Source organism: Oryctolagus cuniculus, chromosome X (assembly GCF_964237555.1).
Source record: "Oryctolagus cuniculus chromosome X, mOryCun1.1, whole genome shotgun sequence".
Classification (NCBI taxonomy): domain Eukaryota; kingdom Metazoa; phylum Chordata; class Mammalia; order Lagomorpha; family Leporidae; genus Oryctolagus; species Oryctolagus cuniculus.
Window position 1 is genome coordinate 32,673,625 of NC_091453.1, and position 50,755 is coordinate 32,724,379.

The 50,755-nt window shown below is 51.3% G+C and overlaps 2 protein-coding genes and 1 long non-coding RNA gene across 14 annotated transcripts; 1 reads left to right on the plus strand and 2 right to left on the minus strand.

Annotated features, from left to right (window-relative positions):
* Window positions 1-492: 492 nt before the first annotated feature.
* Window positions 493-13,311, minus strand: LOC138847651 (uncharacterized). The gene is made up of 2 exons (XR_011385566.1): window positions 12,931-13,311; window positions 493-720 (listed from the first exon to the last, which is right to left on the minus strand). It is a non-coding gene; the product is annotated as an uncharacterized lncRNA (long non-coding RNA).
* Window positions 13,312-15,067: 1,756 nt separating this feature from the next.
* Window positions 15,068-18,107, minus strand: NDUFB11 (NADH:ubiquinone oxidoreductase subunit B11). The gene is made up of 3 exons (XM_002719882.5): window positions 17,377-18,107; window positions 15,478-15,608; window positions 15,068-15,292 (listed from the first exon to the last, which is right to left on the minus strand). The coding sequence occupies exons 1-3, from the start codon at window positions 17,581-17,583 to the stop codon at window positions 15,166-15,168; spliced, it is 465 nt and encodes a 154-aa protein (XP_002719928.1). The 5' UTR covers window positions 17,584-18,107; the 3' UTR covers window positions 15,068-15,165.
* Window positions 18,108-18,230: 123 nt separating this feature from the next.
* On the plus strand, window positions 18,231-46,059 carry RBM10 (RNA binding motif protein 10). Of its 12 annotated transcripts, none has more exons than XM_008272539.4 (24): window positions 18,231-18,371; window positions 20,021-20,162; window positions 30,212-30,395; window positions 31,938-32,168; window positions 34,074-34,143; window positions 36,426-36,499; window positions 37,932-38,018; window positions 39,938-39,998; window positions 40,160-40,336; window positions 40,728-40,888; window positions 41,062-41,159; window positions 41,247-41,334; window positions 42,090-42,276; window positions 42,378-42,520; window positions 42,615-42,732; window positions 42,815-42,906; window positions 43,005-43,169; window positions 44,250-44,399; window positions 44,492-44,557; window positions 44,635-44,823; window positions 44,912-44,986; window positions 45,312-45,418; window positions 45,494-45,623; window positions 45,720-46,059. In XM_008272539.4, exons 2-24 carry the CDS (start codon window positions 20,146-20,148, stop codon window positions 45,843-45,845), a joined length of 2,796 nt encoding a protein of 931 aa, XP_008270761.1. In that variant the 5' UTR covers window positions 18,231-18,371; window positions 20,021-20,145; the 3' UTR covers window positions 45,846-46,059. The 12 variants fall into 12 exon arrangements, with proteins under 12 accessions (XP_008270761.1, XP_069923080.1, XP_069923079.1 ...); XM_070066979.1 differs by having other exon boundaries at window positions 42,162-42,276; XM_070066978.1 differs by having other exon boundaries at window positions 40,728-40,885.
* Window positions 46,060-50,755: the final 4,696 nt, after the last annotated feature.

The window sequence follows — 50,755 nt, forward strand, 5'->3', positions numbered from 1 at the left end:
TAGTTGACTGTGTAAACAAAAAGTGGATTAGGGAGTTTATAACAATATGTAGCCAGGAATCTACAATTACAGTCAGAGATTTCAATAAGTTTCACTCAGTGCTAACAGAGCGAGCGATCCATCCATATTAGCAAGGACACAGTGGACGTGGGCAACACTCTTAACAGCTTAACCTGATTGACATTCGGGAGACTCTCCATTCAACAGCAGCCGGAGTACACATTCTTTTCAAGTCTGAACAAATGGAACAGGATTCAAGTCAAACAAGAAATGTTCTATGATCACATTGGAATTAAATTTGGAATCAGTAGCAGAAAGATCCTTGGAAAATTTCCCAAAGATCGGTAAATTACAACAAACATTTAAGAAAGAAATAATAACTTTTAAACAAGTGCTTCTTCAAAAACTGAAGACAAGCAGTCACTCCTAAACACATGATATGAGGTCAGAAGTCTCCTGACACGAGAACTGGACGAAGCTATTTCTTTAAGATTTATTTTATTTATTTCTTTATTTGAAGGTCAGAGTTACACACAGGATGAAGGAGAGGCGGGGGAGGGGGTCTTCCATCTGCTGGTTCACTCCCCAATTGGCCACAATGGCTGGAGCTGCGCTGATCCAAAGCCAGGAGCCAGGAGCTTCTTCTGGGTCTCCCACGTGGGTGCAGGGGCCCAAGGACTTGGGCCATCTTCCACTGCTTTCCCAGGGCACAGCAGAGAGCTGGATTGGAAGAGAAGCAGCTGGGACTCGAACTGGTGCCCATATGGGATGCCGGTGCTGCAGGCAGAGGATTAACCTACTGCAGCACGATGCCGGCCCCCAGAGTATTTTTTTTTTATGTCTTTTCTCTTGGCTAGTGTGGGCCACTGTATGGTAGTTCAGTAAGCAGTACATTCAATCAAGTGGACATTACACAATGACCTAACGCCATGTCCATCTAGCAAAAGAATCCAGCTTGCTGAATCAGAATTAAGTCTAAATCTCCTAGGCTCCTTTGTGACTGGGCTGCCACCCAGAGGGTTAGCAACTAGGCTAGCCTGTGATTGCTGTTAGAACAAAACTACATCATGTCCAGGAATGGTCAGAGCAGAATCCTGAAATTTGTCCTAACCATCATTTAGGAGGTACCCAATAGGAGATGACTCCATTCTGAGGACAGCCATATTCACTGACCAAACTGCCTACTTAAGGTGTATAGCCCAGGAGGAAGTGAGAGGGCCAGGGTCTGAAATCCCTTTGCGTTTGTGTTGTGCTGCTCAACAATCTCAGGTGGTAGGGAATGTGCACTGGCTACTGAACACTTGGACTGCTGGCCCAATGTTGGGTGGCCTTTGCAACATAAGGTACACCCATGGTCAGACTGCAAATGTTCTGTGCCAGAAACGTACAAATAGAGTCCTTCATTCTGTGCCCAGCCTATCATGGTGGCTGCGTTGCTATGTTCAGGGAACAAGGGCAGTGATCTGGCAGTGCAGGCTCCAACAGCCGCGTGGGTCCACAGTGCATCTCACAGAGAAGAGGCTCTTACTATGGGCATCTACACGGGTGAGCCCTCCTGACCTCAACAACTAACCAACCATTGCAAATCTCCATGAGTGTCTCCAGAATCACCATCATTCACCCCAGAAACATTCCATCAGAAACAGCCCCAGCCCCCTGCTGGGGACCAGCAATGTGGCACAGCGAGTTAAGGTGCCAACAGCTATGCTGGCATCCCACATGAGTATGGTTTCGAGTCCTGGCTGCTCCACTTCCCATCCAGCTCCCTACTGATGCACCTGGGAAAGCAATAGAAGATGGCCCAAGTGCTCAGTGGGGCCCAGAATCTATGCAGCCACAATGCGAGGGAAGGGGGCGGAGCTGAGGGTGTGTCCAAAACACTTTTTAAAATTAAACGAACCAGCTGCTGCTTGGATTTTCTTCTACAATGCTTAGGTACCAGCTTTCACCCAGACCACCTGAGTTGAATCCCAGTATGGGAAATATTATACGCGTGTGTGTGTGACTGTTTTAAAATATACTAAACTGGGGGGGGGGTGGCGCTGGCTTTTGACGGAGTGGTTAAGATGCCATTTGGGACTGCCACATCCCATTACGGAGTGCCCAACTTCGTGTCCAGGCTCCGCTCCCAGCTAACGTGTGTCATAGGAAGCAGTGGGTGATGCCCCAAGCTCTTGGGTTCCTTGTCACCCACATGGGAGACCTGGATAGATTTCCTAGCTCCTGGCTTCCACCTGTTTCTGACATCTGGGGAATGAACCAGTGCAGGGAAGATCTCCCTGTGTCTTTCTGTCTTTCAAGCAAAAGGAAAATAAATAAATTTTGAAAATTTATTTAAATGTGATTAATCAGAAGCTTTTTTTTCAGGGTCAGATCCCATGCTTTTAAATGAAAGCTTCCAGGACTGGCATTGCTGTGCAAGCAGTTAAGCCCCTGCTTGGGCTTGCCTGCATGCCATGTCACAGCACCTGAGATCAAGTCTCACTTTCGGTTCTGATCCAGCTGCCTGCTAATGCACACCCTGGAGGCAGCAGATGATGGCCCAATTACTTGGGTCCCTGCCACACATGTGGGAGACCTCAGTTGAGTTCCCAGCTCCTGGCTTTAACCCCAGCTCAGCTCTGGCCATTGGAGGTATTTAGAAGGTGAACAAGTAGATGGTAGCTGTCTCTCCAACTCATAAATAAATAAAGTTTATTTTGGTGCAAGAATATTTGAAATCCATGCATTGTTTCTCACAATATGCATTTTCCATAAGCTTTTTGCAGCTCTCTCATACGCATGGATTTCAAAATTTTTGGACTAAAATAAATGTATCTTTTAATTCCATTTTCCCCATAAACTTTTTGAAGTGCCCTTGTATGTACTAGGAATGATTCTACATGCCTTTCACATATTACCTCATTAATCCTCACAAGTAGACACCTTGGTTTTCCCCATGCTAAAGATAGCAAGGGGCCAGCGCTGTGGCACAGCAGGTTAAAACACTGGCCTGCAGTGCGGGAATCCCATATGGACACCGGTTCTAGTCCCAGCTGCCCCACTTCCCATAAGGTCTCTGCTATGGCCTGAGAAAGCAGTGGAGGATGGCCCAAGTCCTTGGGCCCCTGCACCAACGTGAGAGGCCTGGAAGAAGCTCCTGGCTCCTGGCTCTTGGCTTTGGATTGGCCCAGCTCCAGCCATTGCGGCCACTTGGGCAGTGAACCAGTGGATGGAAAACCTCTCTCTCTGTCTCTACCTCTCACTGTACTCTTTCAAATAAATAAAATCAATCTTAAAAAAATGATAGGGAAAGATCTGTAAAGTGGCAGAGCTGGGATTTGAACCCAAGCAGTTTAAGGGTTGCCCTGGAACAGGGCTTAGTTGTTCACATCTGTAAACAATGGGGGCAATTATACATGTGAAGTGATTAGGACAGTTAGCTCTGGATACATGTCAGCATTTATCACTATTATATTATTACTATTACAGCCTTGCTTAAGGCTATTAGCCACCCTGTGGGTTAGGTGCTAACCTGATCACCCTTTCCTACAAAAGAAAACAGGTACTAAGAAAGTAAGTGCCTTTCCCAAGGCCACTCTGTTGGCACGTGGTCTATCTGGACTCAAATTGTGATCACTCTTTTGTTCTAATAAACCTATTCCCAGGTTTGGCATTCCCCTGTGGGTAAAGTCTTGGCATGCCCAGGCTTTGTAGACATAACATTTAAATATCTCTCTAAATAACCACACATATACACACCTCTGAAATCCTGTGTGATCTGCCTCCAGCACACCAGTCCTGCCTTATCATCTTAGCGTGGGGCTTTTGCAGGGTTCCTTCCTTTCCTTTCTCTCCCTCCCTTCTCCCCCTTCTCCTCTCCTCCCTCCCCTTCTCCTCTCTCCTTTCACTGAAACAGTTATTTAATTTATTTTTTAAAGTCCTGGTGTCATGGCCATAACTGAAAGGATGATATACACAATGTAGTGTGTATCCATAGTGTATGCGATGGAAGGGAAAAAACCTCTAATAAGCATGGAGAATAAATAATACAGGTGGATTGGGAGTGGGGATGGGACGTTTAGTGAAGGGGGGTTCTCTTTGAGAAGCTGATGTTTACCAGACTTGAAAGAGGCGAGGCTGCAGCATTTCAGAGCCCCCAGAGGTATACACTGAATTACACCTGTGGCAATCATCAGCTTCCCTAAGTTTCAGCTGGGGCCCCAGAGCCTCACTTTGCGCCCTGCAGTTTCCCAGAACCCTCTCTGCCTTTGAGACGACTGACTCTAAGAACCATGCAGGTTTTCTGACAGCCACTGCTCAAGTCCTGACTGGATGTACTTTTCAAAGTGTATCTCCAGGAACCACTGCTTTTTTTTTATTAAAGATTTATTTATTTATTAGAAAGTCAGAGTTACACAGAGAGAGAGGTCTTCCATCTGCTGGTTCACTCCCCAGATGGCTGTAATGGCCAGAGCTGCACCGATCCGAAGCCAGGAGCCAGGAGCTTCTTCCGGGTCTCCCACATGGGTGCAGGGACCCAAGCACTTGGACCATCTTCCACTGTTTTCCCAGGCCACAGCAGAGAGCTGGATAGGAAATGGAGCAGCTGGGATTTGAACCGGCGGGCAAATGGGATGCCAGCACTGCAGGCAGTGGCTTTATCTGCTATGCCACAGCACTGGCCCCATGGAACCACTGCTTTCAATGCCAAACACAAAACCTTGCCATCGTGTTTGCCAGGGTTCCCAAACCACCTTCTATCTCAGGTCCACAATCAGAACTTTCCCAACACCATGGGGCCCACCATTCCATTTTTAAGGGCATATATATATATATATATATTTGACAGGTAGAGTTGTAGACAGTGAGAGAGAGACAGAGAGAAAGGTCTTCCTTCCGTTTGGCTCACTCCCCAAAATGGCCGCCATGGCCGGCGCTGCGCCGATCCGAAGCCAGGAGCCAGGTGCTTCTTCCTGGTCTCCCACACGGGTGCAGGGGCCCAAGCACTTGGGTCATCCTCCACCGCCCTCCTGGGCCACAGCAGAGAGCTGGACTGGAAGAGGAGCAACCGGGACTAGAACCGGTGCTAAGGGCATATATTTTAAAACTCCCATGATCACTACATTAATATTAAAGAAGACTCACCGGGCCGGTGCTGTGGCATAGTAGGCTAAGCCTCCGCCTGCAGTGCCGGCATCCCATATGGACACCAGTTCATGTGCTGGCTGTTCTTCTTCCGATCCAGCTCTCTGCTATGGCCTGGAAAGGCAGCAGAAGATGGCCCAAGTGCTTGGACACCTGCACCCACGTGTGAGACCTGGAAAAAGCTCCTAGCTTCAGATTAGATCAGCCCAGCTCTGGCCATTGCAGCCATTTGGGGAGTGAACCAGCAGATGGGAAACTTTTCTGTCTCCCTGTTTCTGTCTGTAATTCTACCTCTCCAATAAATAAAATATTTTTTAAAATTTAAAGAAGACTCATTCTGTCATGGGGTGGCTAAGTCCAGGTTCTTGTCTCTAACACAAGAAGGAACTCCAGGGTGAGATGTAGGTAAAGATTAGTAGAGAAGCAAGATTTATTTGCAAGCAAAGCAAAGCATACATTCAAGAAGGAGTGTGGGCATGCTTAAGAGAGAGCTACAGTCAATGACATTCGATTCAAGTCTAGCCCTCTGAATAAACTGGGGGCATAGGGGATGGTGACTGGGGTGGGGTTTAATGGATTATTCATAATGAGCGGTGTCTGGGGCGGGCATTGAGTGCCACTCATTTCCTTGCCCTTCTTTTGAAATCTCAGAAGCATCATGGCATCAGGTGCATGATGGGAATAGGAGTGTCAGTCATGGTAACTTTATTACAATTATAATGAGCTAAAGGGCACTGCAGAGATGCAGCTTGCAGTCAGGATGGATATTTTTGGCCAGTGCCAGCTTTGAGTGGTGATTTTGCAGAAGGTGCAGTGAGAGAGAGAGAGAGACAGAGAGAAAGGTCTTCCTTTTCCATTGGTTCACCCTCCAATGGCTGCTCCGGCTGGCCCGCTGCGGTCCAAAGCCAGGAGTCAGTTGCCAGGTGCCTCTCCTGGTCTCTCATGTGGGTGCAGGGCCCAAGGACTTGGGCCATCCTCCACTGCCTTCCCTGGCCACAGCAGAGAGCTGGCCTGGAAGAGGGGCAACTGAGACAGAATCCGGTGCCCCAACTGGGACTAGAACCCGGGGTGCTGGCACCGCAGGCAGAGGATTAGCCTATTGAGCTGCGGCGCCAGCCGCAGAAGGTGCAGTTTTCCACTGCTCAGAAAGGCAGGAGTTTGGGCAGTGCAGGCAGGGCTGCAGGGAGGGGCTGACGACCTCAGCTCCACCTTGTTTTGTTTGTTAAGATTTATTTATTGTTCTGATTAAATAAATGTCTGTATATGTATAAAAAAGATTTATTTACTTTGAAAGTCAGGGTTACAGAGAAAGAGACAGAGAGATCTTCCATCTGCTCATTCACTCCCCAAATGGCTGTAATGGCCGGGGCTGAGCCAGGCAGAAGCCAGGAGGCAGGATATTCTTTTGGGTCTCTTGCATGGGTGCAGGGGCCCAAGAATTTGGGCCATCTTCCACTGTGCTGATTTTCCAGGCCATTAGCAGGGACCACGATCAGAAGTGGAGCAGGGGCTGGTGCTGTGGTGCAATGAGTTAAAGCCCCAGTCTACAGTACCAGCATCCCATATGGTTACTGCTCCACTTCCGGTCCCGCTCTCTGCTATGGCCTGGGAAGGCAGTAGAAGATGGTCCCTGCACCCACGTGGGAGACCTGGAAGAATGGCCACAATGCCAGCCTCTCAGCTCCTCCTTGCTAGCTGCCTCCCTGCCTCCATCATTTCATTCAGCCAATGTGTACAGACAGCTCATCTGTGTCAAGTACTGTGGTAAGCACTCAAGCCTCTTGCTATCTACATCTGGTAGTTAACATCAATGGCCCCCACTGTACAGAGGTGGAAAAGGGGCAAAAGGTCACACATTTAGTTTAGAGGGGGTTGCGATGTGAACCTAGGCCATCTGGCTCCAAAAGATGTACCCCTAACCACTAAGTTTGATTGTCCCCAAACCTCAGTGCTTGTTTCAAAGTGCTCTTCAATTAGACACCTTCTCTGGGTCTTTCTCAAATGACATCTTTTTAATGGGGCCTCTACCCTGACCACTCTAGCTAGAATTCCCACAGATACACATGCTTGAGGGTGCTCACACCCACACACGTGCACAGCATCAGCTTACGTATGTTACTTGTTTGTCTAGTGATTATCATTACCCAAAATTATTTGGTCTTGAAATTTATCTATCTCCTATATTAGATGTCAGCTCCAAAAAGGCAGGAATTTTGGGGGTGTTTTATTGTACTATTTCTTTGTGAGAAAGAGAGACAGAGCTCCAATTCACTGGTTCACTCCCCAAATGCCTACAACAGCTGGAACAAGGCCAGAACGAAGCCAGGAGCCTGAAACTCAATCCAGGTCTTCCACATGGGGGTAGGAAGGACCCAACTACTTGAGCTACCACTGCTGCCTCCCAGGGTCTGCATTAGCAGGAAGCTGGAGTCAAGGTCTGAATCTGGGGCCAGCGCCGTGGCTCACTTGGTTAATCCTCCGCCTGCAGCGCAGGCATCCCATATGGACACCGGGTTCTAGTCCCAACTGCTCCTCTTCCAGTCCAGCTCTCTGCTGTGGCCCGGGGAGGCAGTGGAGGATGGCCCAAGTGCTTGGGCCCCTGCACCTGCATGAGAGACCTGGCTCCTGACTTTGGATCGGTGCAGCGCGCCAGCCGTAGCAGCCATTTGGGGGGTGAACCAACGGAAGGAAGACCTTTCTCTCTGTCTCTCTCTCGGTCGCTGTCTATTTGTAAAAAAAAAAAAAAAATCTGAATCCAAGCATCACACCTCAGTACTCTGATATGGGGTGCAAGTGTCATTAAGTGGAGTTCAACTGCTATGGCAAATGCCCACACCATTTCACCTGATTTATGCACTACTATATCCCATCACAGAGTAAGCACTTGGTAAGTATTTGTGGGATGAATAAATGATTGAACGAGTGAATGAACCCTTCTTCACACTGATGTACAGGTAATGATTGCTGCCTGGATCCTGGCCCTTCAGTTGGCCCTGGGGTCACCCATCCTAACTCACATACAACTGATGTCTGATGTGCCGACTCTGCTTCCAAATAGAACCAGCATGGGAAATTGGCATACGACCAGTTCGGGTGAATTTCTGTTGAGAAAGCTTGCTCTAGAGTGAATTCTCCTGAGTGAATTTCACTTCTCAATCAGTGTCATCCTGTGATGCAGTTAATCCAAAGCCAACTTTTGTTGTTTTCATTTCCTAGAATAATTTACAGAGGGGTTATTTCTTTTCTTCTTAGTTTTTATAGTGATAATTCAAGCCATATATCAGTTCTCTTATCTGTATCAAGTGTAAGCAATTACAGCTCCCTCCAGACAGCTCCTTGGGCCCAGGCTGCTCCTTGAACATCGCAGGCACATTCTTGCTTCAGGGATTCGGTACTGGTCTGAATGTCCTTCCCCCAACTCCAACTTCCTGATTCCCCCTTTGGGCTTCATTTTTATTTATTTATTCTTAAAAATGTAGTTATTTATTTGAAAGGAAAAGTTCCGGGGGGTAGGGGGAAGCAGATCTTCCATCCACTGATTCTCTCCCCAGATGGCCACAATGGCCAGGCTGAAGCCAGGAGCGACCTCCAGATCTCCCACGTGGGTGCAGGAGCCCAAGCACTTGGGCCATCTTCCACTGCTTTCCTAGGCCACAGCAGAGAGCTGGATTGGAAGATGAGCAGTGGGAATAGAACTGGTGCCCATATGGGATGCCAGCACCACAGGCGGAGGATTAACCTACTGCGCCATGGCACTGTTTTTTCAATCTTTTGTTCCTTGCTGTATCACAGTCCCAGGAAACCCAGGAGGTCCTTCTGTCATTCTGAACTTTATCTGCAGCCAGTTACTACCCAGTCTAATATTTCAGGATCAAAATCTGCAGGCCCATATTGGATCCTTCCACCAGTTTTCCCCTACTACATTTTCAAGTCCACAGTTTTAGCTGCTTAATATATTCGGTGGTGATTATAATATCGATCAGTATAGCAGCCCTCCCTTAACACATGGTTTCATGTTCCATGATTTCAGTTACCCATAATTAACTAAGGTCCAGAGATAATAGATGGAAAATTCCAGAAGCCAACGATTCTTAAGTTTTAAATTGTGCACCCTTCAACACTCTGACCGGCACCATTACATCTGAGTTACCTTTATTTTGCATAAGAATGGCCCTAAAGAATAAGAATAGTGATGCTGGCAATTTTATTACTTGTTGTAATTTGTTCTATGTTACTACTGTTAAATCCCTTACCGTGCCTATTGTATACACTTTATCACAGATATATGTTTATAGGAAAAAGCACAGTGAGTGTGTGTGTGTGTGTGTGTGGTTTGGGTGTCTTGAAATGTATCCTGCACAGGTGAAAGGAGAATACTATAATAGCCACTGTGCATCTGGTATGATGTTTTGTTTTCATATCCTGGATGATCCATGAGAAAAACGGTAAGCAGGGGCCGGCGCTGTGGCTCACTTGGTTAATCCTCTGCCTGCGGTGCAGGCATCCCATATGGGCACCAGGTTCTGATCCAGGTTGCTCCTTTTCCAGTCCAGCTCTCTGCTGTGGCCCGGGAGGGCAGTGGAGGATGGCCCAAGTGCTTAGGCCCCTGCACCCGCATGGGAGACCAGGAAGAAGCACCTGGTTTCTGGCTTCGGATTGGTGCAGCACCAGCCATAGTGGCCATTTTGGGGGTGAACCAACGGAAGGAAGACCTTTCTCTCTCTCTCTCTCACTGTCTAACTCTGTCAGATAAATAAAAAATAAAAAATAAACAGTAAGTAATCCCCCTTAGTGCAGAATTGTCTGGGATGGGTTTTGCTAATCTGGATTTGCAGTAAGTTTCCAGTGAACTTTGTGCCGTGTGTAAAATCTGAACTCTTGCCAATCACAACCTTATGGATCTGGCCCCTGACAGGTTCCATAGTCATCTCTAGCCATGCTTCTGCTCACAATATCCCAGCCATACTGGTCTTTGGTAGAACCTGTCTCATCTGCTGATGGAAGTCCTGTTGACTTTCAGCCAGGCCCACCACCCTGTGAACTCCTGGAGGACAGAAACTGCCTTGGTTTGGGTCCGTACAGAAGCAGACCCAGAGACAAGGACTGAAATCAGTTTACTTAGGAAGTGATTCAGGAACTAAAGAAGAGACGATGGAGAAGGCACCCCACTGCAGCCACTTGGCTCTGCAGACAACTGGCACGCATTGGCACTGCTGGTTCTGGGGTTTGCTGGAGAACGCACACTTAGAGCTGGCCTCTCCGAGTGGCAGGAGGGGCAGGGGATTTATCTACCAACTCTCATCCGTCAGGGGTTGAGGGCTGCTTCCAGACGGGGCTCATTGCCTGGGACGTCCAGCCTGACCTCTGGCAGAGCAATCTAGACCCTGGCGACAGGACGTTGGTCAGCACCACTGGAGCAGTGAGGCCTTGGGGGTTGTGGGCAGGAACCTGCGGTGCCTGCTACCAGGGACTGTGTGTCTTGTTCACACATCTGCATACATTGTATGTTCTACCCCAGGCCTCTTGTAGCTTTCCTTGTTCATGAGTACAATGTTGCAAAAGCAGCTTTATTGGAACATTTTTTGAAAAAAAGTTACCCAAATGCAGTTAGACAGAAGGATAAAGAAGGTTGGGATCTGTTACATTGGTAAAGCAAAGTGGGTCCAAAATAGCAAGGATCAAATGGCCCTGGGTGCAGATGGAGGGGTGAAAAGGACAGCACACATAAAGGATCCGTTCACTTCGGTGGGGGGGGGGGGGGGTGCCAGATAACTGGCCTCAGGCAGGAGTTGCTCAGAGGAAAACTCTGTATCCCCATGACAAGCAGACATAGGGAAGGAATGGTTCCCTCTGGGGAGGCAGTTTGCCAGGGCTCCTATAGCAAGGGTTGGGGGAGCACTCAGGATGCAGGCAAGGGGGAGCGGAAGGGCCCCTCCTCTCAGGCAGCACAATATCCAGACATCCTATGTTCAAAACTCTCAGACTGGAGGCTGGCACTGTGGCGCAGCGGGTTAGGCTGCCGCCTGTGGCACCGGCATCCCATATGGGTGCCAGTTCAATTCCCAGCTGCTCCACTTCTCATCCAGCTCCCTGCTAATAAGCCTTGGAAAGTAGTGGAAGATGGCCCGAGTTCTTGGGTTCCTGCACGTATGTGGGAGACTTGGAAGAAGCTCCTGGCCCCTGGCTTCAGTCTGGCCCAGCTCTGGCTGTTAATGGGTATTTCGGGAGTGAACCAGCGCATGGAAGGTCTCTCTATCTCTGTCTCTCCTTCAAACTCTGCTTTTCAAAAAAAAAAAAAAAAAAAAGACAAAACTCTCAGACCAGCCTCTTGCAGCTTCCTTTGTCCACAGTGGCCTGGGCCCCTTTGAATACATACCGTAATCTAAGTTTTCCTGGAACATGGTCTGAAAAACCAGCTCAAATGGACAAACTGCTTCAGATTCTCTGCCCGTGTTCTGGTGGCCTCCTCTTGTCTAAATCCTGCACTCTTGGCTACAGAAGCATTGTTTTCTCTGGCCACTCACACCAGCCCCCGCCCCCACCCTGGGAAATTCCAGAGGGCGGGAGCCCTGGTATCCATCAGTGCCTGGCAGATTGTTGGCATCTGGCATTCAACTCCTACCCCTTCATCCCACTGTGGTTCTTGAAAGGTCAGTCACCCACCAGAAGGGCTAAAACGAAAAAGGTGGGGAATGCCAAGTGATGGTGGAGTCACCAATCTGCTCCACAATTTAGCAATTTTAATCCTTGTACAATGCCCAAGGGAAATGAGTGCATACGTCCATCAAAAGGTGCACAAGAATGTTCACAGAGGGAAGCTTACCCAAATGCTTTGGAACATTCGAACAGATGAAGCATGGTCTAGTCATACAATGAAACAGAATACTACAATGAGGATGAACAGACTGCTGACACTCATGTACGCAACGGCACGTTCAGTCTCACATTGTGCTAGTCGAAAGACCCTAGACACAAAAATGTCTTACTGTACTTACAAAAAGTTCAAAGCCAAAGTATCCTACATTGTTAGAAGTCAAGAAAGTGGTTCCCTTTGGGATTTGGGGGGTGGGGAGGACCTGAAGGGAGCTCCTCTTGGCCCAGGTATTGATTCCAGAAGAGTATCTAATTTGTAAGAAGTAAGTTTTGGGGGCTGGCGCTGTGGTGAAGCAGGTAAAGCCACCATCTACAGTGCCAGCATCCCTATGGGCACCATAGCTCTCTGCTGTGGCCTGGGAAAGCAGTGGAAGATGGCCAAAGTCCTTGGGCCCCTGTACCCACATGGGAGACCTGGAAGAAGCTCCTAGTTCCAGGCTTTGGATCAGTGCAGCTCCAGCCATTGCCACTATTTGGGGAGTGAACCAGTGGATGGAAGACCTCTCTCTCTCTCTGCCTCTCTCTAACTTTGCCTTTCAGATAAATAAATAAATAAATCTTTTAAAAAAAAAAAAGAAATGAGTTTTGTACACTCTTCTGTTAGGTATCCTTTTCTGTATGTATATTTTAATTCAGTTGTTAAAAGAGAGGCAGCCAGCAAGCCTGGGCTAAAATGAGAGGAGAAAGGTAGTGCTTGTCACAGTCAAAATGGGAGGCCAGCATTTGCAGACACAAGGGATCCACTTGCTTGTGGTGTTGCCAAATAACCAACCTCAAGCGGGAGTTGTCCAGAAGCTGGCTTAATTTAAAGGAGCCAAAGGGAAGATAGTTCCAGAAACTGCCTCCCTGAGCAGCAGTTACCCAGGGCTTTTATAGGAAGGGTTAGGGGAGTATCCAGGATGCAGGCAAGGGGCAGCGGAGGGCACTCACGTGGGCTGTGCCTGTTCCAAACTGACTCAGGCCTCTTGCAGCTCTCCTGGTCCATGGTGGTCTGGGCCCCCTCGGAGTACAATGTTAGAGGATAAGTTTTACTAGAACATTCTCTGAAAAATAAGTTTAAGCCCGTCAACTGTTTCAGATCCTTTGCCCTTACTCCTGTGCACTGTTCTTGCCTAAATCCTATACTCTGGCTTATACTAGAACATGGATTTTCAGGATTTTTAAAAAAATTAATGCATTTGAAAGAGACACAGAGATCTTCCATCTGCTGGTTCATTCCTCAAGTGCCCACCAGAAAACAGGTTGGGCCAGGCTGAAGCCAGGAGTAAGAAACTAAATACAGATCTTCCATGTGGGTGGCAGGGATCCAGCCACTTCCGACATCACCTGCTGCCTCCCAGAGTGTACATTAGCAGGAGATGGACTGGGGAGCAGAGCCTCGACATGAACCCAGCCACTCGTGGGATGTGGGCGTCCCAAGCGGCATCTTAACCGCCGTGCCAAATGCTTGCCGCTGGATTTTTGGTTTTAGTCTAACTGCAGCCTCTTGTTTAGACACAATGGAGGTTTCTTGAGAGCCCGAGAGCCTGATGAGGCAGAGCGTGGGGGAGTGGGGTGCTGGTCCTCAGGGGCTGTAAGCCTGAAGGGCACACAGAGCGGATGGGTAGGGAATGTCACCTATAGGAGACACAATGATCTCAAGTGCTTTATCAAACCCACATCGTGCCAGTCACCGCTGAGTAAACAGAACATAGCTGAATCCGTGCCCTCGCAGGGTTTCTGTCCTGATGGGCAATGTGTTCTCTTGGCCCCAGGCTGAGCTTCTGCATAGGGCTCCCCACTCCCATATACCCAGGTACTTGGTGGCTGGGCTAACAGGCCCCTTTCACTTCCATGGTCCCAGTAACTGCAGGGTGGAGGGGGAGGGTGCTCCCTTTCCACATGAGTATTGTCTGCTTTGAGGCCTATCTACCCTTGAGTTGGGAGATTGGCCCCAAAGCAGCACTTGGGTGGTACTCACCATACACAGGTAAACTAGGGCTCTTGAGACTCTGTGGCTTGGGGCTGGCATCCCTTCTGGTGGTAGGTCCAGCAGGCCACAATTCCTGCCAGCAGCCAGTGACAAGAGGTGTCTACACCCTTGGAGGCCCCAGTCAGGGACACGTACAGAGATGGCAGTGATGAGTATACGACAAGGGGATCTGACATGTGAACTGTGGAAGGAGGGTCACCAAGAAAAGGACAAAGATGCTAGGAACACGAAGACAAGCCCACACTTAACAGACAGTCCCTGGGGGGAAGCAAAGATAGCCAGAGCCAGAGCCAGTCTCCCACCCCATCCGTGAGAGAGAGTAAGCAAGAGGCATGGGAAACAGCCTAATTTCAGTGAGTAGGCAAGAAGGGGGAAGAGTTCTTGTTGGACAGAGACACACAGAGAAGTGGAGTGAGAGAAAGAGACATGTATGTACACACACCAATGTGTTCCTTGAGTTAGGATCACCCAGACTTGGGCAAAAGGGAACAGACATCCACACTCATCAAGACACAAGCCAGGGGCAGAAACTCCAAAGCCTGGAGGGAAGCAGGGAAGGTGAGGAGAGACAAACACCCCTCGGCAATAACCAAAGAGCCTGGCTCTGGCTCTCCACCCTCCATCCCTGGTCCTCCCAGCCTGCTGCCTTCAACCACAGGAGGTCCCAGTGGGTAGCTTGTCACCAAAGATGGCTGCCACCAATTTCTTCCTGTATGCTACACTCCCCTCCAGAGGTGATGAGCCACAGTATAAGCCTGCTGTAGAGAGGCCCCGTGGAAGACTGAAGTGTCAGCCTTGTGGATGAGGAAGCCATCTGGGACGCGCAGCCCAGGAGAGCCTTCGGAGGGCTCCAGCCACAACCACCATTTAATCGCAACTACTTGGGAGCCCAAGAAGAACCACCTAGCTGAGCCCAGTCAACCCACAGGATAAAAGATAAAACTAAACTGAGGCTTTTAAGCCACCAAGTTTAAGGGTGTTTGTTACATGGCAATGGATAACTAAATCACCTAGGAAAGGCTGCAGCAGCCCTTGTAAGGTCTGTCACACCCCCACCCTCATATCCCCCTCAAAACAAAAGCAAACACTTGCCAATCAGACTTTCAGTCCCTTTAATTAGGAGCTCGGAGAAGACAGAACGGCAGGCGGGGGGAGGGCAGGGTGGTGTTTCTTGAGCCCCACTCAGCAACTGGTCAGTTCTCATCCTCTGGCAGCTGGATCTTGCTGGGATCGAAGCAGTTGGATTCCATAAGGGGGAGACCATTGGCCTCTCGGTATTTCACAAGCCTTTCTGCTTCCCGGCGCGCCCATTCTTGCATCCTGGAGGCAGCAGCAGTGGGGGAAGATGTGAGGAAGCCTCACTGGACACCAATCCCCCTTCTCACCTCCCCATTCCCCAGTGGCGCCGCGACAACAGGGTTCCTCGCAGACACCCTTTCACCCTCCACCCCTGCCTCTGCCTCTGCCTCCCTAGCCATCCCACTCTCTTGGCCCACCCTCTGTACCTGTAGTCTGGCAGATAAGCCACGAATGTGGTACCAAGGACCAGGACAATGGAGAAGCCAAAGAAAAAGACAGTCCGCATGTTCCAGAGGTCCACAACAGGGTCCTTGTCGTAACCGTGGGAGTCCGGGTTCTGTGGAGAAGGAAAGGTCAGAGGGCTTCTGCTGCTCCACAGAGCCTACACCGGCCCGCAGAACCTGCTCTCCCCTCTCACCCCAGCCCGAACCCTGCCTCCCCAGAGTCCTTCCTCATTCTCCTCTTGCTGCAAGACCTCTGTACTTGCTGTTCCCTCTGCCTGCAAAGCCTTTCCCCCAAATCTAGCCATGACTGGATCCATCTCCTCATTCAGGGCTTTGGGCTTCATCGTCACTTCCTTTAGGAGGCGTTCCCTAGTCACCCTATTACATTGACCCACAGGAAACCGAGAGTTTTATAGGTCAAAAGAGGTTAAATTGTGGCAATTCCCTCAGCTCAACCTAACAAAATAGTTGCTCTACCCCTCACAGTCACTCTGTATCCACTTACCCTGTTAAACCATGTTTCTAGCATTTAGTTACTAAAGTAGCACCACCCCAGATCCCTGGATCCCAATATCTTATATTACCCATCACATCCGTCTGCAGGACTGCTTTCTAATATATTACACATTTATTTTCTCTCTTCCTCATTATCTTGAAAGTTCTGAGAGGACAGGCTTTGCCTGACTTCCAGACTCCTGGATCCTTAGAGCCATGAACTGTGCCTGGTGTATGGCAAGGCCTCAGTACATAGTTACAGAATGAACGAATGAATGAGAATCCTATATACACAAGCTCCTAGACCAGAGGTTAGTACAGATGAGGTACTTATTATGTGCCAGGCCTTTTCTTTTACTTGTTTTTCCCCAAAGATTTATTTATGTATTTGAACGGCAGAGTTAAGAGAGGGAGAGAGATCCTTCATCCTGCTGGTTCACTTCCTAAATGGCCGCAATGGCAGGGGCCCAAATACTTGGGCCATCTTCAGCTGCCTTCCCAAACTCAATAGCAGGGAGCTGGATAGGAAGCAGAGCAGATGGCATTCGAATTGGCGCTCATATGGGATGCTAGCATCGCAAGCGGTCTTTCAACCCACTGCACCCATAAGGTGGGCCTGTGCCAGGTCTTTCACATACACAAACCTCCCAACAGCCCAGTGAAGTGAGCAGAAAGTGGCGATAATAATCCCCTAATGCTGAGAGATGACAGAGTGCCAACTGCTGTTCTGAGCATTTTGGACTCATTCCATTAGAGCAGACAGATGTAATGTTTCATTTTTTAAGAAGGTGTCCTATGAATTTTCCCATTTTACAGACAAAGAAACTGAGGTACCAAAGGATTAAATTATTTGCCCAAGGTCACACAGGTGAGTAACTGTCAGGGACCGTTCTGACTTCAGAGTCTCTGGTATTAATACAGCACAGCAGATCTGCTAATCCAGTTATTTGAGCTTGGGCAAGCCGTGTATCTCTGTGTTTCTATTTCCTCATCTGTAGAATGGGTGTTAATCAAAAGTGCCTACCTCAAGATTGGGTGGTTTTGAGGATTAGATGAGTTAATGTATCTAAAGTGCTTAGACATAGACTGGCACCGGGCAAGCACCACCTCGGGGCTTTTAGTATTAGCATGGTTACCCTACTATATTGCTTCCAGAGTGTTTACGGCATTTCTGACTTTAGGTTTGCAAAATAAGGCCAACCCTGCCTCTGGCCCCGGACCGTAGGTATCAGGGGACAAAGGAAGAAAATAAGTAACCAAAATTCCCACGTCTTTAAGGATTTCGCCAGCTGCGCAATCCGCAGCTGCCTCAGAACGTCCTCTGCGGCGCCCCGTCCGCCAGTCCCCAATTGGCCCTTTCGGCGTTCCGTCCTCCCTCCCTCTCACCTTCTCATAGAGGTTGTCGTCCTCGGGATCTGGGTCCTCCTGCCAGCGTATGGTCGGTTCTGCAGGCCGCTTTCCCGCCACAGCGGACGGGGCGACCACAGCCCTGGAGGAGCTGGATTGCCAGCGAGCGCGGACAGCCGGGAGCGCTCGCGTAGCCGCTGCGGCCCAAAAGCGGCGAGCGCACAAACCTAACATCCCGGCCGCCATGACGAAGAGTGCGGCAGGGTCTCAGGGGCGGAACGGAAATGCGACTGTGCGCAGCTGCAGTTGGTCCGAGCGCGATAATTGTCGCTCCACCCCGCCACACTAAATAGGTCCCAGGTCCGATTTTGTTTGCAAGTGAGGCGGGGCGTCGAGGAAGAGCCCCCTTACCCTCCTGTTGTCATGGCCTCTTGAGAAATTTGCTATTGCTAGGTCTGCACATAACTTGATAGGAAGGAAACAGTGACATTTGGGTGGCCACGGCTTCCAGCCAATCGCCCAGAGAGTTCCCTTGCCCTTTAGGGAAAGAGGTGGAGCTTCCGCCTGCCTTTCATCTTCAAAGGAAGCCAAGCTTCTAAAAAGCGGGCCTCGCTGGATTGGCCAATAGCGACTTTTTCTCGACTTGTGGGGCGTTCTCACGGGGAGTGGGGAGGTGGCCTACGCGTGCCAATCAGAGGCGGCCAGGGCTGGCCGACGGCGAGCGGCGACCAATAGAAGAGGCCGGCCAGAGCGCGCTCCCTTAGTAGGTGGATGGTGGTCGGAGCGCCGGCTGCCTTCTTGTCGTCGCCATTTTGTGCTGCTGATTGCGGCCGGCTGGGAGTAGGCGGCCGTGAGTTTCCCTGGGAGGGCAGCGCACTTGGCGCTTCTCCCTTCTCCTGCCCCTCCTTTCTGCCTCCAGCTTTGGACTTGATTGTTGCGCGCTCCGGCTCCGACTGAGCTGGGAGACTTGGAGGAGGTGGCGGCGGGCCGAGGTGATGCCTGGGAGCCCTCCCTTGACAGCCCGGGCCGAGAAGGTGAGCGTCGACGCTGGTCGTGGGGGCGGAGGTAAGGGGTCCCGGGCGGGGGGTTGCACAGATGAGGCATTGAGGGCGGACTGCGGGCTCGGGGCACGCGTGGATCGCAGGGATGCGTGCACGGTCAGAATCCGGGAGGGGGTGTCTTCCCCCCCCTCCTTGTGAAATCTAGGGCGCGTGCGCGATTGGGACACGGGATGGGTGCACGCGGGCTGGGGGAAGGGAGGGACGGATGGGAGTGGGTTACTGTAGCTGTGTTTGCTTGCAGAACTTTATGCAGGTGTCTGCGACTTGGGTGTTTATCCATAGGGGAAGAGGTGTGCTGGCTGCTCTCTGTGATACTTTGGCACTTACCGATCCATGGGGAAGTGCTCGGCGGCTCTGGTCCTTATTCATGGGGCGGGCACTGAGGGGAAAATGTGCAACTCTGGCCTTTATCCTTGGCGGGGCGAGGGGCGACTCTGGTCCTTATCCGTGGGGGGGGGGGGCTACCCTGTGACGGGCCCTTACTCATTGGATGGGAGAGGGGTGCAGAAAGCGTGTGTGTGTGGTGGTGGGGGGGGGGAGAGACTTACCTCCCGTTCTTTTGAGGAGTTCATACCATTGAAACGGGGCTCTGTGTGTGATTAAGGCCCTCGCAGTGGGGTCTGGCTGTGATTTTGGCCAGTATCTGTTGTGGATGCCAGAGTCTGTTGAGGATTTCCCATCTGCCTTGCAATCGCCGGGGCCCCTGGTTGTGATTCTGACTTTACCCATTGGGAGCAGGTAACTCTGGTTCCCTGTGGTTTGGGGAGGAAAAGAAGATTGGTGTGTGTACATGGAGGAAAGGTGTGGTGGCGACGACCTCGTGTTGAGCAGGTGCTGTTACCCGCCTGGCTTCACCCGATTCCTGTTGAGAGGGAGGAGCCTGGAGATTGTGGGATACATTCCGACCCCTGCCTATGTTGTCACATAGTTATCAGGAGTCTTAGACCTTGCACAATCCCAAGGGTTGTATGAAGTGACTGCTCCAGCCCAGTAGAAAGGGCCTCCTTTTGCTTCTGGAACACTTGGGCTCAGAGCCCTAGGGAGCCAGCCACCTTGGGACCCGGCTGCACATCAGAGACAGGGCTGGGGGCTGAGCCAGTTGCCGTGCAAGAGCCAGGAGCCCAGGGAGGTAGCAGTTGTCCTGTTGCCGAGGTAGTCCCCTTCACACACACCTCCAGAGCCTTTCAGGGTGTCTTGCTGCCTCGCAGGGGGCAGCCAACATCTTGTTGGGAGAACGAAATGGTACCTTGGGGCTCATGGACAGAGCCCAGTGCCTGCCCGGATCTCCCACTATTGTAAAGTTTTGCCTCTGTGCCTAGACTTGAACATGTCTACCATGCTCAGATGGCAAAACCCTGGCCACACAATGACTGGCCCCACCAGGTCTCTCTGCAAGATGTCTCCTGTCTGATGAAGGCCTTGTCTTCCAGGGCTGTGGGCTCCAGTTTTGTGTTTGTGGGTAAAGGAAGGAGCAGCCCAAGTTGGGGCTGCCTTCTTGTAGCCTGATCCACACAAGCACTGGGCGTTGAAAAACAATATCCGTGGGCTACGGGACAGTAGAGAGCCTTGATAATGAGGGTTTCTCACTGCCTTGACCCCTTTCTTCCCTCTACTCTCCCCAGAATCCCTGCAGGAGGCATCACCCAGGCTGGCAGATCATGGTGGCAGCAGCGGGGGTGGCTGGGAAGTGAAACGGAGCCAGCGGCAGAGGAGGGGCCCCAGCAGCCCCCGCAGGTCCTATCAGGACATGGAGTATGAAAGACGGTGAGTTTTCTGCCCCCCCCCCCCCTTCCGAGGAGCCTCGGCTTGTCCCGGTGTGAGGATCCATCCAGGAAGGTGTGTCAGTAGGGGCCTTCCAAGCGGAGGATACAGTACAACAGGTGATTGGTTTCTTTTCAGCCGACGTGTGTTTGGCACCTGTTGTGAGACAGGATCTGTGCTAGGCTGTGAGAGTGCACTGATGAATGAGACAAATAAGAACGGCATCCCCTGTGCTCAGGATGTCACAAGGGGTGCCACACAGTTCATAACGGTTACAAAACAACTTGATGGGTAGTGTAGTTGGAGGTAAGGGCGGGAAGGGATCAAAAGAAAGGAGAGAATTGAGGCTGATGCCAGGTTTGCAGCTTGCGTGACCCGGATAGGTGTGTGGCACCATTCACCAAGGTGAAGGCAGACTCTGCAGGGGGAGGGGGAGGAGAAGAGGCAGGAGGTCAGGTCTGTAGACTTGGGTTTGAGGAATGGATGGGAATGCTGCCTTGAGTTAGGAATTTGGTCAGGCAAGCCAGGTCAGATAATGGGAGACTCCAGGGACAGAGGGGGCTGCACTGGGCATGATATTTTTCTTGAAATGGATACATTCACATGGTTATTTTTGTCAGCTGTGGTATGTGCAAGAAACAGTTGGAATGCTGGGTAAAATCCAGAAATCCTGGGTAAAATTCCGTAGTCCTTTGCTATCCTGGTGGGTCACCCCAGGTAATTGTGAGGCAGGTGATACACCCATGATATTTTAAGATTGCCTGAGAAACCAGATCTAACTCTCTCAGAAAGCCTCTATTAAGAATCAACGGATTTATAAAAGGGGTGAGGAGAATTGAAAGATAAAGCTTAAAATATTTTCAAAGGATTTCTTCTACCATTAGCCCTCTTAAAAATGGAAAACAATATTTTGCTCTCTAAAAAAGGAGCCCATATTTGAGATATGATCTTCATCTAGTATCACTCAGTCTTGACCATCTTTTAAAATGGCTTTTGAAAGGCCTTTGATTTCAGACAGTATTCATTAGAAGTGATGTGTGGTCATTTCTGGGCTGGAGTAAGCGACATGCTTCTTCAGACTTTATCACCAAGTAAAGTGCTGCCTTTCCCTCAGCTTTTAAAGCGCCTCCAGTGCAGAGGTTTGAGTTAATCACACTTTCCAGTTCAAGGTAGGTTCTTATTATAGATCAGCACAAGACCTCCTCTTGCTATGTTTATGTTTTCATTTTTATTTCCAATTCCCACCTCTGTGGGCAGCTGCTCTGTTGTGTTGGATAGGTATCCTTCAAAAATAGGTAGTGTTGTTTTGAGTGTCTGTTTTCAATTTACACAGACAGCATAGTGCTACAGCCTTCGGTCTGTTTGCTGAACTTTGTGTTACTCAGCGCTGTTTAAGATTTATCTATATGGCAATGTGGGGATGTTAGTGCTCTGCTTCCAGTTGCTGCCAAGGGCACCATGGGGTGTGCCTACTGCATTTCACTTAGCAGTTTCTCCAAGAAGAGCACCTGTCCTTAATTTTTTGGAGTAGGGGGGCTTGCCATTTATTTATGACAGATATTCCACATCACGATTCTCTCCAATCAGAAGTTCTTTGAGAAGATGCCATCGGCCTTGATCAATGGGAGAATGTAGTCATCTGACTCACCCATCCTGCGAATGGCCTCTACAGATCAGGAATGTTTTAAACTGGCCATTAAGCCCGCCTGTGACCTTGTCAACCTCTGCTGCGTTCATCTGGATGGACGCATGGTCCTTGGCACAGATGATGTGTTTGCTGGTGGCACATTCCACCTGTTCTTAATTTTGATGTATTGAGATCATCCCTTTTTTGCCGTATGATGTATACTTTCACAGTCTTTCCTGCCTCAAATCACAATGATTCTTTCACTTTTAGTTTTACCTTTTGCATTCAGGTCTATAATCCAGCTAGAATCCACTTTTGAATGTGGCATAAGGTAGGTCCTGGTTTTGTTTTCCTCCATGTGGTGGACAGTTTTCCTGGTACCACCCCTCAATAGTCCATTCTTCTCTACTGATTTATAGTGCCTCACTGGATTTCAGGTTCCCCCTGTATGTACATAGATCTGTCTTGAGAGATCTGATTTGTTCCATTGCTCTGTTTGCTTATCCTTGTATCAGAACCTTACTGTTTTCATTATGATGGCTTTATATATTTTGTGTTAATGACTCCCTTTTTGCTCTTATTTTTCAAAGATGATTTAGCCCCTTGTGGAGCTTTATTCTACATAAAGTGTATGGAAACACTCAACAAGAATTTTGAACATGATTGCACTGGGGTTCTATATTAATTTGGAGAAAATGGTCAACTTTGTAAGTGGTCATCTCATCCAAGACCCGTATGGAGAATATTTTAAAATTTGTTTAGAGTGCATAAAAATCTGAATAAATCGAAGTACAGGTCTTGTGTATTTTTTGTCAAAGTAATCCCTAGGTACTGTAGTAGTTTTCATTGAAATCTCTATTTAAAATTATTTTCCCTGGAATTTGCTGGGACACACACACAAAAAAATGTGCTGTGCTCCTTTGTTATTTATTTTTATTTATTTATTTATTTGAGACACAGAATGCCCCTGTCTTCTGGTTTACTCCCCAGATAGCTATAACTGCTGGCCAGGACTGGGCCAAGGCCAATGGCAGGAGCTGGGAATTCAGTCTAGGTCTCCCATGTGGGTGGCAGGAATCCAAGTAGTTGAGCCACAACCGCTGTCTCCAGGGTACCCATTAGCTGGAGGCAAGTATCTTAACACCGGCACTCTGATGTGGGACATGGGGATCTTTACCTGGCACATTAACTTCGAGACCAAACACCTGTCTCACTCTTGTTATTTCTAGCAGTCCATTATTGGTTCCCACGGTGTTTCTAAATAGTTGGTCACATGTGCAAATCCATCCTGTCAGTGTTTCTTTCACTTACTTCATTCAAGACTTTAGCGCCATGGTAAATAGTGTCAGTGTTACTGGGTGCACACATTGATTCACTTCAACTGGTTGTGACAGAAAATCTGAAGAACAGTGGCTTAAACAAAATGTCTGACTTTTCTTTTTCATAAAGGCAGTCTGCAGATAGGCGGTCAGTCCAAGGCTGATAGGTAGGCCTTTCTGCACAGCCACCCTCAGCACCAAGTACTTGAGGCAAAAGGAAAAAGGAAGGGGAATGAAAGGATGTGCCGCCTTATTCTAAGAACACTTCTTGGGAGTTTTATGTAATATTTCTATTTACTTCCCATTCCCCAGAATTCAGCCACATGATTTTTATTCTGGGTAGCCACATGTCCAGCTACCCACTGGGAATTCTGTGGTTGAGCATATCCAGGGCCAAGGGCAAGCTTTTGGTGCAGTGGTTAAGATGCCCCTTGGGATGCCCACCTCTCATATTGGAGTACCTAGGGTCAGGTCCCAGCTCAACTTCCGACACCAGTTTCTTGCTAATGTACAGCCTGGGAGGCAGCATGATATAGCTCAAGTAGTTGAGTCCCTGACACCCATGTGAGAGATCTGGATTGAGTTCCCAGCTCCCCAGGCATTTGGGAAATGAACCAGCAGATAGGAGCCCTATCTGTATATCTGTCTGTCTGTGTCTCCCAAATAAAACAAATAAAGATTTAAAAAAGAATGTCCAAGGTCAGATACCATAGGTATCTTTATTTTGTCCCTGATCATAAAGAGAATGAGTCTAAATTTTCTCCATTAAGTGTGAATAGTACAGTAAGTTTTTTAATGTAGCCATTAATAAACCAAGAAAATTCTCTAATTTTAGCTAGCTAATATTGATCATATGTGAATATTGAACTTCATAATCGCATACTTTTTCTCCTTTTGTCTGTTAATTGATTACATAAATTGCATTAAATTACATCCTTGGCATTGAACTGTTCTTGATTGTGTGCGTGTGTGTCTCTGTGTGTGTGTATAACTTGTTTATTTAAAGATTGACTTATTTATTTGAAAGGCAGAATTACAGAGAGAGAGAAATTGATCTTCCTTCTGTTGATTTGATCCTCAAATGACCACAACAGCCAGGGCTAGGTCAGACCAAAATCAGGAACCTGGAACTTCATCTGGGACTCCTCCACTGGGGCCAGGGGCCCAAATACTTGGGCCATCTGCTGCTGCTTTCCCAGATGCCTTATCAGGGATCTAGAACAGAAGTGGAGCAGCTGGGACTTGTATGGAATGCTAGCCTCACAGATGGCAGCTCAGTAAGCTGCATCGTGTAGCTGGCCCTAACTCAGTTTCAAAAACATGTCAGATTTACAGAAAAGTTGCAAGAAAAAGTATAATGAGCTCTCATATATTCTCTACCGAGTCACTAATTCTAAATATTTTGCCACATGTGTTTATCACTCTTCTATACACATATACTCACATATATGTGACTTTTTTTGGAATCATTTGAGTTAATATAACCCTTTAAGTATGACAGCATGTACAAAGGATCTTCAAAAATCATAAAAGATGATACTGTGAAAAAACCATGCATATATATTTGAAAATCTTTTCAAAATAAAGTTACTCTCTTGAATTTTTATGTATTTGAGGCACAGGGAGAGAAAGACAGAACTTCAGTCCACTGGTTCACTCCTCACGATGGCTGGGGCTGAGCCAGGCTGGGAGCCAGAAACCAAGAGCCAGGGAATCAATCCAGGATGACAGGATTACTTGAGCCATCACTACTTCCTCCCAGAGTCTGCAGTATCAAGAAGCTAGGGTCAGAAGCCAGAGCCGGGAATTGAATCTAGGCACTCTGATGTGGGACGTGGGTGTCAAAACTGCTAGGCCGAAGTCCCACTTCAACTGGTCTTTTAATTCTGTTTCTCTATGAAAATTTTAAATACCCTCAGGAATGTCCTGAGAACAGAGTCTTTTTCTTTTACAGTAACATTATACTTACCAGTATCGGGAAATGTAATGATGATTTAAAAAAAAAATTGATTCATTTATGTATTTGAAAGGCAGTTACAGAGAGTGAGGGAGAGACGGGTCTTCCAACTGCTGGTTCACTCACTGAAGGACCCAACTGCTGGGGCTGGCCCAGGCCCAGGCCCAAGGTTGAAGGCAGGAACCAGGAGCTTCATCTAGGTCTTCCACGTGGGTTGCAGGGACCCAAGGATTTGCGTGCACCATCTTCCGCTGCTTTCCCAGGCACATTAGCAGGAAGCTGAATCAGAAGTGGAGCAGTGGGACTCAACTTGCTGCTCAAAAGGGGTGCTCGGGGCTGGTGCTGTGGCACAGCGGGTTAAAGCCCTGGCCATATGGGTGCTGGTTTTAGTCCTGGCTGCTCCTCTTTCAATCCAACTCTCTGCTGATGGCCTGGGAAAGCAGTAGAAGATGGCCCATGTCCTTTGGCTCCTGCATCCACATGGGAGACCCGGAAGAAGCTCCTGACTTCAGATCAGCCCAGCTCCGGCCATTGCAACCAATTGGGGAGTGAACCAATGGATGGAAGACCTCTCTCTCTAACTCTGTCTTTCAAATAAATAAAATAAATCTATTTTTTTTTTTTAAAAGAGGATGCTGGCGTTGCAGGCAGTGGCTTAACCTGAGCCACAATGCTGGCCCTGATATGATACTTTTATGCTTTCTTAATTATATTTTTAAATTTACTTTTAATTTGAAAATCAGGCAGACAGTTATCTTCCATCTGTTGTTTCATTCACCAAATGGCTACAGTAGGAAGGGCTGGGCCAGGCTGAGGCCAGGAACCTGGAACTCCATCCAGGTCTCCTCACACGAGTGGCAGGGATTTAAGTACTCAAGCCATCATCTGCTGCCTCCCAGGGTGCACATTATCAGGAAACTGGATGAGAAGCGAGTAACCGGAACTCAAACCAAGCACACCAATATGGGATGTAGGCAACCCAAGCAGCAACTTAATCATTGCCTCAAGCTCCCACCCTGACACTTTAAATGTACAAAGCCCATATTCAGATGTCCTCAGTTGTCTCAGTAATGTCCTTTATGGCTGGTTTTCCTCAATCCAGGATTCAGTTCACCATCACACATTGCATTGAGCTACTTTGTAATTTTGGCCTGTTTTAATCTTGAACAGTTATTCAGTCTTTGTCTTTTATGACTTTAACCTGTTTTAAGATATGTTGTTTTGTTGAATGTTTCTCAGTTTGGGTTTTATAATGTTTACTCAGAGATTTTTGACAGGTTATTTAAATGATTTGTGTGAATTTTTAAAACTGTTAGATTTGATTAGCTGTTATATTTTCTAAAATATTTGTGTCTGTGTTTTATCAGTGAAGTGGTCCTCTAATTTTATTTTCTGCTTTTATCTGACATTGGAATCAAGGTAGCCTTATGACATGAATTGAGCAGCCTTTGTTATTTATTTCTTTATTGGAGAAACTTGGATAAGAATTATCTGTACCTTGGGGCAGGTATTGTGGCTCAGTGAGATAAGCTGCCACTCAGGATGCCTGCATCTCAATATTGGGCCACCTGTTGGAGGCCCAGCCACTCCACTTCTGATCCAGTTTCCTGATAATGCATCCTGAGAGGCAGTGGATGATGGCCCAGTAATTGCATTCCTGTTGCAAGGAGACAGCAGGGTGGGAGACCTGGCTGGAGTTTCTGGCTCCTGGTTTCTGCCTGGCCCAGCACTGTCTGTTGGGCGCATTTGGGGAATCAACTGGTGGATGGAAAATCAATCCATCTCTGTTTCTGTCTCTCTCTACCTTTCAGGTAGACGAAAATAAATAACAAAATTTTCTTTAAAAAATATATCTGTACATTGAAAACTTTGGTGGAACTCACCCTTAATAGAACCCAGACCTGGGGTTTTTTATTACCATTTCGTCTCTTCTGCCAATTTTGGCATTTTATGTTTTTCTTAAATATACTCATTTTATGAGGGTCTCCATGTACTCATGTTGTGATTCAGTCAAACTTCCTAGAAGTGTATTATAAAAGGAGTCTCCCTTTGGAAGGTATTTGAATATTCACAGTGCCTTGTGGCCAATTATCTCTCACTACCTAAGTGTGTTCTCTTCCTGAGTCTTAGGTAGCAAGAATTCAGTAAATAAAATTCATTTGGCTCAGATCCTAGGTGTCAGAGAGTTCAGGATTTCATCTGCAATTAATGTCTGTTCAGTTCTTGAATTCTGATGACTGGAGTTCAAGTGACAAGGGATACCTATAGTAAACATACATAAAAAAAAATCCTGAGTATCAGAAACCTTAAAGTTACTCATGCTGCTGATGGTGACTTCTTGTCTAGGTATTATCATATAGAAACAATATTTGGGTTCCAAGGCAAGCTCATGAGGCCAAGGACTTAATTTTGTTCATAGCAGCATCCCCAGTGCCCAGAACAGTGCCTAACGCATAGGAAATGTTATGTTGATATTTGTTTGCATGAATAAATGAATGAGAAGACAATTTTTAAACAATGGAAACCAGCAAAAGTGTCTGGGACACTTTAAAAGCTATTTCCCAGAGCAGGCCTTTAGCCTGGCTATTAAGAAGCCAATTGAGTTGCGTGGTGTCCCACATCAGAGTACCTGGGTTCAAGTACTGGCCTCTGGTTCCTGACTCCAGCTTCCTGCTAATGCAGACCCTGGGAGGCAACAGTGATGGCTCAAATGATTGGATCCCTGAGTTCCTGGCTTTGACTAGCCTCTGTGGGCATTTGGGGAATGTACCGACATGGAGTCCTCTTGCGTGTTTGTTCTCTCTCTCTCTCTCTGCCTCTCAAATAATAAACAGATTTTTTAAAAGAAGATATGTTCCTCATTTGTTACTTATCTTTTGACTTTACGGTGTTTTCTCAATATTTTAGTATGAAATTTCAAACATACAGTAAAGTTGAGAGAATTAGAGTGAATGTCTGTCTACCTATCCACTAGATTCTCCCATTAACATTTTACCATACTTGCTTTATCACATGTTTATTTCTGTTTATAGTCCTTTTTTCTGAAGATTTATTCATTTATTTAAAAGAGTGACAGAGAAAGGGAGGGGAGACAGAGAGAGAGAGATCCTCTGTTCTCTGGTTTACTCCCCAAATGGCCACTACAGCCAAGGCTGGACCAGGCCAAAGCCAGGAGCCTAGAACTCCATCCAGGTCTCCCAAGTGGGTGGCAGGGGCCCAAATACTTGGCCACCATCTTCTGCCTTCCAAGGTGCATTAGCAGAGATCTGGATCAGAAGTAGAACAGTTGGGACTTGAACTGGCACTCTGATATGCAGTGCCAACAAGCAGCATCTTAACCTGCTATGCCACATCACTGGCCACTGTTTATAGTATTTTTTTGATACTGTAGATATTTTTAAAATTTACTAAGGCACATGTACCCGCTTCTTCCCCTTTATGACTTCTGGGTTTTGTCTCACTGAGAATAGGCCTTACCCATTCTTACGGTGATAGATTTTGTTCCTAGGTTTTCTAATATTTTTATGATTTCTATTGGGGAATTAAATTTTTTTTACCCTTCTGAAATTTATTGAGTGAAAGAAGTAAGATAAACAACTTTATTTTCTTGGGAGTCAACACATTTTTTTTCCTGTAAAGGACCAAGTAGTAAATATTTTAGTGAATGATGTCTTTGCAAACATACAAGTATATCTGTGCATCAGATTCCCAGAACTAGGATTGTGAATCAGTGTACAGATTTAATTTTGCCGGCCATTGCCAAAGTCCCCTCTGTAAGGATTGTTCTACTTTTATTTCTACAGCAGTACAAATATGCTTATTTCTCATACCACCTTACCAGTGGAATTTGTTGTCAAACATTTGGACTTTGCAAATCTCTTGGGTTAAAAATGCTGTAACACAAATGAAGAATTCCAGATGATATATGCAGATACTTCCCCACCCAAGAAGTAGAGAAATTTTACGGGAGAGAAACCCAGCAGACAACTACCAAACCGGATCAAAGTGAACCTCACCAGTGATAAGTCATGTTGATACCATGTACTCCCTGCTAGGACACAGTCAGAAGGGTATCACACTTCTCTTGTGTGCTTCTCCAAACAAAAGCCCGTAATCCAAAGTCCAATCATACGAACACATTAGACAAAACCAATTTGAGGGGCATTCTACAGGCATTAGGGGGAAAAAAGCAGACATTTGGTATAGCAATTAAGACACCCACATCCTGCATGGGGGTTCCAGGTTCAGTTTGGGGAATATGGTGGTAAGCCAAGCAGATGTGGTCCCCTCATTTCCTGGAACTCACAGGCTAGAAACTTTTGGTCTCATCAAAGAAATGCTCCTGGCTTTGGCCTGGTCCAGGCTTGGCTGTAAACCAACTTTTTTTTTTTTTTTTTTTTTTTTTTTTTTAAGAAAAAGATCTATTCGTTTGAAAGGCAGAGTGAGCCAGAGAGAGATCTTACATGCACTGGTTCACTCCCAAAATGCTTTCAACAACCAGTTCTGAACCAGGCTGAAGCCAGGAACCTGAAACTCTATCCGGGTCTCCCACATGGGTGGTTGGGGCCCAGGGCCATCCTCCACTGCTTTCCCAGTGCATTATCCGGGAGCTGGATTCAACACTGATACGGGATGCCATTGTTGCAAGCAGTAGCTTAACCCAGTGTGCCACAATACCAGCCCCCTGAACCAACTAGGAGGTAATTATTTTACGATTATTGCAGTAGGAGAGAATTTAACAAAGGTGCTGCTGATGCTACTAGGTGACTGAAACCAAGGAGCAGGATGGCACAGCATACTGTGGGGGCAGGGAGAGAGGTGGGCAGGGACCAACCCTGTCAGCCTTGCAGGACCTTAGTGAGCATGTGGGTGTTTTATGAAGGCTAAGAGGGAGCCCCTGAAGGGAGCGATGTGATTGGGTTTGATTGGCTTTGCCTTAGAGAACACACAGGGACTTGGGGATTTGGAATGTAAAGCCTGAACTAGGGGTGGCCTGGGTGGATGTGAGGAAGCCAGGGGAGGGCTTTTGCACTGTCAGAGGTGGGAGTGAGGGCCTCAGTGACGTGAGTTGCCAGGACAGGGTCGCACCTGCCTCGTGCGCCTTTCAGAACAGGCGGCCCTCTAATGCCTCTCCGTCCTCCCTCCCCAGAGGTGGTCGGGGTGACAGGACTGGGCGCTATGGAGCCACTGACCGCTCACAGGATGATGGTGGGGAGAACCGCAGCCGAGACCACGACTACCGGGACATGGACTACCGCTCGTACCCTCGCGAGTACGGCGGCCAGGAGGGCAAGCACGACTACGACGACTCGTCTGAGGAGCAGAGTGCAGAGGTGAGGGCCGGCCGGGCCTGGGGCAGGGCTGCCACAGGGCCTTGGCATCTGGCTGCAGCACTTTGTGCGGGCAGCTCTCTGCTCCCGTGCCTTCAGACTCTGCTCAGTGGCTTTGCCTCACCCACAGGGTCTCTGCCCACTCCCTTCTCTGAGGACTCCTCTCCCAAGTAGGGTCTCCCTGGCTTCCACATGCTTGGCTCTGTACTTCCGAGGGCCCCTGGCCACTACCTCTTTCCCTTCTTCCTTGTTCAGTTTGGGCCCAGGGGTCATTGCAAGGCCGGTACTGCCTGCTCCCAGCCAGTTGGGGATACTTGAAGAGCTTCTTTGATGAGACCCGGCGTGTGGGGTTGGGAGGACAACTGGGAGATGGGATGTCACGAAACCGAGTAGCTCTGGGAGGCCAGTGGTGGGTACTCCCAGGGTCGACAGGACGCCCACACAGAAAGAAAGGACCCTTGCGGGAGCTAGTACCCTATTGGATAGTTGCCGTTAGCCTGACGGGCGAGGCGTGAGGCTCACCGTCAGGGAGCACCCAACCAGAGGTGAAGAAATGGCCTTGTGTTAGGGAAGCCCGTTTTAGGGGAGTGGTCAGGGTTGTGGCCTAAGCAAGCTGGCAGATCTCCCTGTCCAGCAGGATGGGAAGGATACGCTTGCAAGCCCAGCCCTGGGGGTTGGGTGGGGCAGGGTGTGAGCCCTTGGAGGGGTTCAGCGTAAAGACCCCCATGGTGGGGTCCAGAAGCAGAGCACAGCCAGGCTTCCCCTGTGGCGGCCATTGAGCTGTGCCTGCACGCCTGCAGGGGCCAAGTGGTCCCCGGGCAGACCTCTCGACAAGTGTGGCAATAAAGCACCCAGTTATCTGGCTCTGGCCCACTTGTGGGTAGGAGGGGCATAGCCCCTGGCCTGGCCTGCTTTAGTCCTGCAATGGATGCTTTGGGCAATAGCTAGGAACCTGGTAACCACACCCTGATCTGAAGGAGGCTGGTGGTGATAGGGCTGGCTAGGGGTGAGGAGCAGGAGCCAAGGGAGTGTGTCCATGACCCTCATGCCTTCACCAGCCCCTGCGGGCTGGCTCTAACCCGGATCTGAAGCTGTTCCTACACCCCCAGCTTGGTTGCAGGGCCCAGGCCGGGAATCCTAGGAAACTTGTGGCCTTCAGTGGCACAGGAAACCATTGTGCACATGCCCGCTGAGTTGGCGAGGGAGGGGGGGGAGAAATCCAGGGTAGCGTCTGGTTGCCAACCCCAGCTGATCCACCCGAAGGAGGTTCAAGTTGTGTCTTAGCACCTTCCTTGGGGACTTCCTCCCCTTATGCCAATACTGTCATTCCTGTAGGCAGCTCCCCAAAAGTATCCCATGGAGAATTTCTAGCCCCAGAAGCATCGCAGGGCAGGGCCCTCCCACTCTGCCTGCCTGAGCCTTTAGCCGGAGCCCGCGCACCCCTGGCTTTCAGAGCCTGCCTGCCTCAGAGAGCCCGTGGCCAGCCCCTAGGCCCGCCCAGACTGACTGCCCGTCTGGTGTCTCTCGTCTCATTCTGTCGGCCAGGATTCCTACGAGGCCTCCCCGGGCTCCGAGACTCAGCGTAGGCGGCGGCGGCGGCACAGGCACAGCCCCACCGGCCCGCCAGGCTTCCCCCGAGACGGCGACTATCGGGACCAGGACTATCGGACCGAGCAAGGGGAGGAGGAGGAGGAGGAGGAGGATGAGGAGGAGGAGGAGAAGGCCAGTAACATCGTCATGCTGAGGATGCTGCCACAGGCAGCCACTGAGGATGACGTACGTGCCCCCCGTGGCCCCGGGCAGGCGGCAAAGCAGGAGGCCATGCTGGGTCTCCTCCAGGGCCCTTAATTTCTCCCCACCCCTCCCTCACCCCCAACCTCAGCACCTTTCATTCCTTCTCCCCCACCGGCTCCTGTCCCCAGCACTGATGCATCCCATGTGGGCAGGCCCCGTCAGCTCCTTGTCTTGAAGGAACAAGTGTCGTGTCAGCTAGGCCGGCTTGGCCCAGGGGCAGCGGCCGTGGGTTGTTCTGTTGATGATGCCTGTTGGGAGGACAAGGGCATTGTCCCTGCGCATTCCATTGACTTCCATCCATTCTGCATGTGTGGATCAAGGGCCAGATGCTCACCAGGCCCTGTGCTGGGTGTCGCTGGGTACAGAGATGATGCCTGGGCCCTGCAACCGTGGGAGTGGTGAGGGGGCATGAGATTTCCTGAAATTTCATTCTCATTTCTCTTGCTCTCCCTTTTTGTCAGCAGCATCAACACTCATCACTGGCCTGGCCACAGAGCCTTGGGCAGCTGCTCAAGGCCTCCACATCTGCTTTCCTGTGTGGCCTTCTCTCCCTTCCGTTTTTCTCCTGTTTCCTTCTCCTACAAACTTCTCAGAATGGGCTGCATTAAAACCCTGAGAAGGCTACTAGATTCACCTGCTGACCAGCCTCCTTAATTCTGGTCCTTCTTACAGTCCATTCCACCCTCCCATGAATTCTCCCATCGGCTTTCCTCTGAAATCTGCTGGCTGCCTGTTTTGTAGTGGAGAAAATCCCAGCTGTGTATGTGAGGGCCTCTGAACTGTGGCCCACCTGCTGTGCTAGGGTCAGATGCTGGCTGATTGCTGATATTTGTTGAGGATTGGTGGCAGAGCAGGCCACATGCCAGGTCTGACTTAATCTTCATAGCAGCCCTGCAGGGCAGGTGCTCTTTGTAGTATGAATGAGGAAACCAAGGCCCAAGCAGTGAGGTGACTTGCCCCAGGTCCCCATAGCCAGAGGAGTGGCCAAAAGGAGTTGGGGTCTGAGTCTGGGTAGCTGGGCCCCAGGGCCATGTTCTTGCTGCTTCCCGAACCCTCCAAGTGTTTGGAGTGCTGCTAAGCTCTTCTGTGTGTCTTTCCTTCTCATGTGTGTAGGGGGGTGCCGGGTGCTACCCTCCTGTCTTGTTCAACCTGATAGGATACTGAGGCCCAGGGGCGTGAAGCCTCCTTCCTGAGAATGCCCCGCATAGGCGCCCCGTCCTCTCCAAGAGGCTCCACTGGCCTAGAGACCGGGCTTCACCCAGTCCTAAGTCGCCTCTGCAGCTTCCCTCTGGCTTACTTCATCCAGGAAGCTTTGGGAACCCCAGGGCCCTGCTGCACTGCCTCCGCCCTAACTAACTGCTAAGCTCACAGTCTAGAGTTCTTGGCTGGGATTTGCATCCTCCAGTTCTCAGTATGGCATTCGTGTCACGGGTCTCTCTTGATGCAAGCTGGGGGGGTGGGGGTGGAGGTGGGGGAGGGGGCTGATCCCCTTATAATGGGCACAAGTTGCATTTCGACTTTTCCTTGCTTTGTGGCTGCCACTGAGCCTGTCGTCAGATCACCCTGCTCGCCATCCTTGAGTAGTTTGGCTTGCTTGCTCGGTCCCTGCTCTCTGTGCCCCTGGGGCTCATCTCGCTGCCATTCTTTACCTTGTCGAAGGCCCTTTGCTTCATTTGACTCATTTTCTGCAGATCTGGTGCTGAAAGCCAGGACTGGGTGCTGGTGCGGGCCTGGGGCTGTCACTCTGGAACTAGTTCCAAAAGCAGATGAGGAGACAGTGTGTGCACATCGCTGATGACTCCTCAGGGTCCAGAGGCCTCAGCCTGCCTGACATCCCCAGCAGCCTCCTTGTGCTGAGCCTACCCCATTCTGTATCTCCCCGTACAGATCCGTGGCCAGCTGCAGTCCCATGGCATCCAGGCACGGGAGGTCCGGTTGATGCGGAACAAATCCTCAGGTGAGCTCTTGTTCCCAGTGCCTTCCCCTTCCACTGGCCAGCCTGAGCCTCTGAGTCTCCCTCCACCTCTGCCTTTCCCCTCACCTTCCCTACCCTGCCTTTCTGCCACAGCTGGGAATGGGCAGCTTGGGGTGCCCTCTCTTCTTCTCTTCCCCTCCCCCCTGCTCTCCTCCCAGCTCCAGCCTCTGCGGGAGGCTGTTGGGGAGGGAGCACAGCTGAGAGCTGAGCTGAGTGCTCCCCGGGGCCAGGGCCAGGGCCAGGCTCTGGGGAACCTCCTCTTTGGGATTCTGAGTCTCTTGAGATGGTCAACCTCCCCAATATACTCCCTGCCCTCTCCTTCCTTGCCCCCACCCCCGCCCTTGCTCTCCCCCAGTGTTTTTCTGATAACCGCCTCTGACCAGAAAGTAGGTCTGACACAGCCCCACCTATGTGTCCCAAGAGGGGAGGCAGGGGCTGGCTCTTGTCTTAAGGGCACATCCCAAGGAACAGCCAGGACTTCCTGGCCTCCCGTTCCCTCCCTCCCTCTTGCAGGCTGCTTGGAGCTGGCCTGAAATTAGTGGGGTGGGGGGGAGTTGTCTCTGCAGGACCTCTGCCCAGGCTCCCCAAGGCAGGCACAGTGGGGCCTCACTCTGCCTGGGCTTCTTTTTTCCATCTCTCAGTCTCTTTCTTCCCCATACTTCCATACCTCCCCGCTTCCTTCCCCCAATCTCTATATAGTCAGTCAGTCTCTCCAGTCAGTCTCTCTCTCTCCCTCTCCCTCCCCTCCCTTCTCCCTCTTTTCTCTCTCCTCTCCTCTCCTCTCCTCTCCTCTCCTCTCCTCTCTCTCTCTCTCTCTCTCACTCTCTTGCTCTGGCTCCCTACACCCCTCCCACCCACCTGCCTCTTCCCTCCTCCCTCCTCTCCTCCCTCCCTCTCCTCTCTCCCTCTCTCCCTCTCTCCCTCTCTCCCTCTCTCCCTCTCTCCCTCTCTCTCCTCTCCTCTCTCCTCTCCTCTCTCCTCTCCTCCTCCTCCTCCTCCTCCTCCTTCTTTTTCTTCTTCTTCCTCCCTCCCCCCCCCTCATTATCCCATTGCACTGTCCTGTGCATCCTAATGTTTATTCTTGAGATCAAGCATGCTCCACCAAAAACCCCGCCACACCCAAGCGCTGCCCGAGTATCTGCATATAAAGGAGATGCTTTCCCAAGGCCTTAAGCCCTGAATCCTTTCCCTAACACTGGCCAGGCTTGGCGTCTCTGTTGGCTGCATGTAGGTCTTGCTGTGCCACCCCAGCTAGACCACACACAATGACAGATTCTGGGTCTCAGCCCACCAAGGAAGCATCCCGCGTGCATCCCTCTCAATGGCCCTGAGCACTTTTCCCCCAGGCTCTACTAATTCTTGTCTCTAAGGTCCCACTGGCCAATCCCACTGCTGTTCTCTGTCTAGGACAGGGGTGGGGAACCTGTTTTCTGCCAAGGGCCATGTGGATAATTATGAAATAATTCATGGGCCCTATAAACAATTAGCCTGCTATAGAGATATATTGGATTTCAAGTCTCTTCAGTGGTTGCCTGGGCAGGGCCAGACCAAATGATGCCATGGAATTTATGTGGCCCACGGACCAGAGATTCCCCAGCCCTGATCTAGAAGGACCTGGACTGTTTGTGGCTGTAGTCTTCCCAAAATGGCCCTAAGCTGGCTCCATAGCAAGGCCTCCCTCCGCTGCACAGTGGTAGGGCTGAGATGAGATTTTTGTCTCTAACCTCCTACTCATCTCCCCCTCCTAACCTCCCAGCGCAGCCTGGCCGGGCTTCTCTTTTGCTCTTTTGATTAACCACCTGTTCCAGAACCCCTCCTAGTTGCCCTGGCTTTGTGAGTTCTTTCCTCTACCTCCTGTGGAGCCAGCAGCCCCACCCACCTTCCTTTTTTGGAGATAGATCTCTGCTCCCTCGCAGCTAGCTGACTCTCTCCTCTGTCACTCTGGCTGGGTGGGCTGGTCTGCCCAAGCCCAGTCTCTCTGTCTCTGTTCCTAGTTGATGTTTGTGTCTCTCCCCTGTCCAGCTTCTCCTACTCTGATTTCCTCCCTCCTCACTTCCCTCTTTCCTGCCCCTCCTGTCCATCGGCTTTGCTTCCCTTGCCTCCTGGCCCTTTTCTCTTGAGTGCTTCCTTCTCTTCCTTCTTTTCTCCTCTTCCCCCTTCCCTCTCTGCCCCGGTCCTCTCCCCTCGGGTCCCACCCCCGGGAACGCCGTGTGTCCAAAGCTGTTGACTAACCCACTGCGTCTGTATCTGAATGCTGTCTCCAGGTCAGAGCCGGGGCTTCGCCTTCGTCGAGTTTAGTCACTTGCAGGACGCTACACGATGGATGGAAGCCAATCAGGTTGCTTTGCCGCACTTGAACCCCCCCCCAAACAAATACTACTTTGTAATCGAGCGCTCCCCATCGCCTGATTCTTATGGACACAGTTCCCTGCCCTCCGGCCCTGTGTCCCATCCCCCCACCCTCTCTTTCCCCCTTCCTGACCCTCACTATCTCCTCTTCCCGTCTCTCGCTACCCACTGGGCTTCCCATCCAGAGCCCACTCACCACTGGCCCCTTCCTACCACCAGGCACTAGCTTTCAGAGAAAGAGCTGCTGGGGGAGGGGGGTTCCTTCCCTTAGCTTCCCACTCCTCAGGGAGTGGGGTGGGTCCCAGGGGGACCGCTCCACTCAGGTTAGCCAAAGCCAGAATTTCACTGCGTTCTCAGGACCACTGAGAGTGCTGCCACTGGGGAACTTAGCTGTTGGCACCATAACCAGCAAGACCCGTTTTGTCAGTCTTTCCTGGCATGTGGACTTGGCCCTTTGATTTCCATGCAAGGGGACAGCGCTGCTCTGTTGATCTAAAGTTCCAGTCAAGTGTGATGTAGTTCGCGTTGACATCCTGGACTCACTTCGCTCGGCCCTACCTTTCCCACTGCACCTCCCCATCCATAGGAGGCACCACCTCGGGCAGCTCCATCTTCTCCGTGAAGAGCCATGTGCAGTCAACTGTGGAGGGAGCCCACTCCCCCAGCCTGGCACGGGATCCCGGCCCTGCAGCTTTGGGACCTCCTGAGACCCAAGGATCTGCCGTGGCCACCCACCCCAGCCAGCCCAGATCCCTGGTGTAGGGCACGGAAGAAAAGCGTCAGGGGAGGAAGGACCAGCTGTGGTGAAGTGTGGGGTGGGGGTCCCGGCAGAGGCAACCCTGGGGCCGGCTCTGTGGAGCAGATAGGCTAGTGCGATGGGCCCAGGACCCAGCCATCCACGGGCAGGCGGCCTCATGGCGGGAACTTCCGTCTGTTCAATATGGCTCTTTCTTTCTCCCCTTCTCCAGCACTAGCGCGCGCGTGCGCTTGCTCTCTTTCTCTCTCTCTTTTTCTTTCTCTCTCCCCCCACACCCTCCACTCCCTCCCCTCCCCAGCTGCCCTCATCCCCGAGTGTAGCCTGTGTAGTGCTGGCCCTGGGTGTGGCCTGGCAGTGTCAGGGCCGAGTGGGGGTTTCTCCCCACCGTCCGGCAGGCGTCGGTCAGCCAAGCACCGTGTGCCTGATGGTGTGTGCTCACGTGTGTGCGTGCGTGTGCCCGGAAGAGCAGCAAGCAGCTGCGCCCGAGAGCTGTGGCGCCTTCCCTCCCTCCCTTCCTTCTTCCCTCCGTCCGTTCTCCGACCTCCCTCCGTTCCCTGTCCCTCATCCATCCAGCTGAAGGGCTCGCTCACTCTCTTCTCCTGTGCTGAAACGGTGCGTGGGGCACTGCTGCCCGGGCCTCACCGCACTCTGCTTTTTCCCGCAGCACTCCCTCAACATCCTGGGCCAGAAGGTGTCCATGCACTACAGTGACCCCAAGCCCAAGATCAATGAGGACTGGCTGTGTAATAAGGTACAGGGGTGGCGGGCAGCCGTGGCCAGGATTAGACGCAGCTCCGACAGAAGCAGCAGTACCCATCGTCTGGGGCCCATGAGGAGGTGGGGGTGTGGAGTGCTGGTGCTCCAGTCCTGGCCCCGGCTCCTAGCCTGCAGACTGAGCCTATACTCAGTGCCAGGCTCTGCCTGCCAAATGCATAACCCTGCCTGGGGTCCCAGTAGCTTTATAAAGACATATTTACGTAAGTGACTAATTAGCAACAGTATAGGCATGACGTGGTGTAGAACGTTGGCTTTGGAGTCAAAGCTGGCTGAAATTCGACTAGCCCTGCTATGCCTTGATTCTGGTCACAGTGCTTAGCCGCTGTGTGCCTCATTTTCCCCAAGTGTAACATGCACATACTGATGATAGCTCTCCCAAAAGGCTATTGGGAGGGTTCAGCCACGTTGGTGAGAGGATAACAGTTGGACAACACAAGCTGACCCAGAGCAAACAGGCTGAGCATTAACTGTTATCGTGATAGAAAAGCACGGAGTGTTCTGAGAGCCCCTGCCTAGTGACTCGAGCTTGATGAGACTGGAGGGTAGAACATGTAGGTTTTGTAGTCACTTCCCTCTCCCCTAAGAGGAAGCTGGGCTCGGCCAAGTGGGACCCGGGTCAGCCTTTAGCTGTGACTCGCTCCTGATGCCAAGGCCCCTGGGTGCCACAGTGGCGGCAGGTCCACCCTAGAGCCAGCTTTGGGATTCCACAGCTGTCTGTCCGTCTGAGGCCCAGTAGGAAGATGGAGAGCTGTTGCGACTCCTGCCCTCTTCTCAAGAAGTGCTGTGCCTAGTTGGGGGCGTGGCATCTATTGTTGTTGCAGGCCTATCAGAGGGCAGGCGCTCAGCGCCATCCCTCCTGTGTTTCCAGATGTTCCTTGAACCAGAGCGATCTCCTTGACGCCTTCCTCTCCTTTATCCCTCCCATCCCGTTGGGCACCAGGGCCCATTGCATCAAGCGATGGAAATTTCCCCTTTCCTCCCGTGCCATACCCACTCTCCTGCCCCGCTCCTGGAAACCAGCTCCAGCCACGCCACTCCTTCTCTTGCTCAAAACCCTCAACTTCAATTTGAAGCTGAAGATCCTCCATGACTTAGCCGTGTCTTCCCTCCCCAGCCCTCCCTTCCCCTCCTACATCAGCTATGGGAAATCCATTGTTTCCTCTGTTGGGTATCCCTTCCCAGCCAAACTAAAACTTATGGGCACCCCAGATCAGACATGCCTGCTTCTGTGCAGCCCTTCCTGACTGTCCCCAGGTGAGCAGCCTGTACCCCTCTCTTGGCTTAGTCTCCTCCTGAGCACCTCCCCAGCCCACCCTGGGTGGCAGTCTGTGATGACTGACCTGCCCCTCTGTGCTCCTTGGTCATGAGGGAGAGGCCCTGCCCTGTCCATGTGCGGCAAGGCCTGGCACAGAAGCAGTGCTGGGTACCTGACGCTGGAACAGATTTAGAATGTGGTGGAAGCCGGGAAGCCTCCGGAGGCCGAAATAGCCAAGGAAAGTTTCTCAGCAGTAGCAGGAGCCAGTGCGGCCCTGGAGATAGAGGAGGAGTTAGGGTCTGACAAGAGGTGTGAAACGTTGAAGGTTTCTGAATAGAGAAGCATGTTGCAGCAGCAGGAACCTACCGAAGGGACTGAGCAGTAGCCCCGAGGAGGCAACAGTTGTAACCAGTCGGGGAGCTGATGATTCCTGAGCTGGGACTGGCACTGAGGACAACTTTGAGATGTGTAAAGGGAAGATTCACAGGCCTGAGCGTGTGCCAGGAGGCTCCTGGCACCCCTAACTATAGGACCTTCCTGGGATGTTGCTGGGTTCCTTGGGGGAATCTCTGGATTCAAGTTTGGAGGGTGCAGTGCAAAGCCCTGCCTCCTCTGACGGCCTGGCCTATGCCTCACAGTGTGGTGTCCAGAACTTCAAACGCCGTGAGAAGTGCTTCAAATGTGGCGTGCCCAAGTCAGGTGAGGCCCACATACCTCTCCCCTCCCCCCCCAGGACTTGGGGTGAGTAGAGACTAAGGGGCCAGGGATTGATCGAGGGTTGGTTTGGGGAGGAAGGGGAGCCAAGGAGCCTCCCCATTTGTCAACAGCCCGTGTCCTACCTCCCCCCCATTCCTCGACAGAGGCAGAGCAGAAGCTGCCCCTCGGCACAAGGCTGGATCAGCAGACGCTACCCCTGGGTGGACGAGAGCTGAGCCAGGGCCTGCTCCCCCTGCCGCAGCCCTACCAGGCCCAGGGAGTGCTGGCCTCCCAAGCCCTGTCCCAAGGCTCTGAGCCAAGCTCCGAGAACGCCAATGACAGTGAGTCAGTTATTCTTCCCTTCTTTCTCTGTGCCCCAGGGTCTCTGGGCTGAGCCCATCAAGACCAGAGAAATGGTAGTGAGCAGAACGTGATCCTCACAAGAGTCGCTGGGTTGTCACCTGGTGGAGTGATAGGCCTGTGACATTGGATGAGCAAAGCGGTAGCAAGTTGGGGAGGGGGCAGAATGGTGGCCAGAAGTGTTGGGAAGATTTCTTGGTAGATGAACTTGGATCAAGCTGGTACCTGGACTGCTGGTCAATGTGTCCCCTAGGGGAAGCAGCAGGTGCACAGGGCTGGAGGCCAGGGAACAAGGCACAGTGGGGAGCCACCAAAGAGGGGCTGAAGCAGGCTGCCAGGGGTGCCCTCTAATGCTGAACCCCCTTCCCACAGCCATCATTTTGCGTAACCTGAATCCACACAGCACTATGGACTCCATCCTGGGGGCCCTGGCACCCTACGCGGTGCTGTCTTCCTCCAACGTGCGCGTCATCAAGGACAAGCAAACCCAACTGAACCGAGGCTTTGCCTTTATCCAGCTCTCCACCATCGTGGTGAGGGCGGCACAGGGGGGGGCCGGGCAGCCAGGGTCCCGGCCCCCGGGGGTGGGGAGGAGGGATCCTTCCCCTGCCTCCCACCGCGGTCCCAAGCCTGGAAATGGGGCAATGGAGCCGGGGGCCTCCCCGGGCCTGACCCTTCTGTCCCTGCCTCCCCTCCACCCGCACAGGAGGCTGCTCAGCTGCTGCAGATCCTGCAGGCCCTGCATCCACCACTCACCATCGACGGCAAGACCATCAATGTTGAATTTGCCAAGGGTTCTAAGAGGTCAGGACCCCACCCACGTCCTGCCCAGCTTATCCCAACTTGCGTGGAGCCTCCCATCTTACTCCCAGTCTCCACTGTCCTTCCCAGGGACATGGCCTCCAACGAAGGCAGTCGCATCAATGCTGCCTCTGTGGCCAGCACTGCCATTGCTGCGGCCCAGTGGGCCATCTCACAGGTACTCAGACCCCTCACCCCTCAGCATCCTGGCACCTGGGCTTTCTCAACTTTCCTGTGCCCTCTGCTCAAACGGAAGGGCTGACTTGCTGTCCATGGATGCAGAATGCTTTCACACTGGCTGGTGTGGGCCCCTCTCTACCTTGCTCTCGGCTCTCTAGACCCCACCCCTCATACGTTCCCTGTCCTCACCACAGCTGCTTCCCAGTCACCTCCTGGGCTGTCACTTCGAGCAGGGCCCTGGCTGCTGCTGTGTTCTATTGGGTGGGGCTTTTCATGTGTGTATATGTATGTACGTATGTATGTATATATATTCATTTATATTATTCTGGATTCATGCAATGTATTGCATACTCCATATTGAGGTTATATATATATGTATGTATGTATATATCAATGTTGCTGAATAAAGAGGAATTTATAAGTGATTGAGAAAAATTGGGAGAAAGAGAATAAAGGAGGATGGTGGCTTCCTTAGTCTAACACCCGACACTTGTACCGCACATACCAGTACCAGCACTGGAAGCACCTGGGTGTGCGTGGATTTTTTTTTTTTTTTTTTTTTTTTTTTTTTTTTGCAGTCTTGTTTTTGGTACTGCTCTGTTCTCTTGCGGCCAGTTATCTTAAGGCTGCATGTTTTACTGTCAAGTAGAAACACTAGCCCTATGTATGGGACAGCCGGCTTCTAGCAGGCTCCCCACCCCCACCTCCTGCGCCCCTTCCTATTCTAATGAGCCCCTCCCACCTGCCCCTCAGGCCTCCCAGGGTGGGGAGGGTGCCTGGGCCACCCCTGAGGAACCACCGGTCGACTACAGCTACTACCAACAGGATGAGGGCTATGGCAGCAGCCAGGGCACAGAGTCCTCCCTCTATGCCCATGGCTATCTCAAGGGCACCAAGGGCCCTGGCATCACTGGAACCAAAGGGGACCCAGCTGGAGCAGGTAAGCCCCAGCATCTCTTCCTGAGCTCATGGTGGGGGCCAGCAGGCAGGGGGTCTGGGCCCCAGCCTTCACAGGCATCCTCCTTCCCTGTGCATTTCCAGGTCCTGAGGCGTCCCTGGAACCTGGAGCAGACTCCATGTCACTGCAGGCTTTCTCCCGTGCCCAGGCTGGTGCGACCCCTGGCCTCTACCAACAGGCAGCAGCCGATGCCAGCAGTGGCCAGGGTGCTGCTGCCAACAGCCAGGTAAGTGGGCTCCAGGGGATCCCAGGGAGGCAACTGGGAAAGGGTGGCATTGGCAGACCCTGAGCCCTGTCCCCCTGTCTGGCCCCCTGACCAGTCATACACCATCATGTCACCTGCTGTGCTCAAATCGGAGCTCCAGAGCCCTACCCATCCCAGCTCTGCCCTGCCGCCGGCCACCAGCCCCACTGCCCAGGAGTCCTACAGCCAGTACCGTGAGTAGCCACAGCCTATGGGCGGGGTGGAGAGTTCTCGACACACCAGGGAAGAGCGTGATAACCCCCTCTCCCCCACCAGCTGTGCCTGACGTTTCCACCTACCAGTATGACGAGACATCTGGCTACTACTATGACCCTCAGACGGGCCTGTACTATGACCCCAACTCCCAGGTGATGGAGCAGACTGGGGAGGGCTGGGGTGAGACTGGGCAGCTCTCCCTGCAGGTCTCCTGGTCGGTCTTCCCTCATGCCCCCTCTGCCCCCCACAGTATTACTACAATGCTCAGAGCCAGCAGTACCTGTACTGGGATGGGGAGAGGCGGACCTACGTTCCTGCCCTGGAGCAGTCGGCTGACGGGCATAAGGAGACAGGGGCTCCCTCAAAGGAAGGCAAAGAGAAGAAGGAGAAGCACAAGACCAAGACAGCGCAGCAGGTGAACATCGGGCGACTGGCAGGCACCAGCTAGCTGGCAGGTGTCTTCTGACGACCACGTTCTTTCACCTCTGGCCTGCTGTCGCAGAGGGTGGTGGGCTGGTGACTGGGCAGGAGTAGTCACTAGGCCAGCTCTGCTCTTGGCCTGTTCAGTGCGTGGCAGGGCGGCCCACCCCCGGGAGGTGGCTCGCACTATCTCAATGAGCCCTGGCAGCTTTCCTCTGCCCCTGTGGGAAGCCTCGCACCACTCTTGCGGGGGTGTGTGTGTATAGGAGTGCGTCCTGCCGAGGACTTTCCACAGGCCCTGGAAGAAAGGCCTTGCTGTGTTTCGTAGTGGGCAGCGGGAGGGAGGCTCTGCGTCTGAGCAAATGGTCTGACAGTGGGGTGCAGCATGATGCTAAGTGCTGCCTCACCGACCTGGCGGCTTCTAAACATGGCGGTGAGCACAGGGGGCAACGTGGAATACAGCATTGCATCACGTGCGTAAATGGACAGTCTTGTGCTAACATGGAACAGCAAACGGGACAGTGTGGGTGCCTGTCGGGACATAGGAGCACACACAGAAAAGGGCTTGACGGAGCAGTGGTGACTGATGGCAGGGCAGTGGGAACTCAGCACCCCCAGCGTCTCCCACCTGTTGCTTACTCTGCCCCAGACTCCTGTTGTGTGCTGGGCCTGCCACTCTACCCAAACTGTTTCTATCACCTTGCCATTGCAAACCGGGGTGGGGTGGGGGGCACGCAGTTGGGGGTATTCAGAGATGAAATTGGTAGGGGCCAGGGAGCCAAGTGCTTCTCTGGCCCTGGTCACAATTTTGAGTTTGCTCTGGGTGTGAGGGGGGAACCGAGGAAGGGTTAAGAGGAAGTTATTTTAGGGGGAGGGCAAGTAGTTGATGAGAGTGTGGAGCTCAGAGCCACGGGCAGCCTGTTGCAGTGGTTCAGACCAGGGAGGCATGCTGGGTAGCTGGGCCCCAGGGTAGGAAGCAGCCGGGCTGCTGCAAGGGTTGTGGGTCCGTGGGTGCCATTGGTGGCCCCAGCAGCCTGAGGGTTCCTGGGAGCCTCACCCCTACCTTCATGCCCAGATTGCCAAGGATATGGAACGCTGGGCCCGCAGTCTCAACAAACAAAAAGAAAACTTCAAAAACAGCTTCCAGCCTATCAGCTCTCTGCGAGATGACGAAAGGCGGGAGTCAGCCACCGCGGATGCTGGCTATGCCATCCTGGAGAAGAAGGTGTGTTGTGGCTTCCCCACACCCCACCCTGCAATCCCGCCTTTCCTCCAGGGCCTCTGTGGAGTCCCTCGATATCTCTCCCTCCACTTCAGGGAGCACTGGCCGAGAGACAGCACACAAGCATGGATCTCCCGAAATTGGCCAGCGACGACCGCCCAGTGAGTGCCCTGGGCCCAGAGGGGCAAGGGAGTTTGTTCTTTGGCCAGGCCTGACTGCCCACCCTCACCCTCTGCAGAGCCCACCGCGGGGGCTAGTGGCAGCCTACAGCGGGGAGAGTGACAGTGAGGAGGAGCAGGAACGCGGGGGCCCTGAGCGCGAGGAGAAGCTCACAGACTGGCAGAAGCTGGCCTGTCTGCTCTGCCGGCGCCAGTTCCCCAGCAAGGAAGCACTCATCCGGCACCAGCAGCTCTCGGGGCTCCACAAGGTGACCAAGGGGAGGGTTGGGGGGGCATCTGGAGCCCGGTGCCCAGCCCAGTCCAGCCGCCTCACTCCGTGTCCCATCCTCTCTGCAGCAAAACCTTGAGATTCATCGGCGAGCCCATTTGTCGGAAAACGAGCTGGAAGCGCTAGAGAAGAACGACATGGAGGTGAGTTGCGACCCACTCCTGGGCCCCGCCTCCTCCATCCTTCCGAGTCTCCATCCCCTCAAGTTCTTTAGCCAGGTGTGATGCCTTGACTGCCATCAGCCATCTCACGCCCTTGTCCCTGCAAGGCTTCTTTCCCACCCAGCTCGCCCTCCCCCAACCTGCCACTTGGACCCGCGCTGTCCTGACCCTTAGGACCTGCGAGCCAGATGGAGCTCCCCGTGAGGCCCCCCACCCCCACCCCACCCCAGCAACCCCTGCCCAGGTCTCCCAAAAGCAGCGGCCAGCTCCCCAGCATGCACACACACAAACGCACACACACTTGCAGCAAATGAAGTACCGGGACCGTGCCGCTGAACGCAGAGAGAAGTACGGCATCCCCGAGCCCCCCGAGCCCAAGAGGAGGAAGTACGGCGGCATAGCGGCAGCCTCCGTGTGAGTGTGTGGGGCTGGGCAAGGGGGCCCGCGGCTTGCAGGCCAGCCGCTCACACTGCACACTGTCCCCTGCAGGGACTTTGAGCAGCCCACTCGGGATGGGCTGGGCAGTGACAACATCGGCAGTCGCATGCTCCAGGCCATGGGCTGGAAAGAGGGCAGCGGCCTGGGCCGTAAGAAGCAGGGCATCGTAACACCCATTGAGGTGAGTCTCCAGTGCTCCCAGCCCTGTCCCCCAGGGTCCCCCGCTGCATCCCTCAGCCAGCCTGACAGAACCTGCCTCCCTTCTTCCCTCACACAGGCCCAAACACGGGTGCGGGGCTCCGGCCTGGGTGCCCGGGGCAGCTCCTATGGGGTCACCTCCACCGAGTCCTACAAGGAGACACTGCACAAGACAATGGTGACCCGCTTCAACGAGGCCCAGTGAGCAGCTGCAAGAACATCTTCTTACATTATTGCGTTTCCATCCTGGGGCAGGGGATGATGATGTGTGGGTGGTTAGAGGGAGATCCTGCTCCCATCTACCAGCCTGCTCCTCCGCCAGAGCAGCCCTGACCAAATCAAAGTTGGAGTTGGTGACTTTTGTTGGAAAATTGGGCTGGGGTCATGTTCTTTTTGTAATAAAACTTGAAAAGTCTGCATCTTGCGGCTCTTCTTTCTCATGCCCTAGAACCAGGGACACAGACGTAGATGGACAGGAAGGGCATTGTGGTGCAGTGGCTTAAGCCGCCATTTGGGATGCTGCCTTCCATACCTGAGCACGTGAGATGAAGTCCCGCCTCTGCTTTCTGTTCAGCTTCCTGCTGAGGCGCACCCTGGGAGGCAGCGGATGATGACCCAAGTACTTGGGTCCCTGCCACCCACGAGAGAGACTGCGATGGAGTTCTGGGCTTCTGGCTCAGCCCCAGCCCCAGCCATTGCAGGCATCTGGGAAGTAAGCAAGTGGGTGGAAGTTTTGTCTCTCTTGGGCTCTGACTTTTAAATAAATAAAAAGAAAAAAAAGTGAGATATTTGACAGGCCAACATCAGTGGCCATGATAGCATTCAGTATCTGGCACATGCTGGCTGCTACAGAATGGGGTTCTGGCCTGTCCCCCAACCCACAAGATCTTAGGCATGGCCCCTCTCTCTCATCAGGGTCCAGCAGGTCATGCTCTACCAGGAAGTCCAGCACCACCAGGTTTGAAGTCCCCCTAGGTCAGAACCAGTACTGGGTACCCCCTCTTCCACCCCCTGTCCTCACTTGCTGTCCCCAGATTATACTTGGCCTATGATCCCCAGACTAAACTGTATTTTGCCATCTCTGGATCTGGGGACAGTGCCCTTAGCACTTCCATAAAGAAAACAAGCAGTCAGGCCCCAGGGACATGCTGACTGGAGGGGTAGATTGAGGAGGCCCAGCCTGCAAATCCCAGGTCCCAGGAATACCTTTGGGGGAACCATTCAAATCCACTAGGTCCCCATCCTCTGAAGAGATTGCCACAGCACCCCGCGCCCTCTGCTCTGCATCCTAATTCTCCAACATGTGCAGTGGCTGCCTTCTGCCAGACCTTAGCAGGCTGGGCTGTGAATTGGGTCCAGGAACCCACCCCCAGGCACATACACAGGCTTATGAGATGAGGGTGGGAAAGAGGTGGTACCAGAGGAGCAGTCCCTCCCCCATTATACATTGTGACTTGACCCTGTGTCAGTTGTGAGGGGTGGGGCTAGAAAGTAGGGGGGCCCTAGGGGTGGGATGGTGCTGATCGGATATGGAAGTGCTGCCCAGTGAGGGGAGGGGAGAGGAAATAGAAAAAGAGGCAGCCTGAGCCTGAGTCTCAGGATGAGTGTGCCTTTAAGCCAAGACGCCCCCACATTCCACTCTCAGTCTTGTAACAACCTTCATACCTCACTGGCAGTGGTAGACAATGGTACAGCCACCGGAGAACTGCCTGTTTTCTATGAAGTTCTACACACACTCACCTCGTGACCCAGAAATTCCACTCCCAGGCACTTACCCAAAATCAATGTGAAGGTGTCAATCAAAAGACTTGTGGGGGGTGGGTGTGACTTGAGCATCTTGCAGCTCTTGGTATTTGTGGGGGCCCTGGAACCAATACCCTTCAGATATGAGGGACAATTCTGTTTTCTTCCTTCTTACTTGAGAATTGCTTTGGTGATCTTTTCCTAACTTGTTATACATTTGATGAAAAACAGATTTTAATTATACAGCTTGTTGAATTTTTTTTTTACCTAAGAACCCATTTGATCAGCACTCCATCAAGAATCCTTTCATCATTCCAGAAAACTGCCTTGCAACCCTTCCCAGTAGATAACACCAACCCAGTTTCAACCCGTCTCTGACCACTGTTCTGCTTGATGTAGAACTTCATATACATACAGTCATACAGTAGATGCACGTGTAGGTTCCACGCACATACTATGCCATTTTATACTCTTTTATGCCTGGTTTCTTTTATTCACTATGTTTGTGAGATTCATCCATGCTGCTCATTTTTTTAAGACTTATTTTATTTATTTATTTATTTATTCATTTTTGGTGAAAGAGTTAGATCTTCCATTTGCTCCCCAGATGGCCACAATAGCCAGGGCTGAACCAGGCCAAAGCCAGGAGCCAGGAGTTTCATCTGGGTCTCCTACATGGGTAGCAGGGGCCCAACACTTGGGCCATTTTCTACTGCTTTCCCAGGCCACAGCAGAGAGCTGGATTGGAAGTGGAGCAGCCGGGTCTCGAACCAGTGCTCAGATATGGGATGCCAGCTTAGCTCAGTGCCACAGCACCAGCCCCATTCTCTATATTTTGAATCATCTCAAGGTTACTTACAATGCTTAATACATTGTAAATGCTTTGTAAATATGTGTTACACACTATTGCTTAGGGAATAATGACAAGAAAAAATCTGTACATGTTCAGTACAGATGCAGGGTTTTTTTTCTGAATATTTTCAATCCATGGTTGGTTGAATCCACAGGATGCAGAACCCATAAATATAGAGGGCCAGTTCAATGAAGAGAAAAGCACTGATGAACTAAGGAGTAAAATATGACAGATCAATAAAATTAAAAGCAGAATCTTTGCAGTAGAGGGAAGATGCCTGGCAAAACCAATCAGTTAAAGAAACTAACGGTGCTGTTTTTTAATTTGAGAGGTAGAAAGACAGACAAAAAGCTCCCACCCACTGATTCACTCCTCAAATGCCTGCAACAGCCTGGCCTGGGTTGGGGAAGGGCTGAAGCCAGGAGCCCAGAACTCAATCCAGGCCTCCCACATGTGTGTCAGGAGCCAAGATGGTTTGAGCCATCACTGCTGTCTCCCAGGGTCTACATAGCTGGAAGCTGGAGTCAGGAGCTGCAGTGTTGGGTACTGAACCCAGGTGCTCCGATTTTGGACATGGCCATCCTTTTTTTGAAAGAGCACTCCCATCTGCTGGTTGGCTGGGGCTGGTCCAGGAAAGGAGCCAGGAGTCAAGAGCTGGGATTGCAATCCAGGTCTCCCAAGATTGTGGCAGGAACTCCATCACCTGCTGTCACCCAGAGTGTGCATTAGCAGGAAGCTGGAACTGGGAGCAGAGCCAGAACTCATACACAGGCACTACGATATGGGATACAGGCATCCCAAGTGGCATTTTTTACCACTGACCCAAATTCCTACCCTAAAACAGAATTTTTAAAAATGAAAAGAGAGCCAGTTTTGTGGTGCAGTGGGTTAAGCCACCACCTGCAACGCCAACATCCCATATGGGCTCCAGTTCGAATCTCCAGTGCTCCACTTCCAATCCAGCTCCCTGCTAGTACAACTGGAAAAAAAGTGGAATATGGCCCAAATACTTGGGCCGCTGCCACCCAGGTGGGGGAACCGGATGGAGTTCCTGGCTTCTGACTTTGGCTTGGCCCAGCCCTTGTCTTGACCATTGAGGAACAGTGGTTTTTCTTTTTTTCTTCATATTATTTGTTGAACTCTTAGTGTAGGATTAATCTTAGAAAATAGATCTTTGTAAAAAAAAAAAAAAAAAGAAGGGAATAAGAGAGGGAGGAGGAAGAAAGGTGGGAGTGTGTGGGAGAGGGAAGGTAGGGAGGGAAGAATCGCTCTGTTGCTAAATTTGTATATATGAAATGCATGAAGTTTGTATACCTTAAATAAAATGTTTCTAAGTTAAAAAATAAATTACTTGAAACTTACAAAAATTTCAAGTTGTTTCACTTATAGATGTAACAATGTTTAATAAAATGTTAGTGATGAGGCCAGCACCGCGGCTCAGTAGGCTAATCCTCCGCCTTGCAGCACCAGCACACCAGGTTCTAGTCCCGGTCGGGGCACCGGATTCTGTCCCGGTTGCCCCTCTTCCAGGCCAGCTCTCTGCTGTGGCCAGGGAGTGCAGTGGAGGATGGCCCAAGTGCTTGGGCCCTGCACCCCATGGGAGACCAGGATAAGTACCTGGCTCCTGCCATCGGATCAGTGCGGTGCGCTGGCCACAGCACGCCAGCCGCGGCGGCCATTGGAGGGTGAACCAACGGCAAAAGAAGACCTTTCTCTCTCTGTCTCTCTCTCACTGTCCACTCTGCCTGTCAAAAAAAAAAATGTTAGAGATGGAATTATAAAATTAACAGATGGGGTCGGCATTGTGGTGTAATAGGTTAAGCCTCTGCCTGCAGCCCTGGCATCGCATATGAGCACAGGTTCGAGTCCAGGCTGCTCCACTTCCAATCCAGCTCCCTGCAAACAGTCTGGGAAAGCACTGGAAGATGGCCCAAGTGCTTGGGCCCTGCACCCACGTGGGAAACCTGGAGGAATCTCCTGGCTCCTGGCTTTGGATAGGCCCAGCTCCGGTTGTTGCGACCTTTTGGGGCGTGAACCAGTGGATGGAAGACCTCTCTGTCTCTCTTTCTCTCCCCCCGCCTTCCTTTCAAATAAAAAATAAATGAATCTTTAAAAAAAGGGGGGGGGTTAATGTAGAAAGAGTTCCTAAACACCCAGCCCCTCTGAGAAGCTGTGGACAAACAGGCGCTTTCATATAGCACTGGGGCAATGATGAATGGTGCAACCCCTCACCCGTCCTCTCTCTCTTTCTGGCCCACTTTCCTACTGCCACACTTTTTGTCCAAATTGTTCTCTCCAACTGGAATGCCCTTCCCTTGCCCTGTGAAAGTCCAAATCCTGTCTCAGTGACTCTCATTTGGCGACAATCCATTCTTCAGAGAACTCAGCCACATGAATGGCTTCAGTGGTCACTTCTCATGTTCCCCAAATCCTTGTCTCCAGGGCAGACCTCCCTTACAGCCCCCGAATGTCAGACCTGCTCTCCAACTGTTCCCTCTCTACTTGGGGATGTCTAAGAA

Coding starts and splice junctions, on each gene's coding strand:
- NDUFB11 (XM_002719882.5), bottom strand. CDS start 17,583: ATGGCGGCCGGGATGTTAGGTTTGTGCGCTCGCCGCTTTTGGGCCGCA. Junction 15,609..17,376: donor ACGACAACCTCTATGAGAAG/GTGAGAGGGAGG, acceptor CCTTCTCCACAG/AACCCGGACTCCCACGGTTA. Junction 15,293..15,477: donor GCTTATCTGCCAGACTACAG/GTACAGAGGGTG, acceptor TGCTGCCTCCAG/GATGCAAGAATGGGCGCGCC.
- RBM10 (XM_002719883.5), top strand. CDS start 18,333: ATGCCTGGGAGCCCTCCCTTGACAGCCCGGGCCGAGAAGGTGAGCGTC. Junction 40,889..41,061: donor TCCAGCTCTCCACCATCGTG/GTGAGGGCGGCA, acceptor CCACCCGCACAG/GAGGCTGCTCAGCTGCTGCA. Junction 44,987..45,311: donor TAGAGAAGAACGACATGGAG/GTGAGTTGCGAC, acceptor ACACACTTGCAG/CAAATGAAGTACCGGGACCG.